Below are 56,193 nucleotides of genomic sequence, written 5' to 3' on the forward strand. Positions count from 1 at the left end.
AACTCCGAGTTTAGCTTCAGTCTGCAGCAGGGTAATTTCCATTTCTCTAAACATTTCCATTAGTCATCCTGGCTCTGACCCTGCAGTCTAGATAATTATTCTTATTGAATTGCAGAGGCAAGCTAGTCTCTTATTTTTTGAGACCTAAATAAATTGTTACTCCTTTTAACCTGAGCAGGAAGCTGAATGTCAGGATCTCACAGATAATTTCATTTAGGAGGGGAAACCAACGGGAGAAATTGAGTGGCTTTGATGCAGTTTTGTTTGACTGCTTGAAGGGATTTAGCAAGTCCAGGATGAAAGGCTCTGCTGGGTTCCTGGCCAGGGGCCGCTGTCCCTGCAGCCACCCCACCCCAACAGCAGCCAAGTGCAATGCCTCCAGCCCAAGCATTGCAGATCCTGCACAACTTCTTGTTCATCTTTGAGAAAATGAGCTTATGATGGCTGGACCAGATGATCTTGGAGGTCTTTTCCAACCTTAATGATTCTGTGATTCTGTGAACTTCTTTCTAGCCCCTCAAATGAAAGGATAAGCTGCTGGTTTCAACCTTGGCTCAGCAATCCTCCAACCTTAGCTTTCCTGTGATCCCACCCTTGCTGCAAGTGCCTCACACCTCTTCCTGCCCTGGTTGTATGTGGCATATGTGACACCTTCCCTGATCACCACATGCTCTTTGTTCCTCAACCTCTCCTGGCTGCCAGAGCCAAGCCAGCCTCCTCAGCCTCTCTCTGCCTGCTGAACACTCTTCTTCACCGTGCTGTCCCCCTGGTCTAGAGCCACCAGGAGGGTGCACAGACACCTGCATCAATCCTTTGACTTCAACCCAATCAGCTCACATCCACCTGGTACAAGGTCATCTTCTATTAGGAGCTTTTCTACAACCTGCAGTATATCTAACTACAACTAACCAGCAGTTTATCTGTCTTTAAAATAGTAGTAATGTAGTAAAGTAGTAAATTAATGAAAGTAATGTCGCTGTTGCTTGGCTCAAACACGTGAGCTATTGCATCTGAGCATACTTGGTGCTGCTTACTATTGGTAGGGCTATTTTCCAGTTAGTAACTGTGTACTGCTGCTCTCTGTGAGGATGTGACTCCCAAAATCATCTCTTCCTGACAAAACCACAGAACTCTCTCCCACTTCTAACTAAATCCAGCACAAGGAGTGTGCAGCAGGGCGTTTTACACAGCCCTTCTTTCCTTAATCTCTCACAGGATTAGGAGGTAGTAACTCCTCTTTGTACTCTGGTTTCTCTGTTTTCCTAATTGTTCACAGATTGGTCACTTGTTCTTTCTATCCATCCATCATCTTCTATCTACCTGAGTCATTAATTAATTAATTAATTAATTTATTGGGAAACCCTTTGCTCCTGGAAGGAGTCCTGCTCCTGAAAATGCCTCCTCTTGCAGCAAGACTTTGGTGACTTTCAGCTCATGCCCTGCTTACAGGAGGGATAATACACGTGTTCTCTTTTTCCTGGCTCCCCGGGGAAGTGCAACCTCTCCTTTCCAATGTTATTATCAATAACTTATAAGGCAATGCTGATTATCTGGTGCGAGCTAATCAAGCTGAAAAGTAGATTAACTATGTTAATTCACTTTCATTTAGATTTTATTGGAATTCAATCCTGCTTCAGCACTTTGCTGAACTCGAATATTGCCTGCTTCAACCCGTGAGCAGACTGCGGTGTGTGGTCCACTGGTGCCCGTGGCTTTTCAGGTCTCAGGCCACGGAGGCAGGTGATGAATCCAAGGAGAGCTGAGTAAGAACAAAACTGGTGTGGCGATGTGAAAACAGCCCTTCAGGACAAAAGGCTTCTGCAGACACTGATCTTTTGTTCTTAAATCCCTGGGGATGTTGCACTGAAACAGGGCAGGCGTGCTCATGTGATCCTCAGTGAGGCTGCCTGTGTGGTTTCCTGCCAAGGGGCAAAAATGGGTGTCTGGGCTGGGGTTCACCCTCAGGGACAGTCACCTGAATGCACATCTAAATGTAGGCAGCCATGGGTGAGCCAGGTATCTACACCCTCACTGTGGTTAATGGAGCCTGGAGAATGATTCAGATGACCAAAGCTGAGTGTCCACTGGAAGGTGAAAGGCATAAATTTAGGAGGCCACCATCTGGAGCTGAATCCCTCCTCTGATGGCTGATAAAACCTTCACCGCCTCCAAGGGTGTTCCAAATGACGAAGCCTGTAAACCCAGACATGCTGTGCGTGGACAGAGGCTTTTTTTCCAGCCAAAAGCTCATGGTTGCCCCCCACACATACACACTTACCCCATCCTTCCTCGGGCTGGAGCAGCCAGGTCTACCAGGGTCTACTAGGAGTTCCCCTACCCCCATTATCTGGTGCAGATCAGTGTCTGGGGAGAGCATCTGTGTACGTGTGTGGTCCTCTCCCCACCTCCATCTGCCAGGGCAGGGCAGCCTCGTGCAACTTCCCTGTTTGACCGGGTGCCAGCTGAGCCACCAGGGAGGTACATTTTCCTTGCCACTACTGCCACATCTGATCTCTGGCTGAAAACCAGCCCTCCGCACCTCCCCTCTGAGTGCAGGTAGGTTTTGTTTGCTGAGGCGGAGGGCTGCAGAGCCTGCCTTTCTGCACTGCAGTGCCAGCAAGCACATCTCACAGGGACATTTATCCCTGCTTCTGACTTTCAGGCTTCTATTTGCTTGGAGATATGAACAGAGAGACTTTTATTTCCACAATTTAACCTGTTTAACCTTGTTTGTCTTCTAACAAATCCCATTTAAGTGCTGTTCTTTTTATTTCAGTGGCTGGCGCAGAGGAAAAAGTTCATCGGGAGAGAACTCCCTCTGCTTGTGCCAGAACTCACTGAAGGAAAACAAGCCTGGGGTTTGGGCTCCAATTATTTTCATTGCAGATTGGCCCAAAGCAGTCTCAGGGCTCTTCATTTCCCTCGTGAAGCCTGTAGGTGACATCTTATAGATGGTAGCGTGGGGAAGGATGGTGGCAGGGAGCAGGTTGACATCTCCAAGCACCTTGACCCATCTCTGCCCTGCCCCACAGCCACATTGGGGTAAGGATGGTTGGGGACAGCCCGTGTGCTGGGGCCACATGTGATGCATCTCCATGGGACATGTCCATCCCCAGGGGAAGGGGGATGCTGAGCATTTTAGGAAGGCACCCAGCTCTGTGTTGAGCACCTGGGGCAAAAGGTTTTGGGGGCATGGTGCTCCACAGCGTGCACATCGCACTCCTACAAGGCAAGAAAAGGGGGAGAGAGTGGAGGCAGGGGAGAAAGGAGCCAGCTGCTTCATGTATGAAAAGATTTGCCAAGCTCCCATGGTTAGATTTAATAGCTGGGTGCTCTGCGCCCTGGAGAACAATGTAATTTATGTCATTCCCACTAACGGGCTGGTTTGATGGTGAGGGCTTCACTTGAGTTGCCTAAAACGTTAACAAAGGGGAAAGTGAAAACAAACATGAATGCTGTAATAAAAATTATGAGCATTTTGGGGAGACTGCCAGGCACATTTTTCTAACGGTACAAAGTGGAAAGCGGCTCGTTTTGTCTATTCTAACTCAAAGACGTGAAGCTGGAGTTAGAAATAGAAGGAAATAATTAGGCTTCGCTTTAACTTCACAAGTTGCTGGAACATAAGTCAAGTCACCCCGTTGTGCCTGAACAGGGGAAGCGATGGTGCATTTTTTTTCATTCCAAATTAATTTCCTGTTCTTGAAAAATGACTTCTTAAGCATCCTTTTTAAAGTGCTTTGGGGATGGGAACGGGAGGGGGCAGAACGGATCCAAGGGGGCCTGTTCTTCCTCCCACGTCTCGCCAACCACAGATGTGCTCTGCAGAGGGCTGCACCGTCCAGGGCTGCTGTGTCCCCATGCCATTTTGTGATGGGCTGAAGTGGAGCCGGGGGAGATGGACACCAGCAAAGCCCTGCTCCCTCCCCTGGCCACAGATGGTGACCCGATGGGAGATGTGAGATGCTCAGCATCCCTCCGCCACCCAGCCAGACCCAGGTTTGCTTGCTGGTGATGGTGGCTCTTGCCACAGAGCAGCTCCCAAGCTGTTCAGATCACCTGCTCCTGCGCTTTGAGGCTGCTGAAGCAAAGAGTAAACCTGAATACTTTTAGCTGAGCTTTAAAAATACCACCTGAGCATCAATTGTGGAGCAAGGACAAGCACGGGGCACACAGCAGCATGCAGCCAGCACTGTGCAAACCTGCTCACAAGAAACATCCCTTGTGGTCAGCTGGACTATACTCTGATACACTGAGCTACATATTTAACCAAATACATGTAGTCTCACTGTCTGTCATCACTATTTCGGTGTATTCATTCCTTGACTGTTGTTATCAAGTGGAATAAACCCCACTGCCTTGCAGCTGTGCTGTCTCCAGTTTTTTTCCCTGCTGATATTGGAACAGGACGGTGAACGGGCTCTGCTGGGCCTGCACGACTCCCCGACTGCTACACCTCCCCCTGCCAGCCCCTTGTATCGGTCTCATCTCCAACTCAAACAACTCTCATTTTTCCACTGCTGGCAGCAGAAGTTTTGCCTGTCATTGATCCTTATCGGCCCCGTCTCTGACTCGCTTTGCTGTTCCCGATGGATGCTGCGAAATAACACCTCTGCATAGTATCTCACGCGGGGGGCACAACTTGCTCAGAAAGAAGCCCTGTGGATTGTCGGTTTTCAGATTTGCTGTCTTTTTGGAGGCTGGGTTACCAAACGCAATCGGCTGGATCCAAGCAACTTGAATTAGCGTGGGACACGCAGTCTGCATATAATGAATGCTTTCAAGTCATCCCTTCCCATGCACGTTTTGAGAAGGAGCTCCACCTGCCACCGTGCTATTTGTCTGGTTTTCCCAGCTGGCAGCAAAGCCGCCGGTGTTTATGAAGTTAACTGTATATTTTGCCTCCAGCCAGCCCTGCCCCGGTGCTGCTCTGCTCCAGGTCATTAACAGCTCTGTTAATCACTGCTGCCAGCCTGGTAGCAGAGCCTACCCAACTCCTCACCTCTTGCTGCATTACAATGAATCACTCCTCCCTCCCCACCCCACTTTGTCTCCTGCCTGTTTTAGTTGATAATCAGAAACATCTTTTGCCTGCTCTTGCAATTTCAGCGCCTTGAGTACCTTCACGGAGCGAGCAGGGCTGACAGATCTGACAGTGCCAGCCAGCTCCTCCGTCTGCTGGGTTTTGCTGACTAAGTCCCGGTGCCGTCAGCACCGAGGAGGGCACGCAGCCCAGCTCCAGGCTGGGCGGGGAGCGGTGGGAAGATAAACTCCTCGGCAGCTGCCTGCAGAGCAAGTAGCGTGGCATTTAATCCAGGCACGGGAACATATTCCCCATTGAGCACTGGTGGTGATATTTCCTATGTTTACAGCCAGGAAAACAATCCGATGGCTGTCCTTGAAGCTTGGTGACCACTTTGTCTATGCTCACAAATGTCAAGGGTAGCTCATCCCTTCCCACCGCCCTGCATGATGCTCGTGCCCATGGAGATGAGGGCATCCCAAAAAGGCACACGGCACCTTCACTACCCAGCAAGCCAACCAGCTCACAAACGGGAGACTCTTATATGCCTGCAGAATATGCACTGGAAGTGAATTTTGAATTCATGTCAAGCACTGGCACGAGGAAGTCGCTCCTAAAAAGCTGTGCTCAATCAGGGAATAGATACACCTCGTGGCCTTGCATCCAATCAGCACTGCCTGGCTGACACGAATCTCAATTAGTCACAGCGAAGCTCGCAGCAAATGTTAGATGAACATTTGGTAAGCTGGAAGGCTTTCACTCAAAACCTGTGGCGTGGAGGAACAGGTGAGCACGTTGTCGCTAGAAATTATCGCCAGCCTAAATGGGTAAGAAAGACAGAGTCTGTAAGGGCTTCCCAGAAAGTGGATTTTAACTTGAAAATATTAGAAGAGTGCAATGAAACACGAAGCCCAGCTCCTGACATCCACTGAAGGACAACCCCACCAGTAGGGAGGTCAGATGGGGAGGCCATGCTCTTCTTGTGGCCTCAGACGAGCTTGCATCCACCTGAAAAGCACCTCCCTTCTCTTCACTGAAGAAAAACTTCTTTGCAAAGTCATTTTTGCTTTGCAAAGGGAATGTGCCACTTGCTCAGGCTGCCAGGACTGGAGCCTTCCTGGCGGCAGCCTTCATCTACCCTGTCACAGACCAAACTGGAGGTGGCAGACGAGGCCTCATCACCAGGCCAGGTTATGTATGTGTCCCACAAGATGTGCTGCAGGACAGCATTCCTGCTTCCCACTTTGTGGGTTTTCCCTAATGTGCTGTTTGCAAAAGTGTGGGAAAAAGCTACTGGAAGGGCATTATCACGGCCAAGGATTCCTCTCAGCCCCTGGGGCTTGCCCTAGAGGGATTGTCTTGAGGGATTTGTGATAAACACAAACTTTCCCTTTCCTCATGACCAAGGCCTTTAAATGACTTGCTGCTGCTGAGAGCAAAAGAGGACATTTTTCAGTGTGTCCGGTTCTCCGTTTCTTTAAATTGCCTCCCAAGTCTCACTTCACCAAAAATCAATGCAACACCCAGGATGCAGGTGCAGCCAAAGCCAAGCTGCCCATGGCTCTGCTGTGGTGCTCATGGCCATGGTCATGGCCAGCTGCTAACAATTAAAGCTGCTAATTAATTAAATTAATCAATATTACTAATTAAATAAAATGAACCTAGAGCAAAAGCACCAGTTAAAGCTAAACTGGGATCCCACCCCATAGGACCTACAGTGGTGGGCTGTAGCACTAACTAGCAGTGGTTGCCCTCAGTCTGAGCCTCCTCTTCCTCCTTGTCCAACTCAAAAGCAGGTGGGTGTAGAGCAAGCTGGATTATTTTTATTTTTTTAGTGATTTCTTTTTCTTCCTCTTTAGGAAAGAAAAAATATTTAGAGGTTTTTTGTTTGTTTGCTTTTCCTTTCCTCTGGATTGCTATTGTTTCTGTGGGAAGCTCACACTCTGACTTCTCTTCTGTAGCATTTTTCCTATTGCTCACTTTCCAGCTACAAACCTCTCTATCACCAAAAGCAGTTTTTGCTATAATGAACTGCTTCCCCCTGTTTCTCCTGAGTTTTGCCTAGGGGGGAGGGGGGAAGCTTATGTCTGTCTGTGGAGTCACTCTCTCCTCAGCCCATTTGGGATATCCTGCGCGTTTTTAAACCAGCCTGCGTTGTATCTGTAGTCTGAATAATTGGCTGTAGGAAGATATACATCCCTGGGTAAGGACTGAGGAGGCTCCCAAGGGGCTTGCTATTCATCACCATGCTGCCAAACCCACCAGCTAGTTAGCTTTTATATATCAGGTTTACAGCGCATTGCTCCATTTATTTTATTTATTTTCTTTTTATCTTGTTTTCCCCCCATTGCTGAAGCATTCGGTATGTAGGATCAAAATGTATAAAAGGAACGTGTCCCCTCATTGCTTCCTCTTTTCCAACTCACCAGGGCAGAATACAAAAACCAAGAGAAAGCATTTTATATTCCCCCGTCTATTACAGTTGCAAGCAAAAATGTGCTGTTGCACACAAACGCACCCTCCTCAGTTTATAACAGCTCTTCTTAAATAATCCTAGCCAGTTTATTAAGCCTGACCTTCTCTTTTCCTGGAATCATAAGGCTTGGCTCTATTCAGGCTGTCCTTTTCCAGGAGATTCCCCATTTGAGCACTCAAAATGCTTTGTGTCTCTCCTCACACACAGCACTAAAAGGACTGGAACACAATCGCTGTTTACCCAGCCTATTTTCGCAAGTGCAAGGCCTACAAAGCTACTTCTTACTTCACTGGGATTTTAAAGCAAGGGAAGAAGGGATATCGAAGCGGCAAGTTTTTGTAACAAACAAAAATAATGCAAACTTCATTTCCTGCCTTGTTGCGTTACGCTCTCTGTGTGCTAATACCCTCAGAAGCAGGGTGGTTCAGTGCTTTTCCAAGTCCCTTTATTTTCAGTCTAGTTTTTATTGTTGCTTATTGCTACCACATCTGTGTTCATCACAGGAGGGAATATCACTTGGAAATGTGAGGCTGGGGATCTGCTGGGCCACGGAGTGCTCCTTTGGATGAGTAACTCCCTCTGAGACTTCCCATGGGCATGAAATGAGGCACTCATTTTACTTAAGAGTTTAAAGATCATTGCTCGAGAGCATGATATCAACATAGACTAGAATATCAGTAACGAGAAGTCAAAAAAACGGTGTTTTTAGATGTATTTCCCTTCAAGAGACTGTTGGGCCATTAAAACAAAAGGATGGTGATAAAGTTTGTGTGTGTGTCCAGATAAATTACCGATGGATCAAAGTATCAGCAGAGAAAAGGATTTCTTATTCCCAGGCTTGAGCACAATATGCATGCAGAGGTGTCTCCCTGCCCTAACAGGAAAAAGAAGCTTGAAAGGACAAGCCACCTGAGATACTTTGACCTGAGGGCCCTGAATTTAACTAACCTTTGAGACATTCAGCCAACTGCTCATTTTTTCCAAAGACCTTTTACAATAGCAGCACAGAAGAAAGAAGTTGGAAAAAATCAGTCTTCTTGGCTGGAAACTAACCTTGCTTTAACTGAGGATCAACTACTACCTTCTTAAAAACATACATTACCAAGGTTATTTTACTTTTTGACAGGCTTTCAAGATAGGCCTTCAAAAGCCTGCTTTTACCATCAGTGGCTCACCAGGCCTGGCAAGAGCATGTTAAACGCTGCTGCACTGCAATCACCAGGCGGGGAGCCATGCCAAGTTTTGCTCGATTTTTAATTTAGCTCTTCTGTAGGAGTCTCAGAAAGCCCTCTGGTCTTCATGGCCCTTCAGTTAGCTGCAGGAAAACCTCCTGTTCTGCACTCGAAGCTAGTTACTGTGGTCAGCACTGGAACAGCCAACACCGAGCGATCTGCAAGTGATGCCAGTAAGTTGTGCACATTGAGGGAAATGCCCCCATCCTTTGAGGAACCTGAGATACACTGGTAGAGAGATGCTGAGAAGGAGGGAAAGCATCCTGCGTGCTACCCTGATACAAGGTTTGCTGTCATCTTCTGTGCCTTCGGTGACTTGTGGGTGGGCAAGTCCTGAAAACCTCCAGACAGAGAACTGATTTCTGCATCTTGCTTGATGCTTTCCTGAAGGACACAGGATGCTTCAGATCTGGCTTGGGTGTACAGCAGGTGTGCTGAGGGACAGAGTCCAAGCATGACCAAGCAGTGTGGCCTATAGCTTGAGTTTTGGCAACAGTGCATGGATTTTGTCAGGGTGAGGCACAGGAGGAGCACACGCTTAAGAAAGCTGGTCATGAGTGGTGGTGAAAGGCCTAGAGGGCAAGATGTATGAAAAGGGGCTCAGGCCCCTGGGTTTGTTCAGCTCTGAGCAGAGCAGGCTGAGGGGAGGCCTCATGGCAGCCTGCAGCTCCCTCACGAGGGGAGCGGAGGGGCAGGCGCTGAGCTCTGCTCTCTGGGGACAGCGACAGGACCCGAGGGAACGGCATGGAGCTGGGACAGGGGAGGGTCAGGCTGGGGGTTAGGGAAAGGGTCTGCACCCAGAGGGGGGTCAGGCACTGGGACAGACTTCTAGGGAAAGGGTCAAGGCACTGAGCCTGTCAGAGTTCAAGGAGAACTTGGACAATGCTCTCAGACACATGGGCTGATTTTGGGGTTGTCCTGTGTGGAATGAGGAGCTGGACTGCATGATCCCTGTAGATCCCTTCCAACTCAGGATATGCTGTGAAATACTCCCACAGTGCAGTATCACTTGCACTTCACAGTGCTAGAGGCCAACAGAAGCAGGGCACTGCGCTCTGGGTCATCAAGGCACTTTGCTTTTGGTGCAACTCAGCAAAATTACTGCATCAAGCATCCTAACATCCAATGCTATGGACTCTATTATCCCACAGATCCACCTTTGGCAGTATGTTTACCTCAGCCAGTGTGTGGTTGCTTCATCAATCACATAATGGACAGAGCTGCTACAGAGTCTGTCCACACAAAGCCAGGGCAATGGGAGGTCTGCTCTAAGGGGATTAGAGGGGGATCTCTGCTTAATTAGTCTAAGAGGGCTGATCTCAGACATTTCTTACACAGAGTAAAAAGAGCGACCTGGTGATCTTTGGATCAGTAAATTACTGCACACACCACAAGGTGTGATACAGACAGCTCTGGCTAAGACTCGCCCATGCAGAAGAAATGTGGTAGTCTGAAAGTAGTTTAGGCCCATAGTGATGTGTGGCTGGTCAGGAGTGATTATTCAGCATACACTGTTCTGCAGTTTGTGATGGAGACCTTACACCCAGCCCTCCTCTGTGATGGACAGCACCTGAAGGATGGAGAGCAGCTCAGGGTTGTAAGGAAGATGCAGGTTTAGGTGATTACATAGGCAATTAAAATAGCTGTGTATTTCTAAACTTACTAAGTCCCAGCTGTGGTCTGCAGCAAAGCTTTGCTAAAGATGGTGAATCTAGCAGCTGCTGCAATGCTAATCCAGCTTTCTTGGTGCTCGCAGCACCACTGTTGGAGGGTGCCACTCATCACCCAGCACAATTACTGTGTGGTAGACATAAGTTGTTAATGCATTTCTTTGCAGGGAGACTTGCATGTGGGGGAGAAAACAATTTTATTACCACCCTTAAGCCCAGTGAAAACCTGCTTTCATAATCTTTCTATACTTGATCAGAGATCTTTATGGATAATTTTGATATTGCCATCCAAAGTCAATGAGCAGTCAGAAACCCCTGTAAGCCTACCCCTTTCTTTCCTCTTTATTCAAATTTATAGGTGACAAACAGTAGCAGAAACTTTGTTGCAGATACCAGGATGAGGAAATGGGAATAAGCTTTATTTTCTATATTGTTTGTTTGGTTTTTATTTTTTATTTTTATTTTTTGGTGGTGCGGGTATTTTTTTAAATTTTAGACCAAGATGCCAAAAATAAGAAAAAATGGAAAATCTTAACAGGAGGCAGCATTACAAACTTTTCCAAAAGAGGGGTCTTCAGTTCTTGGAAAACATTGCCATTTATAAGCAAGCAAGCTCTATGTATAGTTTCAGTGATCCATAGGCTCTCTGTTCATTTCTGAGAGCAGGGGATAAGCAGTTTCTGCCATCAGCGTTTGCTTCCAGAACAATTTGCTTAAGCGTGGCTGCGAAGTGCAAAGTCCAGACAAGAAATAAAAAGAAAAAAAAAAAAGTGAATGTATAGGGGAAGAAGGGAAGAATGTCTCTTCTAATTGAAAAAAGTTGTTTTCCACATAGGGAAAAAAAGCTGAACCCGGGAAAAAGATGCTCATCCAGTGGCAGAGGTAGCCCTGTTGCTATTCTTTCTCTATACTGACAAATATGATGTTTTTGCCATTTTTTTTCTAGACAACCCAAAGAGCTCTAAGACTGGAGTTGCCACCGCTTGATGGGGAGAAAATATTATTACTCTTCAGACTTTCTGTAAATGTGAAAAGTGAACCAGAAAATAAGCATTTTGATTTAGATCTGAAGCAGACATGAAAGCCCCCTCCCCAGTTATCTCAAAGTGTGTCTCCAAGTGGATGTTGTCCTCCTGAGTGAAGGATGCCTACCTGATGGATCAACTCCCTCTTTAAAGGCAGAAATCAGGGATGATCTGAGTAAACCATCATGCATAGTGGAGCAAGTAAACAACATGCTGCAAGTACACGCCCACACTTAATGGTCTTTAACTGTTTGAGTAAGCAAGTTCCCAGAAATAACTGCAAATACCACCTTCATCAAGAAAGGGTGCTTGAGTTTATCTTATGAGAAGTTGCCACCTCTTAGGAAGACTTCTGGAAAATCTTCAATCTTCACAGCTGCATCTTTCCCTGGTAAATTAAGCAGAACCAGTAGAGGTTTTATCTCCTTCCATCTTAAAACACAAACCGTAATAGAAAATCAACAAGGTCACCCTCCCCGGAACAAATCTACAGTAGAGCCACACAGGAAACAATGTGAACTTCAGCTAAAATTGACTGAGAGAAACACACAGGCCTTTACAGACTCCTACCCCATTACAGCAGCACCAGCACAACTCCTGAGGCTTTGTGGAGAATTTGAGAAGAGCATTGCTCTGTTTTGCATTGAAAGTCCTCATTCGTTCACTTGCTATCAGTCAGACACTTGTGTGTCATCCTTTCTGCTTTGCAGAACCCCATCTTCTTTGATTGATCAATTACTTGTGTTCCCGTAATCAAAATCTCATACGGAAATACCGTAAAGGTTAATTTATCATTGCCTTAATTTAAGAGAGCAAGACTTAATTTAGGAGAGCAAAAGCTGTTTGAAAGCTTTTCCTGTCCTAGGGTTGGTCATGAGCCATGAGGCAGGTTATGTTCGCATCCTCAGACCAGGCCTCTACCCCTGGGGTTAGTGAAGTCCACCCCCAAACCTTTCCTAGGGGACCTCACTGTCAGCAAGCCCTATTTCTGCTTCTTCAGCAAGATACGTTAAGATGTACGGCTGGGAATCCTCCCTGCTCAACGGTGTCATCCTACTCTTTCCCACTCTATTTCTCAGCTCCCACCCACTGCATATAAATACATACCGCCCTCCCTAGCAGCTTCTCTGCAGATCCTTCATCCCAGCTAGTACGAGGCCGCCTGCTCCTTGCCTTCAATCCTTCCCTCACTCTTCCTCCAAGGAGAAGCAGCTTTATGCTACCAGCAGCAGAAAGACTTGCGACATCGCTTGCTCCAAGCACTGAAAAAGAGTGGGAAGAAATTGCTTCGCTCAGCAGTTTCCATTCCAGGATGAACGCTCACATGCACTGTGCAAGGTGCCTTGCGCCCAGAAGTTACTATAAATGAACTACAAAGGGCCAAAAGCATTGCCTGCGGCAGCTGAAGACTCTGGATGCCAACTTCTAACTTGCTTTGTACTGACTAAAGTGTACCCCACCCCCTCAGCAGCTTATAAATATGTCCCAAGACAGTGGTTTTAGGGTAATTTCCCTATGGTTCAAACCAGAAAGGTGCCAGATCTTGAACTATTTTAAAGAATTTTGCATATGCAGAATGATGCATCTTCCTTTGTTTTATCCTGAGAAACAACCGAACCATTTTACTTAATATACTGGATTACAGCATTTTTATTATTTTTTTTTGGTATGTTCTCAGCTGTAGGAGGTGTGTTTTATTTTTCTAAACTGTTATACAACAGGAAAGATAAGGTGACACGTCTCAGGTATTTGAGGATAACATTTTTCCTTTGGTTATTGAACTGTACAAGGACTCTACAAGAATGAAAAATCCACGTATGTAGAATATTTCCCATTACTGTATCAAGGCAGCTTTATATCTCTTTCAGATAGAAGAAATTTCTTGTAGAATGCTGCTTTTTGAGATCCAATTCTCTGATTTAGCTGCCGTTACATTACTGTGTTAGTGCAGGAATACTTACAGACTTGGTCAGCCATACAGGCTGTACTTCCCCTTGTGCTTACCACTCTCTCCATCGACCTTCATTATTAACAATCTTTCAGCTGTATGTGTTCACCTCCAGGCAGATCCATCTCCGCTCCCATCCAACCACCTCACTTTTCCACCCTTCAGCAGGATTCCTCTGTGGCTGCAGGACCTCAGACGCGCTGCTTGGAAGAGCAGGCAGGCATCTTACCCGGTTGCCTTCACACGTGGGCACCGTACCGTGGAAAGTTTGCAATAAATTCTCAGTGATCCCCAAGCTGTTTCATATTCAAGTCAAACCAAAACGTGCGTGCTTGTAAGTACACAGAAAAAAACACCACCTCTATCAGAGCAGGATGAAGATTTGCTGTTTTAGTGATTCCAGTACCGCACGGTGTCTGGTTCACAGGAATATTGCTCCCCTGCCACCCACTTGCAACCCAGCCTCTGAACGCAGCCTCCCGTCTGAAAGTCAGCGTGGGCTGTGCCTGCTCCGTGCCCAGACAGAGCTAGAGGAACGCCAGTTCCTGCTTCCACACCGTGTTGGTTTCGCTAGGCAAATAGGCACAAAGTCTAGCAAAGCTTGCACAGCAACAGCTCTGAAGGCTGCTAGGCAGTCCAGCCACTCAGACAGGGCTTTTATGGTCATTCTTCAAGCAAAAGTGCTGTTTAAAAATGTTAAGAGGCCACATGATGAACGTAATGTGGGAGCTGAGGCAAAGAAAAAAATAAAAAAATCTTAGCACTATGTTAGACTCATGCAGTACTTTCTATCTGCAGTGTGAGAAGACAGAAAGTAGTGCAGCTAGATCCAGTAAGACTGATACCTGTGCAAGATAGATAAGACATTTATTTCCAATCAAAACATTTTACAAACCTTTCGCAGAGGCAGCTAGCTTCCTGCACAAGCTAAAAGTAAAAAAAATGAAATAAAGAGGATTCAGGGAAGGCATAAAAGTAAAACGTTCAAAGATTTCTAGTTGTGTTTGTAAAGAGCATGTTTCACCAACTTTTTTCGAACTCTTTAGAAGAGCCCAATGAATTCCTGTTGTCTCTGTGTAGGTATCTTCTTGGGCAAAAAGAAAAAATATTAATAAATGAGCAGTATGGCAAGAACCCGTCCACGCAAGCTCCCCTGGAACTGTTTCACAGAATGAATTGGCGTATCAGAAGCACAAAAACAACAGTGTGTGCCGGCCCTCTATACTATCCATAGAACCAGGTGCTTTTAAGATGTGCCAGTCTCAGGCTTCACGTTCCTTATGGCACGCATGACATGAAAGCAAGAGAGCATCAAGCACCCATCATTACTGAGAACAGCGTATTTTAGTGATACTGGCATGACCAAAATGTAACTGCTGATCAATGCCAATTAGCTAGAATAATCCTGTTAGCATTAGCTCAACTGTTCATTTATCTCTGCAATGCTAATTGTGTTTGAAGTTCTTTCTAACACTGACTCCTTTTGTACTGCAATGAAAGCCTGCAAAAACACTCATCAATTGAACAGCTGATATAGGGAACGATCCCTTTTGTAACCCTTTGTAATCTTCAGTGTTATAAAAGTACCACTGGATATTGATTGTATCATATATTGACCAAGTTCATGCATTGTTTTAATCTGTTTTACAGGAACTATCATCCTTCTGCCATAACAAGATATGTATCTTATCAAATACCAAGTCTTGATGATTGTTGTGAGTGTATATTCCTCTAAGAAAACAAACAAGAAAACCCCAAACCTTTGCTTTGGTTCATTATCAAGCATTAACTTAAATCACAACATGCATCCATCTGTTAAAATGAAAATATATCCTTTCTTATTGCTTCTTAATTTGTACTAGAAGAGCATTTTGGCAAAAAAATGCTACGCTGAATCCCCGAATAATTGACAGCATGTTTGAAATGACTGGGCAGCTCTTGTTATTAGCTTTGGATGAACTTTATGACCAAACCAAAATGGACGGTACAGAAAATCCAAGGGCAGTTTCATTAAATAAATTTATTTGTTAAAATAATTTAACTCCAAATACAACTGCTGAGTTTGCATTGAGTTCTATGTACAATTCTTGTTTTATTTGAAACATCAAGGTTTAAACAACTGACATTGTTACAAAACAAACTGTTGCCCCATTTTATGTTGCCAGTTGTATTAGAGCTCAACAATTATCTGTGAAATACATTAATTCACCTCTGGGAAACTCCAAATCAACAGCGTTACGCCTGGTTCCAGCACCCACTTCAGTCTTTCTTCAAACCCTGATCAAGAATTAACAGATGCACAACAATGCAGATAAAGCCTCCTGCAGTTGTCCAACGTTTGCTTTTGTCGCGGAGTTTCACAATTAAAGCCTAGCCAGTGCTTGGACAGCACACTGGCAAAAAAATAAAAATAAAAATAAAAAAATAAAAAACAAACATGCACAACCCCCCCCCCAACCAAATGGCTGACATCTTTAGGCAACATTCTATACAGGAAAGCAAATACCAGTAGTTTTCCCACAGAAAAGTAATGGCAACTGTAGCACTGGGGTTAGGGAGAGGCTAGAACCAGAACAGAAGTCATCAAATTGGTTTGATGCTTTGAAGGGGGGGCGAAAACCAACAACAACAACAAAAGCAACCACGTGTAATACTCGAGATCTGATTCCCGTTTTGTTTGCTTGCTTGGACCAGTTTCTTGTGTGCATTTTTAAGGGAAAGAGGAAACAGTTGCTATCACTATCATCGCTTAAAAGAATAAAAGTTGCAACGTTATATATATATAAAAACAAAACAAAACAACAAAACCACAATAAAACAGGAGAAATGCTGTCTTTGTAGAAAAGGACAAAGCTCTACAAGAACAGCCAAAGGAAAACGCGGGTCTTTGGAACAAATCATAACGTTTTAAGGCATGTTATAAGAAACTTTCCAATACTATAATTGGTAATCCGATCAGGGCACAAATTAAACACCGACCAATGACTCCCACGGGGCGGCCACAAAAGCGCCGTGTGGCTCACTCAGCTGCGTTTCTGCTACCCCTGGATTTTGGAAAAAATCTCTTGTCAAGTGCAACTGTCATTGATTCAAGCTCCACTACCTTCACGTTAGTGGAAATACAAATAGTGCATAACTACTTCCTCGGAATTACACAAAAAAAAAAACAAAACACAACACTTACGCTTTTCCCCCCCGCAGTACGGTACGGTGGCAAACACAGCCTAGGTTCTTGAAGATGTGAAAGTGTACTGAAAAAAGCAAGACTGGGAAAATATCGTCACTGATATTTTCTGTAAGGAATTGTACTGTGCCATTTTTCCTGCGTTAGATCCGTTTTACAATATGAACTCCACGTATTGTACTTTATGCCATTTTGTGGTCAATTAACAATTTCCAAGGTAAGATTTTTAATACCTCCGTAAATAATGTCGCATAACGTGCACTTTGCACTTCCAATTAAGCAGTTTTGATTTTTTTTTTTTGAGTGCTTATACAGTGGATCTCACGCCGACAAGCTATTTGGCAATTTGTGCTGCCCAATAATCCATTTCCCAGTCTAGGTTTCCTAAAAACTGTCACTAAAGCAAGACTTCAGCTGTTGAATTGATCTTGCTTCAGCACGGTGGCTGCCACGGCGGGCGGGGGGGAAGAGAACATTCATACCATCTAGTTTAGGCATAGAAGCTGTGGACCCAAACTAAAAGCCTACGTTTGCTATATAGTCAATGGAAAGAGGTAGGTGCCTCTAGGAGGGCGATTCGGAGCACCCCAAAACGGGCATTCAGATGCCAGAAATAAATGGTGTGAATACCTCTCAAAGAGAAAGAACAAAGCGCGGTAACAAAAGCTCCGTAAGGTAGACATTGGGGGGGGGTAGGGGAAGGAAAAGGGCTACATGAACTTTCGAGTAAGGCGTCATTTTGTGTGACATCTAATGCCCTTCCAGACGTTGGCGGTGGAAAGGTTTTGAAAGCTTAAGGGCAGAGATGGCCAGTTCTCTTCCGTCAACATGATCTCCTTTGTTCACCATCCACCGAACTACAAGTTAAAACGTTAAGAACACGTATGACAAATCTGCAAAGCGTGTTGCACTTCAGTTTCCTGTGTAGAAGATGAGAGCATTTTAGGCAGTTCTGCAGATGGAGGCAAAACTCTCGAACCTAACTCCAATTACAGCATTTCTAAGGGCCATATACACACACACGTACACACTCAACACACACGCACACCCCAGCACCCCTGTTTGCACTCGTTGAAACACAAGGAACTACACTGTTACTGCACAAGATTGAAAAACTAATGAATGCATGGTGTTATTTAGACCACAGGCTCAGTGACTGTATTTTTATGGCCAATTTTACCTATAAAAGATCCAGCTCAAGACAATCTCTCCAGCATTTAAAATCTAAACATTGTGATTGAAAACTTTTCTATACTTTGATTGTAAGACTTCAGAATAGGTATTTCTGTGCCATTAGTCATGCAAATGATAAATACTTCACTGCTATGAAACTAGCAAGCCAGAGCTCGAGCATCCTTTCAAAAGAAAACATTTGCTCCCACCATTTAACACTCCAATAATTGGGGAAACCTTTGAATAGTGTGTCAGGCAATTAAAGAGCCATTTCCACGCTCACCTAAGGAATTATAACTGCAACTATTTCACCTCTGAACCAAATGATTTCAGGTGGTTATCCAATTTGCGTTTTCAATATTAAAGCTACGAAAGAGCAAACGTGATTTTCAAAGGTTAGTTAGGGATCACACCAGAGAACATAGCCCTTCAAGGCAAGAAAAACTGTTGTCTTCAACAAACTTAAAAATGCAGGATGTTCATACTGTCCCATGAGGTTTCTGCAGAAGGGAACATATGGATGCAACATGGCTTAATTTTCCTTACAAGATGGTACTAGTTAAACTATTAAAGTGTTCCTTGTTAGTAAGGCTCAGCAATTTTTTTCATCACAGTTGCTTCCTCCTGGTTCAGTAAAGTGATAAATAAAGATGCTTCCTGCTTTGTAAACAGAGGGTTTGTTTGGCTTTTTGCAGACCAAAACCTGAAGCGATCCTCCATTTCTGAGCAGCAAAACAAAAGATTCAAAACATTCCCATGCCGTACTGTTTCTTCACCTGCCACTTCTTTTCGGATCTTGCCTCTCATTTCACACACCGATGGCAATGTCTTCTGTTTCAAGATGTGGGATAAAGTGTTGAAATAATAGCATCACTTTTTGAAAAAAATCCGAACTTATATAGGTCTCTGGTAACCTCTTCCTCTAACACTGTCAGAAGTTCAGGTGAAATCAACACATTTGACTGAACAAACTTGGCCACAAGTGATAGCGCACACCTGAAGCACAGCGATTTGAAAGACTTGGCTCTCCTTTTGCGCTCCTGCTAGATGCCAATGGTCTTCAGAGATAATTTTCTCCACTGCTTCTGTTTCCCATTTCCAAAGGGTTTCTAACTTCCTCGGAAACGGTGGCTGTTGTTGCCGTGTGACGTGACAACGCGCGTACGCTCAACTGGAATGACCCTGTAGGTCAACTGGCTATGCCATAAAACTGCAGGTGCTCAAAGGGAAAAACGGGTGAGATGTGGTCATTTAACCCAATTATATATCCAGAGTCAGTGATTGACTTCCAATGCTCAGCTCTGAGTTAATGATGCTACTTCACTACAGATGTATTTCAAGTGACCCACAAACCAGGAAGTGAAGTAGACAGTTTTACCACCTTACAAAATTTCTGCAAATCAAGTCCAGGTTAGGTCATTTTTAATGCTATTGTATATTACATGCAGAACAGCATGGATCATCTTTGTCTGGCTGTGCTGCATAGTTCATTTGTCTAACAATTTCCGCAAAGAGCTCATCCACCATTGTTTTACTTTTAGCAGAGGTCTCCATAAAAGGGCAGCCCCATTCTTCGGCTAAGGCTCTGCCTTCGTTCGACGACACTTCTCGCTCGCTTTCCAGGTCCACTTTATTACCAACCAGAATTACTGGCACTTTCTCATACCTGCAGTTAAAAAAAAACACAACCAAACAAAAAGAAAGCAGCAATCGTTATACTTCAAAAGAAACAACATTTGAAGATGCAAACACCTATTTACAAACAGTATAGGACCAACAAGAAAGGCGTTTGGACAATGTGAACGTTCTACGTTGGAAAAAAATGCTTTGCATGTTTTGCACCATTTGTTGCCCATCTCTTTCCCCCAAAACTTCCTTAAAATTCAAGAGAGTTCTTCCTCCTCTGAATGTTCTTCATCACCAGGAAACCTGCCCACTATTAGCTTTTCTACGTTGTTAATCTCAGTTAGGGCACAAGAACAGGACCGTGGTACTACCCTCTCTCCGACATTACATCTTCCTTCTCCCTGAACAGGTTTCACATTGCATTTCTCGCTTGCGATAAGGAAGATGCATCACTCCCCCTTTTCAAAGGTACATCTACCTTCAGTTAATGCACATGGAAATCTCGGGTGAACAATAAATGGGAGAACTCCAAAGTGCCAGTAAATTCATTTGGAATTCCAGGCAGCCCCCTACAAGTCCTGTCTACACACAGAAGTATTATATAAAAACAGGCATTAGCTAACGCAGAAGATACAGCTTTTCCCTGCAGCATTCACATCGTTATATGAGTTACACAAGCTGAAAAGAAAATTAAGTACCAGGCAATGCTATCACAGTTCTGCTTCATCACCAACTTGGACAACACAACAGATCATATAAGCTTTGAAGGAATTTATTACTTTGAACCTCTTTGTGAGGGGATCCTTGCCATTTTTATTATTAATATTATTTTAATTAAAATGCCTGTCTTGTTTTTTTCTTCTTTTTTTTTCTTTTCTTTCCCCCCCCCCCCCCCCCCCATCCTCACATGCATAAAACCCTTCTTTAAACATGGATCTCAGCAAGTCTTTAGTCAGGTTTTAAATTTACATATTTGACACAACAGAGAAGAAAACACTGGGCCTATTTCCAAAATGCTTTTACACTGGTTTTCTCATAAAAGCAACGAGGACTAAGAGAAAAAAAGATTATGGTTTTTAACACTTGAACTAAACTAACATCTAAGAGAAACAAGATGGTTGGTTCCCTCCTAATTTAAACCTCATTTTCTACTTTGTATTAGCTCAGCAGTGCTGTTCTGAGTCAAACAATTTGAGCCAAGACATTCATTGTTAACAAGTGCAGCAGTTTAAGATGTTACTGTCCTAAAGCCACCTATAATGACTTATTTATCCCTCTCTTCTTTCTGCCTCCCAGGCAGGGCGGCAGAGCGGAGCTGGTGCGTGTGGTTCCACAGCTTGGTGTGACCCAGCAATGGTGATGAAATTCAGCTGTCGAGACTCTGCACAGAAACAGGGAATCTACGTATTCCTGTCGACTCGATCCCAGAGTCAAAGGATAAAAGTACAGGAACTTCTCACCCCAACTCAGTATCTGAAATTGGTCCAACTATGTCATAAGATGCACGTGAAATTCTAAGCTTTATAATGTCTCTTCTCCGAGAACATCACTTAATCCAGAGTCTAAGGCTGTGGTCAGGAACTGTAGAGGATTCCCCTCACTTTTTCACCATTTATCCTATCCTCGTTTATGACCTGAACAGCCGCAATCCATTTCTGACTCTCTAGATGCACAGTATTTAGCACAATGATACCTTTGGAACTCTTACAAGAGCTAAGTTGCCATTAATTAAATACCAAAATACACACAAGCATCTTGAAATCTGTCCTCCTGCGTTTCAGCACATGATGGCATAGTCTTTAATTACATAAGATGGATGGTGTTGAACAGATAAGACAGCAATTCAGCTTTTTTTTTTTAATCTTTACTATCCACGTGCATGTGTCTTATTTTATTTGCTGTACAGCATTAAAAACCTTTAATGGAAGTGGAAACAGCTGTACCTTCACTATATGTCTTGAATATCTGAGGGCCCCAAATGCAAACCTTTTTCTTCCAGCTTCCATAGATATTCTCTCTCTTCTCAATTTTACAAGTGGGAAAACGTGAGAAATTCAGAGTAGTTGCTTGAGAAGCATTCAGCAAAGAAGTAGCTGAGCCAGAATTAAAACACAGGATCACCTCTCTTCTTGTTCTGCAAGATCACTTCAATTTGTTGAGAAACACAGAGGGAAGAAAAGCCCACACACTTGTTGCAGATTTACAGATAGTTCAAGTAAAACATGTTAGTGCTTTGAATGGTTTGAGAACCCTAGAAAAGCTGTGCAACTAAATATCCAAGGATATTCAGTTTTCTGTGAGTGCTTAGCATCTGGGAAATAGGGGGACAGAAATTATGAAGCTTCATGCTAGATGACAAAAGAGGAATTGATGAGCTGATGGGATAGATATAAAAAACTTAACTGAATTTATCTGCACAGGACTATCTAAGAACTATTACATGGAACAGATTGAATCACCTTTCTGTATTGCTTTTTTTTCCCTTGCCTTCAGGGCTTGTGTTTGCCCTATTCACTACCTACCTTCACTGTGTAACGTGAGATGAGAATCCTACAGTCAACAGCCGTATTTACCTCATAATCTGGATTTATCTGATGACCACTATGCAACATTGAGTTGTACGAAAAATGTTTCTGCAAAACCCTCACGTTGTTTTACTCAAATACTTCCTCAAAGGGCAAAAATAAGGTTGCTCTTGCAAAACACACATCTGTATTACCTCACCTTTGAGCAGGCAAATTTACAGAGCAACTACTTTATGTGAAGTATACATACATGTATATTTTAAAAGGTACACTGAATGTATTAATTCTGATTATATTCTGGTTTTATACGTATATATATACACAATGTATACATATATTCTGTATGAAAAGAGTCTTAACCTGTCTTTCTACACACAAAAGTTGTCATCCATCATCTAGATGAATGCAAACTGGAATACCACAAATAGTCCATGGACACCAAGCAGAAGACTGGCTGCAGTGTGGGCTGATCAGCTCCAGTTCAGTATTACTCAGTATCACAGAGATGTCTGTGCCTTATATTCTCTGAACATCAGGACGATGATGGATCACTGTGCGCTGGGCCATGCCACACCTGACCTAGCAGGCCTCTGCAGAAGATACGTGGCTCCATGTCAGCCCCTGCTATCTTCAAAGGCCCTACAGGTCTCTGCAATGTACTTCCCAGCTTTAGGGTTCTGGTAACACACCGCAGAAAACCTAGAAACCCTAAAGCTGGCTATTGACTAAACGTCTCTACGAGATCTGAGGGTCAGGCTGGCTCTCCATGCTTGTCTCCCAGAGCTGCCAGATTTCCTGCCTCACTCAGCACCCGGGCAGATCTGTTTCTGCTGAGCATGGAGGAGCTCCCCGCTTCCACTCCCTCCTCACAGCGGCAGCTGATCCCACAGGAGGCTATTTCTACCTGTTCTTATAGGTCCCACACACACGACTTCGGCCTGCCCTGGTTTTGGCACACCGCTGAGGTGGTGGGCAACAGCACAGGCCCGCTGTGAGAAAGGGAGATTTGTCAGATGCGGCAGAACCATGGGATTTTAATGAAATTTGAAGGGAAGATGAACATCTATTCCCCCACAGGCTTTTCACCCTGCGGATTTCAGTGACCCAATAGGAAAACAGCTTCTTTATGAAAGGAAAAAAAATAAAATAAAGAGCTGTTATTAGGTTATCTGGCACCCGAGCAGCAATGCAGATCCTTCCCATATAACCACAAAAATCAAGCCTAGGATATCACAAATCCTTCCAAAAGCTTCAAGCTGGATCTAACCCACTCACAAACACGCTCCTGAAACAGCCAGCGTGCTTTTTATTCCATCAAATTCTGCCTCAGCTTTCAGCCAATTCTGCCTTAGCATATACCTATCAAATTGTGTATCAGCAGAGCAAAAGAGGCTAAAAACCCACTACCTATACCTGAGCCTGGAAAAAAAAAAAAAAAAAAAAAAAAAACCACAGCAAAACACAACCAAATTGCTGTTGCTGCCATCCCTGGATGTGTGAGAGGGCAGCTATCCACCACGGGAGCTGTGCAGAGGTCTTGCCTTTCGGCATGGCCTGCTTCCCCCTGCCTGTCCCCGTCACGGTGGAGAAAGAGCACGTTCCTGCCCCTCGTTCCTGGAGCAGAAAAATCCAATTTTCTCAGCACCGCTGAAAAGCTCCGAGCAGCGCTGATCTTTCCTAATGAAAAGGCTGAGGGCCACCTGAAAATAAGGACTGCTGCTGCCAGTTTCCTCTGTCTCGGTGCGGTGAAGTATGTATTCCAGGGCAAACATCACAGCAGAGCTTGAAAGAAATATACTCCAATGTAGCACGGGAAGACTTGACTTTTCAGGACCTCAGGAGGAAATTTTTGCAAGACCAATTACACGTGTTTGCAGAACGTGTTTAAAGAACAAGGTACTTCACCCTGCTGAAATGATCTCACTATCTTAGGCTCCAATCTGATGGGTACAGAGCAGCGGCAGCTCCTGAAGATATGAACCTGACTGAGATCATTTACAGCCCCGTGAAGGACACCAGTGCAGAGTCAAATACCATCATATCTAGAATGTCACTCTGGCAAGATTCAGCCCTTGCTCCTTAAAAGATAACCAATATGTACTTACCAGTCTCAGATAACTTTATTCAATGCTAAAAGACTACCCTGATATCCATCTTTACAAGCTTCTGGGACCAGCAGGCCATAGTAAATCCCCCCAGTTTTCCTGAGGATGGACACCACAGCCACACAAGATCAGTAAATACACAGACTTTAAATGTTTAATGCAGCTCAGCTATGCACCGCTGACCACACAGCCTTACATGACATAGTGATAAACAGTTTCTACATTTTATCTTACCTCACATGGCACGTCCACCCGCATTTCTGTTTAGATTAATATGTATACTTTGAGTAACAGCTTAATTAACTTGTTAAACATTTAGAAAGTCTCTAGATGAATGGTATGTAAATGACCTCCATAGATTTCTACCCCACATTTTTTCTACCTCCAGTCTTACTCAGAGAGAAAAACATGGGCAGTACAAACATCACATCTGAATTTCTTTTACATTTACAAGGTACTTTTCAGATTTCTGGTTGAAGCTGTCACTGGAGAAAGATGAAAAAGATGACGTGAAGCAAAAATAGAATAAAAGGAAGAATAATAAATAAAATGAAGAAAAAAAATTAAGAATTTAAAAATATACTCCACGATGCTGATAAACAGAACTGACTCCCTTAAACTATGCTAGAGATTGCCCCGTATCCCTAGAACAGGAAAATAAATAACTAGTGCACTGGACCAGAACAGGAGAAGACAAAAAGTGCAAAGGGGTTCCTGCTTTTTAGTTCCCATTCAGGAAATGCTGCATCTTTTCTAGGATTTTTGCCTGAGCTCCATACCAGAGCTGGACATGTTGAACCAAAATGCAGAAGCTTTCTGTATAATAAAAAACAAATTAAGAGAAAAAAAGATGTGTTCTAAAAGACTATTTTTATGACTACCTTAATTCCTTTTGAAGTTTATGGAAAAATGTATGGATTTCTAGCTTTATGCGTTAAACACTGTGACCACGGAAATGCAAAGGTATCTATCCATGGTAACATTTCCTAATCATCAGAGGAATCTTAGGTTTGAAACCACCTTTATCTTCTTCTTTTACACACAGTTTATTCCCTCCTGCTTTTCTGAGGGTGCTTCTGACACTTGTCATAGTAGCTCAAAAAGGAAAGCCTGTAAAGTGGTAAGGATACTAGGGAAAATGATGATACAAATATTATCAGAAGGTCAGGAAAATAAGTATTCTTCACTTCAGACTTCCAAAAAATTATGATAACAATCTTGCCAAAAGACACAGTAGAATAGTTCTGGGAAATATGAAGTACCAAAAATAGCAGTTAAATCCATTAGATTGTTTATAAATTCATATGCATCTATTACTAAACATTATTTTGTAATGCAGCTTGCAAACTTTGATTGCCTGCAGTGAAGGCTGTCTTAACTTGAAGTTTCCTCAACTAGGGAAAGAATTTATTCTGAGTTTAACTATCAAGACTGTTTCTAGCCCTTTAACATAGTTTCTTGGATATTTAATGTAAAATCCTCCATAGTTACAAATCACTTCAGCTGCAGAGAATAAGAAAAGAGACAGAGTGTTCTCCAGTCTGGTGCTGAGCCTCTCAGACACGAGGACGAGAGGAAGCAAAGCTACAGAATCATCAAGTGCAAACATGCAAGCTGAAATGTTTATTTAAAGCTTTCAATTCTTGAACCAAAGCAACGGGAGAAAAAGAGGTATCTATTCTACACTTTTATTATGTGTATATATATATACAAGCACTTCTTTACTACATTACTACCTCACCTTAAGAAATTTAGGTTGAAAGGATGTTTCACTTTTTCCAGACCCCAATTTCTTACATTTTGGTAGTTTTAAAAATAAAATTAACATTATGGGTTAAATCAACAGCACGTGCCCTGTCTGTAGGGCTCTATCTTTTCCCTGTGGAATTCAACAAATACACACCAATGAAGATGTGCCTGTACCTGTATACATAGATAAAATGTGTCAAGAGAAATATATATATATATATATATACAAAAATAAGTAGGTTTTTGCAAAGTTTAAACTTTCCACATTTTGCTCTTTGCAACATGAAAATTATTGCAGCTTCTCGGGTAAATCCATACCTACCAGCTGTAAAACCCACACCACCGTGATACAAACGAGTCATTCCAGTTTGCCAATTAATTGCATTTAATATTCAGTTTTGTAAGCTAGATTGTGTAAGGATTTAATTAGTTAAGCAACAACTCCCAACTAAAAAAAAAAAAAAAAAAGTCTTAAAATCGTTTTTTCTAAATGAGTAGATGTTAAAGAGCTTATTGGAAGTCCCACTGCAATTAGGTGCCTGAGTCATGAATTATTTTGCTGTACAGAACAGCGTATGGCCTAATTGCGGGACGAGGGATCTAACGTTTCATTCGAGGCTTTGACATGAACTCCCTATATAGCCTTCGGGAAACAAACTCTGCAGATGGGTAGGCTGAGGATAACTGTCCGGTTAATTGTACTTACTCATAGGACATCAAATTAAATAATAATTGTAAAATGACTTGAAGAATAATATTAGTATAATAAATAACCACCACACCACATTGCTCTTGAGAAGACTTCAGAAACTATCCTTGCTCTTGTACATGAAACCTGCTGGTAATAATCACCTCAGCTTAAATTAAATACTTTAAAGGCCAATTCAGTTCACTGGTTGTTGTAGTCCACTTACACTTTCCAGTTTGGTTTCAAGGTCTAACTGAAGTCTTGGCCAATCCTAGTTTCACTGAAATTGTCTGACAGGCTCACCTTTGTTCCTGTGCCTAGGTAGTATTAGAGGAAATAGTTGTCTTCCAACCAAAAGCCCAAGAAACAACAACAAAACCCAGTGCAATGAAGCTATATATACATACATACATGTTTATGTGCACACACACACAAATTCACATATGTATTCACACACACACACAAATATATTTGCTTCCCAACTGTTCCTACAAGCACTTTTTACTTTAACATGTTATTTCTTGGTAGCTTTCAGCTGAGAACTTGCTAGGGACACGAATGCTGGATGATATTATCCTTTACATGTACTCAAAGGTGTACACCACCTCATAAACCTACATTCCTTTGCTGCAACAGATGATGTGTGTTATCTATGTATGAAGCGCACTGAAGAATTTTCCAGGCTACTTCCAGTCACGTCAGAGGTAAATTCTCATTTACAGAGGATTTTCCACATCTAAGATCTCACATGGGAACAGTACAATGACAACCTCCTTCCAGACGTTCAGCCTGCTTCTACGGGTCACTGCAGATAAAACCTCTGCTGGCAGCTCCATCACCTGCTTATATAGAAGAGCAGGACTACCTGAAAATTCAATAGCTTGCCAGCACGCCCCATGTGAGAAGAGATCACCATCCACTTTAACGTACCAAGCCAGTCCTAAAGAAAAATTACTGATCTTCAAGTTCCTTGGGAGACCTTTTCCTCAGCAAGTTCACAGAAGCCCATCCATGTTTAAACTGCATCCAATGGCATTACCAGTTCCCCTCAAGGAAAGGTTCTGGCACGGCAAGAGGCAGACAAGGAGCCCTTTTCGCACTGGGATGACAACAGGGAGCCTATGACCCAAGTAACACCAGGTCTCACCCTTTCAGGCACTCGATAGCCTTTGCAAATAAAAGGTAGACCTTCACCTTAAAGAGTATACTATACCTTTCCCCAAGTATCTATCATTCCAATTCATGTCTAATGCTGAAATCAATTACCAACACTGAAAAGGCTTGCTGTGAACACATGCATACATATAGTATAGTATTTCAGTCCTTGCATCCCCTCTCTATACCACTCAAAGGTCTCATCTGATAGCAGCAATAACCATGAGCATAAAAGGCAAGGCAAGTGGTTTTACCTGACCTTCTTCTTCGTGACTAGTTCTCTTGTTTCTAACATGATACTTCCAAAGCAGCAGGAAAAATCAGGATGTCCTACAAACCTGAGGTTCTCACGGGTGCATCACTTTCACTTAGCTCCTGTCTCGTACTCAGTTTGTGTTGAAAGAAGTCAAGTTATCACAAAGACTACGAAGAGATAAGGCACAGTAGGGTTGCTTAAGTACAAAGCTCTCACTCAAAACCTGCAGAAACTCTAAAACTAACCATCTAGTTTAAAATAAATAAATAAAAGAGTACAGCTACTACCTGTAGCAATGGCTCAGCATTTTGAAAATTAGGCTGCATGCTGATGTCTTTGAACTTTGTATCCATAATTGAAAATTACTCTTAATGACTGTATTAGTTTTCTGACCTTAAGTATTTTCAGGCCATATGCCATGGTAATATAGTAATGTTTATCGCAATGGGCATGACTGGATGTGTCAAGGGTTTTGGTGCATACCACATGTACAACACGCAGAAGATACTACAGTTAAAAAGAACAGAAAATACTACAGAGTCTACCACTGATATTTGATTTTTATTTTAAAGTCTTCCAGGCGTAGCCACTTAGAATTAAATTTTCTACAAGGTGTCAGGGGATAAAACACATTAAGTGAGAGGAGTGCCAGCACGATGTGGGTTCAGTACCAAACCCTGCTAAAAGACTTCCTGAGTGATTTCTCACAAGTCCTTTAAACTCTGTATCTCTGTTCTCCACCTGGAAGAACTGCCATCAGCCTTCACCTCAGAGAGCCTAAGGCATGTCACCATCGTTGAGGCCTTCCATCCTTGGTCACCTGCACCCCAGCTGTTCTCAGCAACCTGCTACGTAACTGCACAAACCTTCAGTTTTTCTTTACAAGCATCCCGAATGTGTACATTAAGACAGATTCAGTGCCAACAGCAAGCTTGCCAGCAGAGATAGTAGAGCCTTTAGATGAGGTGTGCCTCAGAGCAGGAGCAAAGAACAAACACCAGAGTGGGGAGGAAGCCAGGGTTGCTACCTCACTTCAGCTGCGCAGGCTGGAGCAAACAGCAGAGCTCATGGTATCTTAAAACACTGACACTGAAGGATTTGTCCTCCTCCTCGCGTCTCCATACAAAACTTGCACAAGGTCAAGAAGCCTACCTACTCCGACAACGTGGGACTGAATACAACACTTTGCAAAGGCAATAAAAAAATGCATGCAGGCCCCTTGAACATCATACAGCAAGTTTACAGAGCCTATTTTTTTCACACTTCTAATTTACGAGATCGTGACCCTAGCAGGTGCTACCATTCATCTAGCAATACACGCTTTGTCACAAGAAGCTTCTCTCAGAACTGTACCTTTTGAAATGCAAACCTTCAGATGGATTACTGTAATGTTATAAAAGGTACTGTAAACTTTCTGCACGAGGAAGCACTGACAAGCAGGGGGAAGGAAAGATGCCAAATAGATTGGTACCACTTCAGATATAGCAAAGTGTATGTCTGTAGTTAGGTTAAAGAAAAACCTCTGAGACCAAAATTTTGTTAGTATCCCACCTGGAAAAGCAGAATCAACATCTAGCCCTTCTGCAAAGCACAGAATCTAGCAAGAAATGTATGTGGGTGATGGCAGGTCTACTTTCCTATAGATTTGGTCAATGCTGTACATAAAGCTCCAGTTTTTCCTTCCGCCTAGTACTCCTTCCCTCAACCACCCTCAGATCTGTAAATCTCCAAGCTATACAAATATGTGCAACTACTAGTTTATGTTGAGGAATTGACAACCATACCTACACAACTCAAGGTAGGCGTATATCTTATCACTATGAAAGCAAAGCAACTTAATGAGATTTTACAAAATTAACTAGAGCTCCTTCCATAAGTTAATGGCGACTTCAACCTCTTTATCCTTGTTAAATCTATAGAAAGGGGAACTCATTAGTGAATACACAAAGTAAAAACTTGGGCTAGCATATTCAAATGCATAAGCCCTTTAAAAGGGTCAAAAGACCACGGTTCCCGTAAGGCCTTGTTTCACTCTTCAAATTGAAAACGCTCTTATATTCCTTGAACCAACTCATAATCACTGATAAGAATCCAACTACAAAACTTATTTAAATAACTGTTCTAATAGGATTTTCTCTAGCTCGTTAAAATTACACTTTTACAGTCTTTAAGAACAGGCCTAACAATTAATTCAAAACCTTTTTAGTAGCATCACCTGCTTCTGAAGGATCAGAATTTAGGAGAGCCACACAGCTTCTTCTCAACATCAAGCTAAGAGCCTTCTCCAGTAACTCAGGGCTGCTGACATATTCCTTTAGAAATAGCTGCAGGATCACAAAATTCACAGATAGCACAGAACAGCCTGGGTTGTAAGGGACCCCAAACGATCACGAAGTCTGATCTCAAACACCTATGTCCCTGGGTAGGCTTAAATTCACCTCTGACAATTTGATTGCTACTATCTGCATCGTCTGTACAATCAGGCACTGCATGTGGCTATAAACTGCATTTCCACAGTGCCTTTTACTTATGTACTTTTAAAGAACTTGACCTTTTGCGATGAACTTAGCTCCAAGTCACCTAAAGCTTCAGAAAAAAATAAAAACTGGATTAAGCAGCAACCAACCTGGCATCAATTTCTGTTCTCCCATCAGTCCCCACGTAGAAGAAGCTCAGGCAGATGGATACCAGAGCGTATGTGACGTGGCACAGCCTGAAGAGAATTTGAGAGCCTTGCACGAAGCAGAGGCTTCCTTGTTACCCTAGTAACCACAGAATAATACAGCTTAATGTCCTTCAAGCTAATAAAAATACCCTACACTGCTTCTAAGAAAACTTCGCAAAAATGCTCTGCTGAGACAGATTTTCCTCACAACTGTAGTATTATATGACAACTCTGGGTATTATTTGTAAGATGGGCTATTTTGCAGAAACTCTAAGTGAGTGGCAACACAAGAATACCGAACCCAGAGAGGAGACAGAAATCTGACTTTTATCATTTTGTCTTTTACTTTAGAAGCAGTATTATGATTTCATATCCTTTTGATTATATTCAAGGCCTCTTTCACCAATGTAAAATTTGTCTTCAGCAAAAGAAGCCCAAGAACTTCTGGGTTACAGGTCCAACTGCTTCATTAGCAGATGCTCTGGAAGCCTCTTCCCTCCTGCTGAGTTTCTACCAGAAACTCTGACTCCTGACTTGAGAAAGAAAACCATTCTGCCACGACCACAGAAAGTTGGTAGCCCTCACCTTAAAGAGTAACTTATTTAATTACCATAAGCTTGGTTTAAATAATTTGAATGTTCAGTCGGACTGCTTTGGATGAACAGAGCACCAAGAATGTTTCTTCTCCACAGTTTTCAGAAGTGGCCTCTGTGTTTAACAATTCAGCTCCTTAACTCCAGAAATAAAATGCACATCAGCCAGTTAAGTGAAACTGTTTCCATATCTAAAGATTAATAATATATAAATTATGACCTTCCAAAAATCTTGTGGGTTTTTTTTTTTGGTTTCGTTTTTTAAAAATGCTTTGGTTCACCAGGTATAAAGTAGTGCCTCCCAGCACACTACTGCTATGCTGAGAATACCAAGTATGATTAACTAATAACCTCTCTTCTATGTTGAGTATAAACCTCTGAAATAAGTTTCTCAGGAACTTATTCTTCCTGCGTAAAGACAAGTACCCATTACAAAAAAATACCTCACGAATTATGTTATTCTAAATCAGCATCCTGAATATGTTGGAAGACATTGAACAAAAAGTTCAACCATCCTAGCATCCAGAACTTTCCTAGGAAGAAATTAATACCTATAAAACGATACCAGATATAAGGTATCAGGTACATAGAATAGTAAAATGTAAATACTTTCTTCCTTATGTATATCTCAAATCCAATATTTGTGTAAGTATTAAAAATGACGTCAGCCAGAATGAGGAACTTGGGCATACTCAACAGCCCAGATGTTATTTATGTTTCAACTCATGTACAAATGTTAATTTCTTTGGGTCTGGCCTAGGTTATAAAGGAATAAAAGCTGCCTTTTCCCAGACACGTTTTACTAACACGATGGACAGATGTTTTATCATCTATGAAGACAGACCGTGGTGTCTTCCCCAGAAGAGTCAGAGCCCACGGCTGCTGGCACAGCCAGTTTGTGGGATGCTGCAGTCAAATAGGTGGTAGCTTGGTTGACAAAAAGGATATGTTTTGCTAGCTCGTGGTGAGAACTCGTGCATCTGCATGAAACGGGAAGGAAAAGAAAGAAAAGACTTTTCAGCAAAAGACCATACTGTTCAGACAGAGAGAATTTTTTTCACAGGAAAGAAAAAGAAGCCAAGCCAACCTCAACCATTTAAGATGTCACAAATTCCGACATGGACACCACTCTCAGTATTGCTTAAATTAGTGAGGAAAATGATTACATTTATCTGAAGTGGGATCAAACAATGTGGCTTTATACTGGCTCAACTAAACTTGTTCAGAAAGTAATTTGGTGATGAAATTTTCATCCAGGAAGGATGGCAGTTTGTGTACTTAACACTCAAAATGCTAAGAAGTCATTTGAAAAAAGTTGGATTTCTTTTAAGAAAGAGTCTATATTTGAAGGAACCACACACCCAGTGTCCATAACACCTTCTTTGTTGAATCACTAATTGGTAACCAGAATTTCCTGAAAATAGTCCACTAATTATTTTTTCCACATTAAGTCGTCCTATGCAGAAAGGCCATTTCAATTAATATGAAGGTGTGCGTGGGGGTGTGAAGCCCAGGCTGTTCCCAGTCCTTTTAATCTAACCGCGTTTCTTGCTGACAGACGAAGTCTTTCAAAGGAAGGTGTTTTGATCATCTCTGGGAGAAGAATGTAGACTTCAATTACCGGCCCAATTATCCCAGCTAGGAAGGCAATACAATTGCTTAATTTTAGAATAATAAGTGACTTTCAAGGTGAGCCTTTTCAGCTTTCATCCAAGACTGAGCTTTCCATTGTCCCCCTCCAGAAGACTGAGCTGCCACGACGGTAGTCACTTTTTTTTTTTTGGAATAAAAGCCAGCTGCAGGAGAATTCAACGTCTTTTGAGTTCAGTGATTTGCCACCTGTAGGTGACTTGTCCTCTTTCTTGACTGTGCTTATGTCAATGTTAAAAAAAAAAAAAAACACAACTTTTTATTTTGGGTATACTTCAGCCAAATACAGTTGCTACAATTGGAACAGGATAAAAAATAAATATACAACATCCTGCAATAAACGGCAAATTATATTAAGTGATCAAGTTCTTGAGAGTTCATGTAAGGAATATGGGGTAGCACTAGGGGATACATCAGTAATCCCTGCAGTACATGGCATGTATGACACCCTCCCTCCTTCTTCCTTACCCATAGCAATCCTGACCTTCTAAGTTCAAGTATCCTGACCTCAACTTTCTGCACAACTCATTTGCTTTTTCAGAACAGAGTTGTGAAATTTTGGTCAATTTTGGTAGGTAAAAACAGAATTATGTGAATTTGTTTAATCAAAGAATTACGTAAGGGGAAAGAAGACAAACATTTCCATCATCAGATCAGATCATCACAATGCTAATCATGAGCTTCTTGTGACAGAATGCTTAGCAGATAAATGTATTTGAACATGTCCACTTCAGGAGGATGACTGGGGGTTTGTAACATCTCCCAGTGTCAGTCACTTCCTTCCTTTGAAACAGGACCCCAGTTTTAGTTACATATTCATTCACCTCATGTGTCCCAGATAAAACCGTTACCGTTGCCCTGTAGCTGAACACTGGGGAATTACAAATGTAACTGACAGTGCAAGTGAAAAAGATGCAACGAGCCTTAGCTCCAGCCCATCAGGAGGCTGTCCGAGGACTGCATTTGCTCACTGTGGTTCTTGAAAACCACCCCAGCACAGGTGCAGAGCAAGTCCAGCAATCCTCCTGTTTGCTGAATCAGAGGTCAATGCAGAACACAAAGTGTAAGGCCTGGAGGCAGCAGGGCTATTTCCACAATAGCTGCAGATCTTTAAGTAAAAACTGGTACTTGGAGTGGTAACAGGAACAGCATTTCTTGCCAACGGTTGCTGACAGACTCATCTGATGAGCAGATTCAGCATCTGAATGTGGTTGCTATGAAATCTGGTTACAGAGAGTGCTAGAAGTAAAAGGGTTAGAGGAGGTTTGACTAAAAGCTGCTAGATGGTAAACAGATTCTTCAGGGATTTGCAGCAGCTACATAACAGCACAGTGATACTTCAGCAAGTGACGGAGGCTTCACAAACCCAGCTGGAAAGTCTATAATGTGCCAGATAGAGATCGTTAGATATCCATTCAAATAGCATAGGAAAAATTACGATCCAATCCATGATATTATTATTAAAGGCAGCCCAGTGTTCCTCAAACCTAATCCCATCACGACATAACCAGATGTTCACCCCACTGAAAACAGGGGGATTAGCTTCCCCACAATTTGAATAAAATTTAGGAATATCTGGATCCAGCTAAATTAGCTACATTTTCTGCAATGTGATTGAGGATCAAAGAGCAGAAGGCCGCTGCTTATCTCACACGGCCAACCTATAACTACTGGAGAAGCAGATGACAGACAGCCTGCTAAGAATCCACAGCTTTTAATGTTAAGTGAGGCTGCCAATATCCAAGCTAGGGGAAATACAAAGAGACACATGTGAAGACTAGTCTACCAACTTTCCTCAGATTTGATATTTGACTTTAAAAGCTGTGGGCTCTCAACAGGCTATCTTGATATCATCTGCTCACCCAGTTTCTTCCTACTAAAGAGTCTACCATCCCTCAGACAGCTGTTTGTTCAAGGATAGCCACCCAAGTAGATTCTACTCCAAATACAGTTTATTAATCAGCAACCTGTGCATAAAACTTGCTTTTAGAGAAGGAAGACATCTGAGAATGGTTAAATATATTCTTATGGAAGCAATGAAGTTTATCCTAGTGACTGACAGTAAATCACATAGTGGAAACACAATTTTAGAAGGAGAGAAAGAACTCTTGGCTGTCCAAAGAGAAAGGCTTCCCCATTTTGCATTGGCAAGTCTCTGGATCATGGCATTCTGGGTTTATTAATACTTAAACCCAAAGAAACCTCAGCCAGGAAAGGGTCCCATGCAGTTCTGAAGCGTAATAAAGCACCACAGGCTAGCTGATCAGCTCCAGGTAAAGGAACTGTCAAGCCCATGCCATGGGCCTTGTGATCATCAACCCTCTGGTCTACTTGCTTGTCTGTACTAAGAGTGATCACACAATCGTGTGGTGGAATTTCACTGCTTAAAACATTTCAAAACATTAAATAGATCTGAAAAATAAGGAGGTGAATGAGGAAAACCATTCTGGTGGCAAGCATCGCTAGGCCTGAGGTAGGCAGCACACTAGGCCTCCAGAAGGATTTAGGCGGCCATGTCCGAGAGACTGCTCCAGAGACCCGCTGCCAACCCGCTTCAGCTCCTGACAAGCAGCATATATCTCAGGCTTTTTTTTTTTTTTGCTGAAGCGATACAGCTGCTTTAAAACTGTGCTAGCCCAGCCGAGCCATGTGCTGGAACCGCAACAGGGTCACACTCCTCAGCTCTCGTGGGATTTGTAGATTAGGCACGCAGGCAGCTCAGCCCCTCGGGAGGCCTAATTCACTGAACGCTCCTCTGTGCGTCTACGAACGTGACAATGCTAAAACACTCGATAAAAAACACAGCAGATATCACTTCCATGCAAAACCATGGGAATAAGAAGTAGTGGCAATGCTGTTTCACGCATTGGACATGCATGTTCATCAGTCAGGGGAGTTTGTCACCTGCCTTTCCCAGAAGGCTGCCATAACCACTATGCTACAAGCAAAGCTGAGGGAAAAAAACAACACTCTCCAACCCTCCTGTTGAAGATGAGCCACTATTAAGGCATACGTAAACACTTGAAGGTAAACTCACAATTTCCAAGGGAACAACAGAAAAAAGATGAGGTGTACAAGGTAGTATGGACAGTGGCCTAAGGAAAAATACCAGAGACTGAAACCCAGAGATCCCCTGATACTGTTTATACGGAAAAGTCACTGCAAAATGCAAAATCAATATCCCAAACACTGAACAGTCACCAGAAGACTTCACTCACCCAGGTGACTGCAACATTTCAGGCAAAGCTCAACTGTTCCTCCATTACTGCACAGTGGTTCCCATTTATTTCCTCACTATTAGACTTTTTAAGTGTTTTAATTAGTGAGAGAGCCTGCCTCTGAAGAGGTGGGATACTACATGAGTAAGGAGATAGCTCAAGGAGTTTGCTGCAAGAGGACCACACACCTCAGAGCACAGCAGACTCCTAAAGCTCTTTTGCAAGAGCCATTTCCCATTTAAGTTCCTCCCTATTTCTCAATGAAAGTGAGAAAAGAGAAGGCTGAAACTGAATGTAAAAAAAAAAAAAAAAAAAAAAAAAAAAAAAAAAAAAAAAAGGAAGGGGGGGGAAAGCATCTCCAGTGCATAGCATGTTCAGAAAATGAAAGCCAAGATTCGCTGCATCCATTCTGCTTCGGACAGCATCCTGTACGCTTAGTACAAAAATGAAGCCATCCCTTCTTTGCCCCCAAGTCCCCTGCTGCATACTGAGGAGGTTATCTGTTAAAGACCCCACAGCTGATGAAAGAGGTTTAAGCTGTACTACATCGATTCCCTCTCCCCACAAAACCTTATCAACACGCAAGGAAAAGCGATGGGAGAATTCACTCCAAGTCGCTGCCTGGCTTCTGGTTGCAGCTCGCAGCGCTAACCCAGCAGAAGGTGACTCATGCTCCTCTCTTCCAGGCATCGTAGGGAGTAACCTGCATGTCAGCCACAAGGAATCTGACTGCTTTTGAGGCAGGCAGAGCAGATGCCTTCCTTAAGCAGTGAGACAGAGAACCCGGGTTTGGTCAGACTCCGAGGCACTCAGACTAGTTAGGAGATTTTTATTTATTTTTTTGAGGCTATCAAAGGCATCTGAGAGAATGCTCCAGAAGAAGCCATGCAAGGTGATCATCCTTCCAAATTATTTTCAAAAAGGCTGAACTCCTAATTAAAAAAATCACTACCAGCACCGAAACAAAAAGCCCACCACCTCTTGACCGGTTTTCAGTAAAATTACTACAGTGAAAGAGGAGCAAAAATGTGAACCTGGAGATTACCACTAGGAAAGCCCTTAACAACATTGAGTCTTTTTGGCAGTAGAAAATACACAGACTGAAAAAAAAAACTTATCTTCATAAAATACATTATAGTGGCAGTATACAAATAGGACTGCTGTCCTGTGGTTCACAAAACACACACCTGCAGGACTCCATGTCACGTCCAAGTAAAACACAGATGGGTGAACAAACAAACAAACAAAAAACAACAGATTTCCCCCTGTACCTTTTATAATTTTTTAGGGAAATAGGGTAAGAACAACTCTTCACATCCATTATTTTATTCTGACAAAAACAATTAAATTCTCAAATTTAAAACATGAAGAGGAAATTTCAGAAGAAAAGCACATCTTCAGAACAGATTTATGCATTTCTAAATGGTTCTTACCAAGTTCATGTCTTTCTGAAAGAAAAAGCATACAGGATTTTTTTTGCATATTTATAAAACGCTTTAAGTAAGATTTTGCAAAGCGGTTAAAGATGTTTTAGCAATGTGAGAAACTGCAAGCAGATCCACTCCAAGGAAAGTAGGTTGATCGGTCTTGGCTTATCCTCTATGCTGTGAAACGTATTAGGAGTAAGAGGGCAAACAGCACAAACATTCTCCTAGCAAAACCAAAACTAGCTTGTCACAGCAGGCTCCCTTATAGCCCAGACGTGATCTATGTGGCTATTTCTTGAAAGCATCTTTTCTTGCAACTCATCAGAAACCCAGGACTGAAGCTTTTCTTCACAACGCTCAGAGCGCTTCAAGTTCAGTGCCCTTATCCAATTCACAGGGATCCAATTCATTTCCAGTTCAAATTAAATTGCCATGTGAGTATCAACTCAATCACAATCTCAGACACCATTCATCTTTAGTTAAGGTGGCTGGCTACCTGTTAACCAGAACAGTAAGGGGAAGACATGAGAGTAGGGGGGTGGAAACAACACAAAACCACTAACCAACCAACCCTTACTTTCCAGAATTATTTTAGCACAAACAACGATCCTCATCGATTACATTCCAATACTTTAAAATGCTTTAGTCACGTCTCCTCGTTACCCCGATTTTTTGCAGAAGACAACAAGTACAACTTAAAAGAAGTTAAAGCTCTGTCTATGTGACCCGAGCAGTGTTTCAAAAACAAGCTAGTCAACTCTGAAAACATTTTTCCCTTTTTTGTCCTTCGCTAGATCTTTCATCTAGTCTAGCCTTTCATCTAACCAAGACAAGAATTAAACACCGTCACCACTGCACCAACTAATTGAGCTAGCCCCATGACGTTACTGTTGGGAAAGGATAACATGCTCCTATCACACCTTTAATTCTCTCGTCTAGACTAGGATTTAAGACAACACAGCTGCTAAAACACAACCCATCCACAAAGAAAAGCACTTGAGTTGTATCCGTCACTGTAACTGTACCTAGACTATACCGTTTGCCTTAATGCAGCAAAAACTGAAGACCACTCCTGTACTGGAAACCTCCAGCCAAGAAAAAAAAATAAGCAGGAAGCTAATGAATAAGAGGACATGAAGAAGCAGATAGCTATAGCTCTTGTTACCTTAATCACATAAATCTTTGTGCAAGTCACTACGTGCCAAGATAATTTAGCGCTGCAGTCCCAATTGCTTCCCAATTCTCTCTCAAAACGTTATCATCACATACCACCTACACAATTTACAAGGAGGGGAGGAAAAAAAAAAAAAAAAAAAGGAAGAAGTGTTTTAAACAACACCCGCAATATTTCTGAGATGAAATAACCAGTAACCACAGGTTTGTTCTTAGTTGCAAAAGAAATCTTGAAGTGAATTAAGTGAAAAACTAGAAAAGGAATGGATTTAATGATTTTTGGGATAGCCACTCGCTCAGATATTTCAAATTTTATTCATTTAAAAACTCTTAAAAATAGAATGACAATTGAAGTCTCAGTCCAAAGAGTTTGCCTGCTAACAGAAGAGTTTTAAGGAAACCTACTGTTATTCTGAATGTTTTATTTATGACCCAAACAACAAAATTTGTTTCTTACACATACTAGCCAACTGAAGAGCAGACAATCATAGTTATTTTGAAAGAAAACACACAAGTTACTGCCAACTGTGCTGGCTATATATAAAAAAAAAAAAAAAGTATTTAGAGAATTATTGTCCTCTACATATCAAAGGGAAAACAGAAAATCTGGTAAGCAGTGACTTTTTGGATAGAATTTTCCAAGTAATCATTGCAAAATCTGTCAAAACCCTAATTAAGCGTAATTAAGAGCAAGATAGAAAATATTGAGCCCCAAGCATTAACGTACAAAGTCCAAGTATTACTGTTCTCAACTATGAAAGCCATTGAAGTCACTGTTATATTTGCTCTTTAACATATTAAACTGCATTTTTACTATGCAGACGTGATCAAGTAGCACTGCAAGACTGAAAACAAACTTAAGAAATCTTGCCACATGCTGTTCTACTGTTTGACAATTTTAGCTATCCACATGTATTCACGCACCTCTGCAACAACACGAGCTGCAGCAGCAATTAAGACCTGAAGAGAGAAAATGATGCTGAGTGACACAGGCATGACTCTAAAAAAAATAAAAATGAAAAGAAATGCCGTTCTCTAAACTAGCACAAACTAAACTGAACGTGCATACAAAAGGAGCACGCATTTCAGTAAGTCTAAAAAGAACAGGTAAAAAGCAGGAGGGCCCAGGGAAGTGGTTGAGTCACCATCCCTGGAGGTATTCAAAAGAGGTGTAGATGAGTTGCTTAGGGATATGGTTTACTGGTAGACTCGGCAGTGCTAGGTTAACGGTTGGACTTGATGGTCTTAGGGGTCTTTTCCAACCTAAATGACTCCTGATGGATGATTCTGTGATTTGTTTTCAGTGCCCATATATGCAAACTGTCACATCATTTTACCTTTCAATGGAAAATAAATAAATCTAGGAAAATATCCACCTATATGATTAGCTGGTAAGGGTGGAAGCAGACAAAAAAAATTAAACATTAGAAGACTCTAGTTAAAGGCATTGTCTCAAATTTTCACAGCTTCCACAGAAAGTAACTCAAAGTAGCATGAATACTTCAGATCATCAAGAAAGGGAGCAGGGAAAGAAGAATCAAGAGAACTCTGCAAGTATGGAATTCAGTTAAAAAGCTTCTACAGGAAAACATTAAAGGTGGTATGTTCCAAAGATGCATGAACACTTTGAAATATTTGACTTTAAGACCAAGCTGAGCAATTTTAAAATAATCTTCTATGGCTTAAAATTGCACACTGTCAGAGATTTTTTTTTTTTTTTAGGGGATTGTCTATGTACGAATTCCACAGTTAAATCAAGAAACCTATAATTTTGTCTGACAGAATTATTTCATTAACTTCATATTAAAACAAAGGTAGATTGACTAAAAAAATAAATTAAAAAATCTACATTCTAAAGAGCCAGAAAGAAGTCTGGCAAAGTTGTTTGAAAACTACAAAGGGAAACTAAAGTTTAAGATGTTACTGTAAAACTTATTTAGTCCTGTACCCTGCAAACAGGTACTCTTTCCATTCTAAAGACTTTCTAGGGGATAGTCAATGTATCAGCTCACCAGTAAGACATAAGAAATGTCTGAACAGCTGAAAAACACGGTGTTACATAAAGGGTCAACTTGGTAAGACTGCCAACTTGTGTTTACTACTTTACATCTCCACAGATACATAAAATATTTGCATTTTCTTCTCACTCCATGAGATTCTCACCTGAGAAACAGCCATCTGTAGCATCCCCTCCAATAGGGGGGAAAAAAAAGAGAGACAAAGGGTCAGTGTTGGTCTTCTTTTACACTTGGTGATATTTTAACACAATGTCTGAAGCTTGCATCGTGTCCAAATCCCACCCAGTTTGCTGCATTTCCTCAGAAGTAGGTCCACCTGTTTGATGGGATTTTAAAGTCTGTTAATCCGTCCTTGCAATGAAGCGCTAAGTTTCACCTGACAAGCACACAAGGAAGGCCTGGCAGCTTGGCAAGCCATGCAACGGAGGATGTGGACCATGCTCATTACCTGCCCTGCCTTTTTCACTGAGAGATGAGTAATCAATCCACTGTGTCATGATTACTGGAAGAAAAAACGAAAACAAAAAAAAAAAAACCAACACAAACAACCCACCTCTTGCTAAAAAAGGACTGAAGGATTTCAGTCTCTTCGTATTTCTACCATCCTACATGGAGAGCATCTGTCAAAGTCCCTCCACTTTTGCATACAGTACTTTAGAAGGAATAATATTTTCCAAGTTTCACTTCAACTGCTTCTGCTATTTCTTCCTGGAAGGCTTGAGCCATACTCGTCATGAGTGTTGAAGCTGCATTTCTTGAATACTGCTCTACATGGTTCTTAAAATTAGACTAGCAGTTTCTTAAAAAGAGATGAAAAATACATAAAACCTGGAACCCTTGCCCAGATGACCTCCTGAGGTCCCTTCCAACCCAAACAATTCTGTGACACTGGTAAATTCACTGCTGTAAGAACTCTTTAAACCAGGTTGAAGAGCTAAAGAATAAATCCAACTATTTAATCCTTTCCCAACTCTATTGACAGTCATGTATGATCATATTGAGATTTAATAAGGAACTGGACCCTAATGTGCTAAGTGATCTTAGAGTAAAAAAATATTTAATTTTCACAGCACTAGGAAAACAACATTTTTAAACTAGACATTTGAGCAATTTGTAACTTCAAGTATAGTTTTGCAGACTTAATCACCATTAAGACACTAAAAACATCAATCATCATTGACTCGAGATGCAGATTTCACAATTAATACGTTTCAATAATTGCTTCTCGCGCGTGTTTTGAATTGCCACAGAGAATCCCTAGACTGGGAGGCAGATTTTCATCCTGGTGGTAAGCATTGCCACGAAGAACACTCAACTCAGCCACATTTCTGTGATATTTCATTGCAATATACCTATACTGGTTAGCCTGCACTTTCAGTCAAAATTGATGTTTTCTCGTCTTTGCTTCCTAGAGAAATTAGGCAATAGGTTATTTAGAAGTTTTATATTTACCTGTTTTCCCACTACTTGAAATAAAGCGTTTCCCAAAAGCACTGCCTGAAGTAAAATCTGGCGGATTCTCCGAAAGATGAGCCCAACAGTCCTGTCTTTAAAACACCGGTCTACAGAAACCACAACAAGTGAAGAACAGCGAACTGAGTTTGGAAGAATTTCCCCTCTGTGCTTCAGATTCTGCTGGAATAACAACACTTTTCTATTTCACGGGGTTCTCCTAAAAACGTCCAACAATCCTTAATATGTCCAGATTGAGAAGTTTCATTGAGGAAAGCTACACAAGTGCCAAGAGGACACAGTCGATGATGCTTAAGCATACCTCATGGGAATAAAACACCGGCAAAGTCACATCCAAAATTAAAATTCAGTATATGGTAAGTATCAGCAGGTTGGCTTCAGAGAGCTTTCTAATCACACAACAGACAAACACAACCGTGTTAGAAGTTATCCAACTCCGCTCCGAAACAACCAACCAACCAACCAACCCCCCCCAAAACCAACAAACCACTATTCCACACTTCTTAATCTACATCCTCGCTGTTTCTTTGCGAATCTCGCTATCTAACTGGGGTGTATCACCACCGATCTGTTTCATCTGACAGCTTCTGCTCTCACTTCACTGCAGACCTTCACCAGCATGGGCCCGCTCATCCAGGTCAGTCTTGTTCTCACCAGTAAAAAGTTTCTCCAGGAAACAGTTCAGTCCGCAGCAAAAGCTGAAGAGCTCTTTGCTGCCAAACCTGTTAATCCATTTTGGGAGGAGAGGAGGTCTCGGAACTGCAGTACCTACAAACGCACAGATAATGTTTTGTGTTTCTCACCAGCAGCCAGGAAAGCAGCACTCAGGTTCTGTACACAAAAAGGCTAAAGGGAACTTAGGAATCTCCTGATTCCACCCCTCACCCAGCAGCACAAGGCATCCCCTGCTTTGTGCATCCAAAGCTGGCAGCACCTGTAAAGGTGGGAAACTCCAGCCCACAGCGCTTCTAAAACCTCTCCCTTCTCCTCACCTGCCTGCTCAGCGCTGCTGGAGACGCACCTGAGCACTGACAGGGCTTCTCCACCGAGGGTGAAGTGCCCTGAGTTGTTCCCAGAGAAAGCCAGACAAAAAACGCTGCCTTTCCTTGGAAAAGCAGGTGGTTTACATTTCAAGCAGCATTTTCCAGGAAGGAACTTTAATTACCTGCTTGAAGGCTGCGGAGCCGTCCCCTGCTCTTCTTGTGAAAGCCGTGCACCACGCCTGACAGGGCTGCAAGGCTCCCACACCACACGGTACAAAAGAAATCCTGACTTTATAGTCGTGCCACTAGGAGACTCCTCTGCAAACTGGGAGACCTGGATTTCAGGCCTGTTTCTGAGGAAATTCATGCATTTTTTTTAATATTAAATAGCCGTTTAATGAGAACAGAAGCTAACCTGACAACAGCTATCTGTTGGACAGCCTCTAGGGACTGGCTTCAGAGCTAAGTAAAGGTCCACTTTTTCCCCTCTCTTTTGGCCATGTAAACATGTCACTCATTCCTGTGAAGTTAATCAACTTCCTCGGGAGGAATGAAGGGCTCCCTTAGCTTAATTTGGCCTGGTATGTGGTGGCCAGGCCAGGGAAGCAGAAAACTCAAGCCCGCATCTCTCAGCCTGCAGAGGGAATTTCCCCCCAGCTTTTCTACTTCTTGGGACAGTAACTACAACTATCCTCTAATTATCTCTAATTATGTAAGAGCATGGGAATTCTTCCATCAGAAAAAGTAAAAAATAGTAAGGACACACAAAATGCAAAGGCACCCAGCAGCTGGGGACCGGGTCAATCAGTTTCCAGGTACAATCAAAGTTCAGAGACTTTTATATCACGGTTTTGTACCCATATAAGCAAACACTGGCAGTTTTCAGGCACATCTCCTCCAAAACACCTAAGTAAATGAGACTGTGATTATTTCTCTCTCATTAATGCATTTGTGCAGCTGTAAATGATAACTTAGAACTCCCTGCACAGGTACATATCTGTACCTCTGCATTCTTCCAGTTACGCTTGCATCCTTCTTACTGGTTAAACGAACGGCACATCAGGTCTCAGACGCTGCCTTTGAACTTGCATCAAGTGGCAAAACAAAACAGCAGACCCCACAAACAGAAGACAAGGTAAGTTGACCAGGGAAGACCTGGTACACTTGCTGAGATCTTGTAATTCACTCTTTAGTATGGCACGTCGATATTATATTCCTTTCAACTGCACCTCAATTAAAAAAAAATAAATAAATCAGGACTGGCCAGAACCTGGATTTCAGCTGCTTTTGGATTGCTTTGCATAAGAGAAATTTAGCATTAAAATACTGCTCGGGTGTCTCTCACAAAGTAGCTCGCTGCCAGCCAGAAGTTGAAGTCTTGCAGTAAGAGCCCTGACAGCAGCAAGCGACGAGCGGCGTGCAGACCCACCCTGAGCAGTGCTGAGTCAATATAACCCTGCAAGTGTGAGTTGCTTTCTGTTCTGCTTCACCTACCTACAGGCTGGCAGCTCGGGTCTGGAGGCAGACGCTCCGCTGCGAGGCACGGAGCACGCTGAGAGAGCTGCAGCTCGCGTTCAGGCACTGACTGAATGCAGAGCAGCGATTAAACACGGGGAAACCAAAGGCATTTACCAAAGTCCACCTTAACTAGCAGGAGAAAAACTGGTCTGCTATAAGGCACACGTGAATGATGAGGATTGTGAGGATACAAAAAATGCATTTTCCCTACTAAGTTCAAGATAACTTTGTTACATCAGCCTTCAGACCCCCCCCCCCCGTTACAAAGTTAGGACATATATTAAGAAACGCCTCCTGTGAGGAAGTTGCGAGTCTCTGAAAATATCTGAGCTTCGCCTCCTCCCTCGCCTTTCCCCTGCTCACCCTGCTCCCCAGTTTCAAAACCCATCTTTTGGGGCCTCGGTCTGGAGCAGCAGCTCCTGCCACCAGCCCGTCAGCCCCTGCCAGCACTGCACGGCGGGCTGCAAACCCCAGGGCTGCGGTCCGGCGGAGGTTATTTACAGGGGTTTGCCTTTCAGGTGGCTGAGCCTCTGATAAAACTGGGTGTGTGGCAGAACCCCAATCCCTCTCCATAGCGGGGAAGAGACGTGGGGATGAGCTGCGGGCAGCATTTTTGCAGCTCGAAGGGTCGCTGCGATGTCAGCCCTGCAGGCTGCGGGGGCCTGGCCGGGACCTGAGCATCACGTACCAGTGTTTCACCCTGCAGCAGCAGGGCGATATTTGGGATACCCAGCGGCGCCTGCAAGGCCTGAACCTCACGGCCACCACCTCCTCAGCGAGGCACAGCCCGGTGGGATGCCGAGGGCAATACCTACGTGCCTAGGGAGCGCGGGACACCCCCACCCACCCTGATACGCGCGTGTAGGGTGGGACAGCGCCCCAAAAACCCCCTGGCAGGGCAGCTGGGGCCCCATCCCCGTCCTGCGAGGGGTCGTGCAGCCGCCCCGCGGGGCTGGCGTCGGGGAAGGGCCGCGCCTCGTCACCTCTTGACGCGGATGATCTGGTCGCGCATGGGTCGGATGTCCTGGAAGCTCTGCTGGTTGACCAGGCTGTAGACCAGGATGAAGCCCTGCCCGTTCTTGATGTAGAGGTCCCGCATGGAGGCGAACTGCTCGGTGCCGGCCGTGTCCAGGATCTCCAGCACGGAGGGCGACGCGTCCACCTCGATCTCCTTGCGGTAGAAGTCCTCGATGGTGGGGTCGTACTTCTCGATGAACGTCCCCGTCACGAACTGCACCGTGAGCGCCGACTTCCCCACCCCGCCCGAGCCCAGCACCACCACCTTGTACTCGCGCATCCTCCCGCCGACCTCCACCACCACCTCCTCCTCCTCCTCCTCCTCCACCACCTCCCTCCTCCTCCTCCTCCTCCTCCTCCTCCTCCTCCTCCCGCCGCCCCGCCGGCCGCCCCTCACCCCCCCGCCATCCGCCGCCGCCCCCTCCCGCCGCGCCTCCTCCCGGCCGCCGGGGCCGCGGCGCGCCTCGGCTGGGGCGGGGCGCAGGCCACGCCCCCTCCTGCCCCGGTCGCCATGGCAACAGCCAATCGGCGGCGGCGGCGGCGGCAGCGCGCGGGTTGGTAGGGGGAGGGAGTCACGTGGCGCCTCCCCCGGCCTTTTGAGTTCGAGCCCCCACCCTCTCCCCCCATCTCCCTCTCCCCCCTCCCCGCCCGCTCGGCCAATGGGAGGGCGCGGCGGGCGCCCACGTGACGCCCGGCCTTCTGGCGCTGTCGCCCTGGTGACAGCGGCCCCGCCCCGCCCCGCCCCTCCGCCCGGCCGCTCGGCGGGCCCGCTCCGCGGACACGCGCCGCGCGCCGCGGCCAATCAGCGGGCGCGCCGCCGTCACGCGCCGGGAGGGGAGAGCCAATGGGAAGCCGAGGGGCGGGGCGGCGGCGCGGCCGGAAGTGTCTGTCAGAGGAGCCCGGGGTGGGGGGGGAAGGCGGTTGGCGGCCGTTGGTGCCTGTTGGTGCCCGTTGGTGCCCCCGTTGGGGGTCCCGGGGTCCCAGTCCGGCGTTTGAAGCGTGTTCTGATGTAAAATACGATTAATAAAAAGTGTATTGAAACGGTCCTCCTTGAGTGTCCTTCGTGGGGGTGGTGGTGCTGGTGTGGTCTGGCACGGGGGTGTGTGTCACACCCCCAGCGGGGGCTGGGGGGCAGCCTGAGAGGAATAATTACAAATTAACAATATCTGAAAGGAAAACGCCTGATGAGGATATGTAACTTCTCGTGGGATCCAGCATCAGTTCATAGAGATGCGTTTCTATGCGTGTCTTTGCACCGTGTGCCTCCTTAACCCTTGATTTTTGTTCTCCTCATCATCACTGGCCAAAATAATTGAATATACAGAGAAAAGGCTTTGTTTCCCTTCAAGGCTTATGCCCCTTTGGAGCCAGAGCCAGTCAGGTAGTTCCTGAAAGCCGCCAGCAAAGCAGCTCCCTCCCAGGTTGGGCTCCTCACTGTGCTGTTCTCCCCTTTGCTTTATCAGCCCTTCATCTCGGGTGAGGTGCCTGCTCCCAGCCTGCTTTCCAGGCGAGTCCGGTTATACTTCCTATTTCTGACCTATTTCCAAGATTAACATGGAGTTTTTGGTGGCAGCAAATATATTTCTGAGGCTCTGCTGAACCTTGTCCCCTCGCTGAGTCTTTTGGTACATGCTTGCCATATGCGGAGCTTCCACCTTTCTGGCCTTCTGCTGTCATAGCCTGTCTTCTGTGCGTTTCTTCTCGATCCACAAAGCTTCAAAACAAACTTATCTTAGCAGGATGCCTGTAGCTTCAGCCCGTCTGGAAGAAAGAAGGTTATTTGCTGGCTTCTGGCAATGCCCATGCGGTATAAAACCACCAAAGCGAAACCAAACCACGCACATGCATGTGGTGTAAATACATTAAGTAACCACGACACACAGGATTTTGTCAGAGTCCATTTGTAAATGTTACAAAGCCTGGCGAGTCTAGTCAGAAGTGACTAACGTTTTCAATGAATAATCTCATTTCTGTTTGTTTCTTGACTTGAGACCTTCGAGTAACAGAGGTGAGCCTACACGAACGTGTAGCAGCAGAACATGCAAGATGCTGCACGTATGGGCTAATGAGTGTTTGCGCTATAAATCAGGGCACTCTCGAGCACAGAACTGGGAAAATACCTGGGTTTATTAGGCAATGATGAAAGGAAGCTAGTGATTTAATGCCGTTAGGAAAAAGCAAACATGACTGTGACATCCACAAGGTCAAGCCTCTCGGTGAGGTTAGTGAGACATCAGTGCACCCAGTTCTGATGAACCATGTCCAAGAAAGAGGGACGTGTACAGAAATACACCCGGGAGGGTTACTGGAAAAGAACGGAGCTTATCTACAAGAGTACACTTGGAATATTTGCCTGGGTAAACCAGCAGAAGCAAATGTGGAGGAGGCACACGGCTGCTAGTAACAAATAAGCTGGGGCAGAATGAAAGCGTGGGCATTTTAGCTAGCAAACACCACAGAAGAGCTCGGATCTAAACTGGTTGTAAGTCTAGGTGGAAAAGAGAGATCTCAGAGGACGGAGGGTCTGGCCTTCCGTTAAGAGCAGTGGCAGATGAATGAGCCTAACAGGCTTTAAAACGCATTGTGCTTCAGAATAGGAGGCTGATGTGCAATCATAAAAAATAGATGCAATTATCTGTGTTGAAGGGAGGAGACAGGGGCCTCCCTTACGCATCCTGGGATTAGAGCAGGCTCCTGGAGCTGGGTATTTCTCAGAGAGAAGCTGTTGACTGCTGGTTCAGGTCCTCGGGATGAGGATGCAATGGTTCAGAAAGAGACACGAGGAGCATGCGTGCCCAACAGGTTTACACCAGGTGGTCAGTCTCATTGGTGGCCGAGTTTCATGGGCAGCAAAGCATTTTTTCACATACTGATAGTGGGGTGATGTGTGCAGGGACTAAAGAAACGCTTAAAAAATGAAAAGTAAGGGAAATGAAATGTAAATATGGCATGGGGGATGGAAAAGAGCAGGATGGTCAACTGGAGGAGGTGCTGGATGCCCGGAATGGATGACTGTTCCCAAGGATCTGGTAAGGCTAAAAGCCTTGCCATTGCCCTGTTTTTCTAGCTTTCACCCCTGTTCAAAGACGGCAACATTGAAAATTCAGCTGGTCAGTGCTGGAGCCTCTGCCCTATAAAGCAATGCGGGTATCAGTGATGTGGAGTTACTTATTGTGAGGTGGAGGACTTGGGGCTGCCTGCCTTTCTTTTATGCACACTGCTCATACTTCTGTTATTCCCTGCCAGAGAAGGTGGGGGGTGGGAGAAGGATGTTTTGGAGAAAGAGAAACATCCTGCCACCAAAGACTGAATGGGCAAGGCTCGTCCCTGCAAGTATCTCATCCCACATCTGACCAGCAGACAGACGGTCTCCTTTCCCAGCACGTCCTCCAGGGGTTATCTAATCCCTCTGTGCTGTGCGTCTGGCTTGCGCTGGCTTCCCAGGATTTAGGAACTTCAGACAGTTTTATTGCTCACTTTGCAAGTCTTTTATGTCTTATATTGAACTATCATATTTCAGACTTCAGCAGCCTGTGGCTAACCACACTGTCTTATGATAGGCTGGAGTCTCTCTATAAATATTTTTTTATTTTATGCAGAAAACAACACGCTGTTGCATAAGTTTCATGCTAGCTATTGTAGCCTCTGACTGCACATTATAGGATGGGTACGAAAGAGGGACTAGGCCGCGAACATCTATTTTTATGCCATAGCTAAGGCTTGCTAATTTTTCAGTAGTAACAGTGCCATTGGCAAGATGGAAAATAGGGAAATCTGAGTGCTGGTGACTGTCTCCTGACATTTAAACATGAGAGAGAGGATAAAATAGAGCCTGTGTACTCTACAAACTGTTCTGGTGAATATATTTGCTTTCTGTGGCTTTTCCAAGTGCAGGTCAGTAGAACAACAGTGACGTCCCGGCCGTGCTTACTGCCGTATTTTTCTGTTCAGGCTGGCAGAGCAGTTCTGGCATCACATGGATCCCTCCTAGCCACGTGTAATTAGAGTATTTTAAGAAGTGTAGCCAGCATCAAGTGTTAAGGATGAGATTATGTTCAGTCTTTCATCTGATACTTCTTGCCCAATTAATTGTCTGCCCGTCAAGTTGTTATCAAACTCAAGATACAGTTAAGCAGGGTGAAAGGTGGCTGACTGCTCTCACCCTATCCTTTGCATTTTTAGGTGGTCGCAGTGTCAATTTCCATTCCATCCCTGCAGTGACCTTATCCTTTTTTTTGTTTGTTTGTTTTGTTTTTGTTTTGTTTTGTTTTGTTTTGTTTTACAGATTGCAAAATCATGGTTGTTTGACATCCTTGTTCACGAAAACAGCAGCTGGCTAGAGGAGAGCAGGTGCAACCTCTGGGTGCTCACACAGGGTAAGGAGGTTGGACCCGAGTCCTCTGCCATCCTGCTTGGCCACGGCACAAGAGCCAGACTAACAGGGAGCCTGGAACCTGGTTTGGGGAAGGCACTTCATGAAGCTGAGGTAAGCACTAGGAAATTCTTGGCAAAACTGAGAACTGAGCGCTTGGACTGTGTTCCCAGCAGACCAAGCATGCTGAGCAAAGGAGACTGTAAACCAGCTCATCAGAAATGATGTGTGGGCAGCTTTCTCCTTTGGTTAAGTTGCACGTAGTCTACATTTAAGCATTTTTGGCGTTGGGGATCCAAAATCTGCAGTAGTGCTAACATTTCATGTAGCTCCATAGGGCATAAGCAGACCCTGCCATGCATCTCCCTGCTCCTCCCAAGCCCACGCTGCCTTTGTCCCTGTGACACCACTGCTGGTGCCCTGTGCTGAGCCACTGTAGCCCACTGAATCTGTAAGAAGCTAATCCAAAGTAGAAATGCAAACTGTTTTATCATTGTTAGCTGCCCCGGACTCAGCCATGACAGAGGAACAGAGTTAACTCCATCCTCGTTTCAAAACATTTAAACCCACACCTATTAAGCCCACAAGACTTTTTGTTTTGTGAATTAAAACAAACTAGATTGCGTTACAGCAGAACTAGATTGAATTAATGCATTTTACCTTACAACTGGAGAGGACAACAAGTGTGAACACAATTACTGTGGCTCCGCCAGGAGATACTCATTAAGTTGCTGTAGCTGTCACTTCCAATTGTGTGCTCCTGTCCCTGGGGATTTTTTTTTTTCCTTTTAACAATTTGAAAGACTCGGAGACAATAGCAGTAGGCATACCAAAGTCTTCCCTCAGTAATAATTTAATTTTCTAATCAGAAAGGAGCATTCAGGCTTCAGTCCTGTGGGCTTATTTCAGAGGATGACCAGTTTAGTAGCTCCACAAATGGGGACAGCTTTCTGTTGTTATCATCTCATTAATGCTCATTCCTGGCATTGCAGATTAACTATTCAGAGGAAGGGGATCGCTCACCGAGGGGCAGGGCCGATGTTTTTTTAACTACTTCGTGCAGCCAGATATCCATCCCTGTCACGTAATAAGGTCATTATGTTTAATTGAGAATGGTGGTTAAATTTGAAAAGAATAATTGCTCCTGGTCCCTCTTTTTATTAGGAGTGAAAATCTGATTGGACCGTTCATTCCCAAAGCACCAAGAAATCTAAATGAAAATACTCTGTTTTAGCTTGTGACCTGATTTTTATTGTTTTTAGTGGAGATTTGGTGGACTTCTGCTGATGTCTCGTGATGTTTCACAACAAAGTTTTCTTTGCTCACCATAGAAGCAAACAAGAAACCTTGGTGGTGTTATTAATTTTAATGAAAAGTGTTCCACTGCATATCTAAGTTTCCCAAGAAATACTCATCTGCCAATGAACTGAAGTTAAATAGCTGTTGTTCACATATAGTTTCAAAACAGGGGAAGTCAGCTTCAGGATATATAAAAAAAAAACAAACAACAACAACAACAAAAAAAAAACACAACACAGTGAAATATGCTAAAAACAGCTAATTTATTATTCTATTTGACTCCTTCTTTCTCCTTATGATGTTCAAAAATAATTCAATCACAAGATCTAAGAGAAAATGAAGATAATGACAGTCTGTTTTTATGAAGGTACAAAAGTCTCGGAATATCTATCACAAGCCACGCAGACGTATCTTTCTGAGTCAGTCTTGGAAGCAAATGTTTAACCCCTCCTTTGTAATAACCAGAGTGTGGGCATCAGGGCCTTGTATTTCACAAGCATTAGATTTTGTACATATCAGTAAAAAATAATATTACAGTTAAAATAATATTTTCTTATTATGTGGTTGTTTTGAGCATAATATACAGAACTGAATGAAATTTTAAGATGCCTTAATTGTTGTGAGTTACACTGTAAGTTAAAATAAATGTTCCAATCCACTTTTCTTGTATTTATTTCTTAAAAGCACATTTCCTTAAGCAGAGCAGTATTTAATCATATCAAGTGTGATCAAATCATTTAGATCATTTCAGTCTATGTCCTAAAACTTGTTTAGTAATTTTGGTGCATGTCCCAGTAGACACATTTGCTCTGGATGTTTGGATTTGTGTCGTCTGCTCTAGGCAGGGAAGTGGATTGCTCTACAGGGTACCCAAAGCACACAGTGGGTGACAGTGGCCCGACAGGCCCCTAAAGAGGGGCAGATTTTAAGGGCAGACTGAGGGGACTGGGGGAAAATGAGATCATGTCTTTCCAAAAAATACTCAGCAGCCAATTTGTCTGCATTGTGCAGACCCTCCCTCCCTCGATACGTGCGTGTATGGAGGTAGGATGTAGCTTGGGATAAGGGTGTGGGGAGGCCAGCCTTGCCTGTAGGGTAACTTCTCTCTTCCTAGCTGAAAGTCTTCCCGAAGGTCCCTGCTTCTAGAAGCCTTTTGAGCCAAACTTCTGATTAGTGGAGCAGGAATTCCTAACTAAGTGCTTTGAAACCATGAGTTTCAGATGTAATCAACACAGCAGTTGCCACAAAGATGAGCATTAAAGGCCTGAAAATCACGAGGACTTGGATGTCTTTTAACATCATTGGGTTTGCCTTTTAGTCTTTAGAAATTATTGCTTTTCACTACTTGTACACTTATTTATTTATTTATTTTGAAACAGAAGTCGCGTGTTCTTGATTCAAGTGGCTGGTGCTTTAAGAAGACTGAATGTCGTAAATTAGTGATAAAATCGGAAGTTTTGGCAACAGGCACTATTGACAAGATAAAAATAGCTTAGTTATTATTTTGAGCCTGAGGAAAAGATTCAGTCAGAGAAAAAACGAAAAAGAAACTGAGTTTGTGAGGTGTACGAAGATCTCATCTTCTTCTTTAAGTCCTCAATGCTGTACAGGAATGCAACCCTGTGACTACTTTCTAGCACATTTTCAGAGCTGTGTTATACTGGGAGGCCTATTTTACAAGCAGGATACATGTACGCTACTTTAGTGAAGAACCACAGTTCATTTCCTCGACGAAAATAATGCAAAGAATTAGCTCCAACCTCTCTCTGCATTTTCTCTCAGGACTTCAGTGAGAGCTGCTACAGCTGAAGGTAAATTATTGCAAAATAATGGGGGAGCAACTTAGAATACATCAAATAAATCCAGAAGATTAGATTTTCCAAAATCATTCAGATTTTTTTTTGTACATATCTGGTCTCATTGCACACAGCTGAGCTTTATCAGACTTTTTTGGGCACAATGTATTATGATTTCCTAGCGGGTTGGGGACGAATGTAGTGGGCATAGCAGATGAGTGATGAACCTGCTGGAACTGCCCCTTGACAGTTTCTCAAAGCAGTTAGTGTCTGCTAGTTCCTCCCATCTTCCTGGTTCTCTTCTCATCTTCCAAGTCAATGCTTTACTGATGCTTGAATGTCTTGTCCAGCTTCTGAGCAGTGGAGGAAAAAAATACATAACTCTTTGTGTATTTACCTAAGAGTTTGATGTAGCAGTACAGCAAGGGGGTTCTGCCATTTTGTTTTGTTTTATTTTTATTTTATTTTATTTTGTTTTGCTTTGTTTTGTTTTATTTTATTTTAATTATTATTTTTTATGCTGTCTTATTTGCTGGTTTTACACTTTGGTGCAAACTTCTCTTCCTTATGGGATGTCTTACCTTCTTTCCCTTTTTAATGTAGTGTCCTCACAAGTCTTCCCCAAGGCTATGTTTTCATGGTATTTAGCTCTGGCCAAGAAACCAGATTACAGAATTCCTCCTCTTCCATTTAGCTGCTCACCAGATCAACTCATAGTGCTTTTTTATCCAGTTAGCACAGAGCTCCAACACAGCATTGCTTCTCCTCTTTCAGTCAAAAAACAACCAACTAACCAACCAAAAAACAAAACAAAAACAAACAAACAAACAACCACCAAACCAAAAAAGTCCCGTCTCTATAAACATCCACCTCTTGGTGTAGCTCTCAGTTTCCAAAATTAGCTGTGAGGGGTGTTGCTATGATCTCTAAAGAGGGACAGCATTGAAGATCTTGCTTAGAGATGTCAAGGTTGCTGCCACAAGCACCTGCAACTAAAACACAGAGGAATGTACAGCCACAAAATAGGCTGAAGAGTGAATTTTAGGAGTTGGCAAGGCTCACGCTCTGCAGTGAGGCAGTTTGAGCACATTGGGGTCAGCCCTGATGGACATCTGCACAACTGTTTCTGAAAGACCTCAAGCGGTCTTAAAGATCTTGTGCTGTTTTTTTCCAGTTTGTGAGGTTCTGTTTTGTCCTCCAACACACTTGCAGGCCCTTCTCAGCTCAGTATCATCCTCCAATCTAATAAGCATCGTCTTTTCCATGTGGTGCCCTGATAAGTGACTAGTTGCTGGATAGTGCCCTAATAAAATAAGTATTCATTATCTTTACTCTTATTACATAAGAAACTAGATTTGAGCGAGTACAGAAGCGATGTGCATTGGATGCAGCTCTGTAACCACAACAGTGATAGCAGTGCAGAGAGCAGAGACCTGAGCTAGCTAGCCTAGATAGCATATAAATACTCACTTAACCTGAAACAGTAATTAGTAACATACTTTGCACTTTTCTATCTGACCATCTGATTCTCTAGGTAGTAGGGTTTTGTTTTGTTTTTCCCCTGAGAAGCTTCTATCTGCAAAAACTTGCTGTCTTTAGATATAGCTGCACCATTGATCATGCTCACACTGAAAAAAAATACTGCTCAGGTAAAACTAGTGATGGCTCAGCTTTTCCATGGGCTGAGACATAACTCTCTCCACATCTCATGCCAAGGAACTGTTAGGGAAATCTAATTGTTTAATAAAAAACTCTACTGAATAATACACATGGCCATATAACTTTATTGTACTTACTCTTGCTTCTTAAAAATGTGCATCATGGTGTAATTAAGTGGATTCCTTTTTCAAAGCTGCTGAAAGTTTAAAAGTCAAGCATAGGAGTTTCTTTAAGTTTAAATAAATAAATAAATAAATGTTTTAATTGGCCATTCTCATTAGTTTCAGCAGAGAACACATTAGATAACCTAGACAGCACGTAAGTATCCAGGGAGGAATTGCAGAAAGTGGTAGTCCAGAGAGATGTTGTCACACATGTAGCATGCAGCAGATTAGACCTACTGCTTGGATGGGAGCTGGCAGAAAATCGATGCAAAATCGAACTGGGAAATCACGTTTTAGCACAGGCCAAGAGCCATTTCTTTTCATGCAGCCTTGATGGGGATCTCCTGAAGTACCATCTTGGTGGCTTGTGGCCTTTAGGGCCTAAGCCAGATGTGAAGGGGTTGGTGAGCCCCCAGGTTATCCAGGTGTTTGAAAGGTGTGATCCTGTATATTTTTTGGCTACAATCTCAAGTTTAATGTGGCATGCAAATTGTGTCCCTCAACTAATTCAAAAGTTGTTTGGAACAAAACCCAGAAAATAACCATTTAGATCTCCAAAACCAATTCTTTACAAGAACAACTAGCTGCAGTTCAACATGGGAGGAAGACGAACCAAGGCAGCAGTAGCTCCAAATCAACCATGAGTAAATGTGCTACCTGTCAGGAGGTGACAGATCCAGGTGACAGATCCTCTGCTGTGCTGAAGGGATGTCTGAAGCTCACGGCAGGGCTACCTGTTGATCTGGGGTCTGTAGGGATGCATGCCTGGATGGATAAATGTGCAACCCCTTGCTCTGTGGGGACTGGATCTGTACCTAATTTAATGGAAAGGTGGATGTGCATGCCTGCTAGCTGCAGTTAGGTATGTAACTGCTGTGCCTGCTTTAGAAAAACTACACTTCTGTCAGATAACCTTATCTTATTCTTCTGTACACAGAGGCAGATAGGAGCAGGAAGAGTTACTGGTCACTGTGGCCCTGTTCTGTGAATCACACAGATCAGCCACCACATATCTACTTAAGGTTTAACTTTCCAAAAAATACTCTTAGAAGCCAATTTTTGAACTTATAAAAAATGTGCTGGGAAAACAAACAAACAAACACACACAACTGTGTTGTATTTTAAAGAGTGATAGCTCAATTTGCAAATTATTTAAGTTTCTGTGCCTGTGTATACATGCATGTGTATTCTTTCTCTGTGTTCCTGTGTGTGTTTGCACAGGCTCAAACCCCACTGAGTTTTATCTAAACCTGTTTCATCAGGAAATAATATTGTTTCATGTTCTAAATCAGGTAGATGTCCAGATGAAAATGATGATAATATAGTTAAGCTC

At 43.3% G+C, this 56,193-nt stretch overlaps 1 protein-coding gene across 1 annotated transcript; it reads right to left on the minus strand.

Annotated features, from left to right (window-relative positions):
- Positions 1 to 15,379: 15,379 nt before the first annotated feature.
- On the minus strand, positions 15,380 to 45,850 carry RAP2A (RAP2A, member of RAS oncogene family). The gene is made up of 2 exons (XM_032188382.1): positions 45,537 to 45,850; positions 15,380 to 19,397 (listed from the first exon to the last, which is right to left on the minus strand). The coding sequence occupies exons 1-2, from the start codon at positions 45,848 to 45,850 to the stop codon at positions 19,160 to 19,162; spliced, it is 552 nt and encodes a 183-aa protein (XP_032044273.1). The 3' UTR covers positions 15,380 to 19,159.
- Between the last annotated feature and the right edge of the window lie 10,343 nt (positions 45,851 to 56,193).

Source organism: Aythya fuligula, chromosome 1 (assembly GCF_009819795.1).
Source record: "Aythya fuligula isolate bAytFul2 chromosome 1, bAytFul2.pri, whole genome shotgun sequence".
Lineage (NCBI taxonomy): Eukaryota > Metazoa > Chordata > Aves > Anseriformes > Anatidae > Aythya > Aythya fuligula.

Excerpts from the sequence above, each read along its gene's own strand:
- RAP2A (XM_032188382.1), bottom strand. The coding sequence starts at position 45,850 with ATGCGCGAGTACAAGGTGGTGGTGCTGGGCTCGGGCGGGGTGGGGAAG. Across the intron at positions 19,398-45,536 it reads CAGATCATCCGCGTCAAGAG|GTATGAGAAAGTGCCAGTAA; the intron begins GTGACGAGGCGC and ends TTTTAACTGCAG.